Source organism: Glycine max, chromosome 11 (assembly GCF_000004515.6).
Source record: "Glycine max cultivar Williams 82 chromosome 11, Glycine_max_v4.0, whole genome shotgun sequence".
In the NCBI taxonomy this organism is placed as follows: Eukaryota; Viridiplantae; Streptophyta; class Magnoliopsida; order Fabales; family Fabaceae; genus Glycine; species Glycine max.
The window spans coordinates 4,226,241-4,298,329 of record NC_038247.2 but is presented as its reverse complement, the minus strand read 5'-3'; the positions used below and the strand labels follow the sequence as shown (position 1 = coordinate 4,298,329).

General features: G+C 31.3%; 8 protein-coding genes and 1 long non-coding RNA gene across 10 annotated transcripts in view; 3 read left to right on the top strand and 6 right to left on the bottom strand.

Annotated features, from left to right (window-relative positions):
- LOC100797055 (uncharacterized) overlaps window positions 1-290 on the bottom strand; it is a 4,620-nt gene extending 4,330 nt beyond the window's left edge. The window contains exon 1 of the mRNA XM_003537281.5: window positions 1-290. This exon is cut by the window's left edge and continues 112 nt beyond it. The gene's annotated coding sequence lies outside the window, so the exon portion shown is untranslated.
- A 3,851-nt stretch (window positions 291-4,141) lies between these two features.
- Window positions 4,142-6,245, top strand: LOC100812523 (patatin-like protein 3). Its single transcript, XM_003538767.5, has 7 exons — window positions 4,142-4,359; window positions 4,476-4,663; window positions 4,824-5,013; window positions 5,116-5,280; window positions 5,383-5,685; window positions 5,765-5,940; window positions 6,038-6,245. Exons 1-7 carry the CDS (start codon window positions 4,225-4,227, stop codon window positions 6,090-6,092), a joined length of 1,212 nt encoding a protein of 403 aa, XP_003538815.1. The 5' UTR covers window positions 4,142-4,224; the 3' UTR covers window positions 6,093-6,245.
- Window positions 6,246-20,754: 14,509 nt separating this feature from the next.
- Window positions 20,755-22,478, top strand: LOC547743 (cyclin-dependent kinase inhibitor 1-1). The gene is made up of 4 exons (NM_001249154.2): window positions 20,755-21,350; window positions 21,526-21,581; window positions 21,835-22,005; window positions 22,143-22,478. Exons 1-4 carry the CDS (start codon window positions 21,030-21,032, stop codon window positions 22,210-22,212), a joined length of 618 nt encoding a protein of 205 aa, NP_001236083.2. The 5' UTR covers window positions 20,755-21,029; the 3' UTR covers window positions 22,213-22,478.
- Window positions 22,479-31,443: 8,965 nt separating this feature from the next.
- On the bottom strand, window positions 31,444-32,732 carry LOC100500347 (uncharacterized). 2 transcript variants are annotated; one of them, NM_001249735.2, is made up of 2 exons: window positions 32,088-32,732; window positions 31,444-31,746 (listed from the first exon to the last, which is right to left on the bottom strand). In NM_001249735.2, the coding sequence occupies exons 1-2, from the start codon at window positions 32,623-32,625 to the stop codon at window positions 31,733-31,735; spliced, it is 552 nt and encodes a 183-aa protein (NP_001236664.2). In that variant the 5' UTR covers window positions 32,626-32,732; the 3' UTR covers window positions 31,444-31,732. The 2 variants fall into 2 exon arrangements, with proteins under 2 accessions (NP_001236664.2, XP_025980058.1); XM_026124273.2 differs by having other exon boundaries at window positions 31,693-31,750; window positions 32,090-32,625.
- A 5,962-nt stretch (window positions 32,733-38,694) lies between these two features.
- On the bottom strand, window positions 38,695-39,976 carry LOC100787013 (calmodulin-like protein 30). Its single transcript, XM_003537275.5, has one exon. The coding sequence runs from the start codon at window positions 39,762-39,764 to the stop codon at window positions 39,201-39,203; it is 564 nt and encodes a 187-aa protein (XP_003537323.1). The 5' UTR covers window positions 39,765-39,976; the 3' UTR covers window positions 38,695-39,200.
- Window positions 39,977-43,973: 3,997 nt separating this feature from the next.
- LOC100811970 (uncharacterized) lies at window positions 43,974-46,041 on the bottom strand. Its single transcript, XR_416663.4, has 4 exons — window positions 45,816-46,041; window positions 45,308-45,716; window positions 44,572-44,669; window positions 43,974-44,292 (listed from the first exon to the last, which is right to left on the bottom strand). It is a non-coding gene; the product is annotated as an uncharacterized lncRNA (long non-coding RNA).
- A 1,803-nt stretch (window positions 46,042-47,844) lies between these two features.
- Window positions 47,845-50,091, bottom strand: HSF-25 (heat stress transcription factor 25). Its single transcript, NM_001353452.2, has 2 exons — window positions 49,397-50,091; window positions 47,845-48,654 (listed from the first exon to the last, which is right to left on the bottom strand). Exons 1-2 carry the CDS (start codon window positions 49,601-49,603, stop codon window positions 48,004-48,006), a joined length of 858 nt encoding a protein of 285 aa, NP_001340381.1. The 5' UTR covers window positions 49,604-50,091; the 3' UTR covers window positions 47,845-48,003.
- Window positions 50,092-57,859: 7,768 nt separating this feature from the next.
- LOC100527048 (uncharacterized) lies at window positions 57,860-58,949 on the bottom strand. The gene is made up of 2 exons (NM_001250933.2): window positions 58,412-58,949; window positions 57,860-58,090 (listed from the first exon to the last, which is right to left on the bottom strand). The coding sequence occupies exons 1-2, from the start codon at window positions 58,827-58,829 to the stop codon at window positions 58,005-58,007; spliced, it is 504 nt and encodes a 167-aa protein (NP_001237862.1). The 5' UTR covers window positions 58,830-58,949; the 3' UTR covers window positions 57,860-58,004.
- Window positions 58,950-65,924: 6,975 nt separating this feature from the next.
- Window positions 65,925-70,966, top strand: LOC100779007 (CLK4-associating serine/arginine rich protein). Its single transcript, XM_003537266.5, has 13 exons — window positions 65,925-66,296; window positions 66,432-66,470; window positions 66,579-66,721; window positions 66,931-67,006; window positions 67,498-67,795; window positions 67,903-68,012; window positions 68,136-68,183; window positions 68,304-68,516; window positions 68,790-68,891; window positions 69,189-69,316; window positions 69,455-69,599; window positions 70,430-70,552; window positions 70,645-70,966. Exons 1-13 carry the CDS (start codon window positions 66,100-66,102, stop codon window positions 70,667-70,669), a joined length of 1,647 nt encoding a protein of 548 aa, XP_003537314.1. The 5' UTR covers window positions 65,925-66,099; the 3' UTR covers window positions 70,670-70,966.
- Window positions 70,967-72,089: the final 1,123 nt, after the last annotated feature.

The window sequence follows — 72,089 nt, the reverse complement described above, 5'->3', positions numbered from 1 at the left end:
ATAGCCTGAGAAAGAAACCCCAGATGGCATTCAAAGCCCTGAAGCCAACCCAACCCAATCCAGACGAACAACACGAGAACAACAAAAACAAGGTTGGTTCCCTTCAGCTCTTCACAGTTCCCTATGCTTATTGTCTGTTTCTTCTTTCTCTCAAAATACTACACTTTTTTTATTAATCTTCTTCCACTTTCTTTTCTTTTACTATTCGTATTATGATGACGAAGACGATGATTATCACTATTAACAAGTTTAAAATTAATAAAACAAATTTGGCGTGTGTATCGGTGGTTTGGTAAGTGAGGCCCACATGCAAGAGCCCATGCGTGTGATAATGTGATGGAGTATGCAGAGGAGGGAGAACAGAAAAGAAAAAAGCACACTAAAATTAGTTATTTATTTTGGCTTTAGTATTGGTTTAGTATTGGATTCTAATTTTGATCCAATCAGTATAGTGTATTTAAAAAGTTAATGATTTTTATTGAGTAAATTTTGATAAGCTCTTAAATGTGATGATTTTCATGTTATTCTTTATAGGGTGTTACGTGAATAAATGCTATTCTTAATTTAAATGTAAAAATATTATAAATATTGGCATGTGCTAGTTTCATGTGAATGGTTTTTCACATAGAATAAAATCTTTAAAAAGCCTTGTATGGAATAAAATCATTCATAAAATTCTGACACACAGAATAAATGTATTTTTTTTTTACGCAGCACACACAGCACGAGTGATCATAAATCAAGTTAGATGAAAAATCAAGTTATTATAATTTTTATTCAGTTGTATATTTTGTTAACAAAATTATATTTTTATTGTGTAATTTTTTTCACCTTTTTACATAATGAAATGGTATTTTCTTATTTATTTTTTATGATTTTTAAATTAATTATAAATGTAAATTACTTTTTTTAAAAGCAATCAAATTAATTGTTGTATAATTATCTTCTAAATATTGAAATTAAAAACTGTCAAAAAAATTGAAATTAAATTAATTAAGAGATATTTTTAATATTAGTTGGAATCTGTTCACACAAAAAATAGTAGTAAGTATTTTTTTAATTAAAATTAAGTTAATTAGATAGAAGTTATCATTTTTAATAGTTTTTTAAACCAGGCTTGGGCCTTATTTAGTAACCTTTGTTGAATTTGGACCTTTTAGCTTGATTGTTGTAGCCTATAAATCTTGTTAATTCTCGACTGACCCAAGTCAAATTTGCTTGATGAAATGCAATTGGGCATGAACTTTAATTTTTTAGCATAATTTGTATTGTATTTATTATATTCTTCCACATTTTAACATCTTTCAATTACTAAAGCTTAACCTCTCATCGTCCCAAATATAGCTCTAAAAAAAAGTTCATTTCCCTCTTCTAACAAATACGCCTATAAAACAATAATATGAATCAAGAAAATTCATACTATGTTTAAATCATCTAGCAAAAATAGGCTTGAGACTATAATAGACGTACTTCAGATTTGGACGTATCTCAATCTTATGACCTAAGACGATAAAGCCCAATTTAGTAGGCCCAAAAAGAACCAGTGTTAAGCCTAAGGTGATTATTATGTTTTGGTTTTGTTTATTACAAATAGAGAATTATAGTGATGACTCATAGCTTCTAGAAGCTGGTTGTTGGTTTGATATAAGATTGTGGTATTCGGTTGAGCAATGGGCCCATGGCTCATGAGACTGCTATTTAGCTTTGTATTTGCTACATGAATGAGAATGAGGGTGCTGAATTAAGTCCAATTCATTCTTCTCTGTTACTTCTTTGATGGTTTTGCTGTCCTCCAACTCAAAAAATTTATCTCGAAGATCCAAAACCAGGACACCATACATCCTACACCAGTTGTAGCATAAAAATTAAGAAAACCAGCATATTGAAATTTCATCAAGTTACAAACCAAATGTGACTCATAGCCAAAAAGCTAGACACTAGAGCGTAAAGCAAATGTTCCATTCCCTATAGCAGCCCTTTCTTGTTCCCACAAGCAGCAAATTTAAAGAGAATGAAGGGAATATCAGTTTCCAACATATATAAATGTGATTGACACAGCAGTAATTAAGTTAAAAAATTTACAAACGTGAAATTAGAATTATGGAACTTTTTTTCTTCTTCCTAAAAGTAAGTTAAAACTGATTTAAAAATAATTTCATCCTCATTTTATTTAAGCAAGCTTTATTTTCAAATTTAACTTCAAACAAATCTTAGTTATTACTTACTACTACTTGCCACCGAAGTTATGGTTAATTTTCTCTTGCCGTGCAACATTAACTTGTACAATTCATCAATTTTTTTAATTTTTTTTTTACTGTTCTATAAGCGGATTTGAAACAGTTACTACGTTTTTGGTGAGGTTCAATTGTCGTCTATTTAATAATACTCGTAATTAGTTAAATTGCTTAAAAACTTGGAATGGTTGCTTCAATAGTCAATCAGGACAATACATTAGAGGGGGATTTAACCTCTGAGGATATAGCTACTGAAGAGAATTTGCATAATCTGCAAAAGTGAACCAGAAGTTATTAAAGAGTAGAGTTACGCGAGAAAAACTAGCTAAGGTATAATGCATGACAACCCAACTCACAAGATGGGAAGTAAACGCCATAATGCATGACAACCCATGGTTGAAGCTCTTCATAGATTTGCTTAATAGTTCCTGTACGATTATAATGCAAATGTAAATTTATTTATTTTTTTTAGCAAAAGAGGTGACAAGCAGAAGCCTCAAAGTGGCGAACGGAATCCCAACGAGATTGAAACCCCCACCTGCTACTAAAACTCTGTAGCACACCAAAGGAAATACCATTAACTCAAAAAGAAGGAAGAGATTACAGAACATGCGGGGATAGAACTATAAGTCAACTGATTTATTCACCAAACCGTTGAGTCTAATAAAGTTTGAAATGCTACTCAATAATTAATTAAGTTGTGTGTCATTAACTAACATACACTCCAGTCTGAGAGGAAGCATTAAAGAAAATAATCATACCAAATAATTCCTTGGTTGTTAATTGATTAATTCTTATTTTGTTTGTCAATCTGAATTCTAAGCATTAGGTTAGGATCGCGTGTTCTATAATGAAATGGAATTTCTATAAAAAAATGTGATTTGTGATAATGATAAAATATACAACGATTCCACCATATCCGATTTCTTGTGAAGTAGGGGCCAACCGCCAATTAAGCAACAGCTAGCTGTGAATGACCGTAGTGGATAGCGTGTAATATATATATATATATATATACACACAGACCCGGTCTATCTAGAGACTCGGGATGCTTATCGGTTTTTTCTGCATGGATAAACTTTTAAACCCCACATCAATGACTTTCATTTATCATTAGTCTGACGACGTTTAATTTATTGTAATTTGTAGAGTCTTGTTCTTTCAATGAGTATATGCCAGTACAAATTTTACTACAACTTTTCTTAGTACTTTGTAGAAGGATTTTAAATTGAAAATTTTGATAAATACATCTGATATCTTGATGAAAACATTCAAAACTTATCATATTGTAATAATGTTTAGAGAAATTCTTTGATACGTAAGAAAATTTAAGGGCTTTAGTACTGTTATTGCAGGGATGCTCTCTTTGTACCTTGGTGTCTCCATACTTATTTAATTACTGGCCCAAAAAAATAAATGTTTCTAAAATCTTGTTTTTATGTGGAGCAATGATGATATTTGTACACTCCAAAATTGGATGGGATGAATTGGAGTAGTGAAAACAAAAATGGAAAGAAAAGAGAAAATTAAGAGAAAAGGTAGAAAAATAATAGTAAATCTGATAAGTAATGTAAGAAAAAAAATGAATTAAGAGTGGAACACAAGAAAAAATGAATAGATGATAAGCATTTTCCTATTAATTAACGTGAACACCATAACAACTTTTAAGAATTATTCTATTATCATTTAGCATGTCAGTCTTTTCTTATTCTTGTTTAACACATATAACTTATATTACAAGAACAACCTCTGGCCCAATTATTGAAATTCAAACTGACAGACGGAGATGCAGAAAAGAAATTAAAAAATAAAGTAAAACATATATAATTTTGAAGTTCTTTAATTGCCACAAGCTATCTCATGGTTTGCGTGAAATATATATATATATAGTACCCATAGTTTTGCTTGCAGCAAGGTGCCTCAAAACTTCTTCATCCATACCTACACGCTTGTTACTAATCATTGAGTTGATTTTATTTTTCAAACAACCATGGAAAATCCATCTTCTCCCGAAGCTCCGGCTCCAAAATATGAGAATCTGATTACGGTTCTCAGCATTGATGGTGGTGGTATCCGAGGAATCATTCCCGGCGTTATTCTTGATTACCTTGAGTCTCAACTTCAGGTTAATAATATATATACTACATTGAAGCAAAAAAAATTGCACTGAGCACACACGTCACGTGTTTAATTCTAAAATAGATCTTAATAATGCATGCTTTTGAATTAATGTGTATGTAGGAGTTAGACGGTGAGGATGCAAGGCTTGCAGATTATTTTGATGTAATTGCTGGGACAAGTACAGGGGGACTCGTTGCTTCCATGTTAGCAGCTCCAAATCCAAAGGCCAACAATCGCCCTTTATTTGCTGCCAATGAAATAGTGCCATTTTACCTCGAAAACTCTCCACAAATCTTCCCCCAGAAAAGGTATTACTAATATAGTAATATCACATATATATGATTACAATGCTTCATATATATATATATATATATATATAGAGAGAGAGAGAGAGAGAGAGAGAGAGAGAGAGAGACTTAACAGATATGCGTGTCTATAAGACTTTTGACTGGCTTCACGTAACTGCAGGGGGGGAATATTCGCTCCGTTGGTAAACATAGGGAAAGCTTTGACAGGACCTAAGTACGACGGGAAGCATTTCCATGAGTTGATAAGAAACAAGTTAGGGGGCACAAAGTTGCACCAAACCTTGACGAACGTTGTTATTCCAACTTTTGACGTCAAGATACTTCAACCTACCATCTTTTCCTCGTATCAGGTCATTGTTAGTTAGATCTTTTAATTACTAGTATATATATTGTTAACTTTTTTCTTGAAATTGTTGTGAATCTTGAAAATTTGAAACATGCATCTTGTGCAGATGGCGAAGGAGCCAACGTTAGATGTACTACTGTCAGATATTTGCATAGCCACTTCGGCCGCTCCAACATTTTTGCCGGCTCATTATTTTACAAAACAAGATGAACAAGGAAAAGTGATAAAAGAATTCAACCTTATTGATGGCAGTGTGGCTGCTAATAATCCGGTGAGATTCTTGACACAAAGCAAAAGGTAGCAATATATAATTGTCAAGCATATTTTTTTTAATATTAAGACTTAATTTGGTTCTTCTTATATATATGTGCAGACTTTATGTGCAATTAGAGAAGTGACAAAGCAACTGATAAGGAAGGGAAATGGGGGAATTAGTATCAACCCTTTGGAGTATAGTCGTTTTCTTGTTCTCTCAATAGGGACTGGATCAAACAAGAGTGAGCACAAATACAACGCTAAGATGGTGTCAAAATGGGGAATTTTAACCTGGTTATTCAACTCTGGATCAACTCCCATTTTGGATTGTTTTAGCGAAGCAAGCTTTGATATGGTTGACTACCACAACTGTGTGGTTTTTAGTGCGCTTCAATCTGAAGACAACTACCTCCGCATTCAAGTAAGTTACCTTTTATTATTATTACTATCTGGGTGAAGTTCTCTAATAATTGATTTTTCTTTAAAACTCATTCCATCAGGACAATACATTAAAGGGGGATTTAGCATCTGTGGATGTAGCTACTAAAGAGAATTTGGATAATCTGGTCAAAGTGGGCCAGCAGTTACTGAAGAATACAGTTACGCGGGTGAATCTAGATACGGGTCTCTATGAACCAGTTCCAGATAAAGGCACCAATGTGGAAGCACTCAAAAGGTTCATTTTATTTATTCTCTATTTAAGTTAATATATTTTGTAGCAGTAACCAAGACAAAATAAGCTTCAGCACCTTTAATAAAATTGATGCTTGCAGGTTTGCAAAATTACTTTCGGAGGCAAGAAAGGGGAGAAAGTCCAACTCACAATGACAAGAAGATGGGAAGTAAATGATCGCCAGCTGAATGAAGAAAATAATTGTTGCCGATATTCAAACTTAAATTCTATTGATAGTATAAACATTATTTCCATTGTTGCCTAATTATAAATTGTCATGCTTTAATATAAGTTGTCATATATGGTAATTAGTTTATTATTTTTTATAATAACTATTTAAAAGTTATCCCAATTTTTTTTAATTAGTTAATGGTGTAAAAAAATTACATATTTGAGAATTATACTCTAAAGTAAAAGCAAAATTTATTATTTAATGTTAAACTAGTTGTACGACATGTGTAATTTGCCGTTATAAAATTCTTTGATTGGTGTCTGATGGAATTTTCCAACGGAAGAGATCATATTATAAATTATTGAGTAGAATAATAAACTTAATGTAATACTTAAATTATAATTATTTTAGCAGATGGACTGGTATTTAGTTTTGATTTACGTTATCTTAGTATGCTTAAATCAATAATGAATCTCCAAAGAAAACAATATTATGATTAGATAGTATGGATAGTAAACAATAATATAATATTTATTGAATACATTTTATATTTTTAGCATAAATAGTTCCGACAATTAGGGCAGTGCTCTTGGCTCCGCGTGAAATTCATGAACTGCACCTCAAGCAAACAAATATATAACGAAAGAATATGTATAATTATCAATTGGAGCACGGAAGACAGCATAAACTATGTTACAGATACAAACAGGAAAACAGATTACACAAAAAAAATGAAACAGTTCCCCCCCCCCCCCACCCCCACCCACCTAGGGTAAGTTCCAGCAAAAACTTTTTGAAATCAATTGCATCTAAATAATGAAGTTTTCCATGTGGTTTCCACGAATAATAAATGTTGCATCATTCAGCATTCAGTCATAATCTCAGCCCCGTCAGGAGTTATCAGAATGGTGTGTTCAAACTGTGCAGAAAGGCTTCCATCTTCCGTTACAACTGTCCAGTCGTCATTCCACATCACAGGGTTGATGCTGCCAATAGTCAGCATTGGTTCTGTAAAATTTACCACGTAGTTACTGTTAGTGATATAACAAAACCTAGCCAAAGAGACTTACACTGAATTTAAAAGGCAGTTATTACATGTATCAGAGTCATAACTACGTCGTATGTATACAATGTATTACCGTATTAGGCCATTTGTTTCCACTGTACTGAACACTTTACCATATTAGCAGGTTGAATGGAAATGAAATTTTACAGTTCAATTATATAAAGTACCAAATTTTACGGTTCAATTATTTACAGCTTCATATAAGCATTATTTGAAAATCATCTCTATGACAATTTTCTCTTATAAATCTTGTGATGAAACATAGTTTAATGGTGTGAGTTCCGGTGACGTGCTTTATCTTGAAACAAACAAACATAAAAAAGAAGGGAAAGATAAGCAGCATGCACGTCACTTCCTCAATTAAATATTATAAGCCACTGACTAAGTTTCAAAAGGTTTTTAAGCAGGATACACATTTAAAATATTACGAAGCGTATGCTTGAAGCTTAGTTTAGCTGATGTAGTGGAAGAATGGGAAAATTTGGGATAAAAATCACTTCGTATGTGCTTACAACAGAAAAACATCTGAGCTGATTGAAAGTGGAACGTTGTGAGCTCAATTTCACTTTGGGCCAACAATTTCTGGCCACTCGTCCTGTAATATGAAAATGATCTGAAAAAGGACAGCACTTTAACTATAGTCTGTTCATCAGTGTCTACAATCCCTACTGTTCACCCACACCATCAAGAGTAGAGTAAACTATTCAGTCATTTCCATTTTCCATTATCTCTACCAAGCCCTAGGGAGTCAAAACCAAAAGCTTATTATTTTGAATTTTTTTATATTCCATGTCATGCCCATAATTTTTTTAAAGATGCTGTAATCCATATCATAATTCAAAAAGGATACTAGAACCCATTCCATGCAACATAATCAAGGGGTAAAGACATACACAGTTTCTAATTCCTCAAACAACAAATCATGAGTTCATAGCATTCTATATTGTACAAACTAAAATTACCAATTGTAAAGGTTTGATTTAGCACCATTCGTCCACTTTCATTGTTTCTTGCAGATAATACCAGATTAGATATGCAGACAGAAATATTAAATATTTTAAATATAAAAACAAGGGAGGCAATAAAAAACCTTTGAAACACTAATAATCCCATGGCCAAACAAGTAGCTCAAAACTGAACAATTAAATTAAGTAATATTTGCAGACAGTAATGGAACTTATGTGAAAGTTAACAGGGATCTTCTGTTTTGGCATATTGTTTTACAGATGGGAGCAACATGAACATGAAATGCTTTATTAGTTAAATTGTTTAGACTAATTTGTTTGTAGAAAAAGAATAACTTCTGACTTATTCAATTCAGTAATCAACAAAAAATATTATTTGATAAATCCTAAATTTAAACTTCTAAAGAATAACTTCTGTACACCACCGTCCATAACAAACGCTCATAAAAAGATACTAACGGAAGCAAGTTATACTTAGGAAGTGCAGCTTTATGAAAAAAAAGATGCAGAAACGAAAAAGCTAATATTTATTTTGGAAAACTGCTGGGTGTACCAGCAAAAATGCTGGGTGCCCCAAGCAGTTCCCAAACCTTCGTCGATCACCTCCTGTTAGGCCCAAATGGTTCTCAACTCTGTCAAAACCCAACTCCTTAAAGACTGGCCCATTGTTGCAAATTGTAGCGGAAAGCCAGCCAGACCCCTTTTGATTTTAAAAAGGAAAATTTTCCTCACAGAAAAATGAGAAAATACACTTCTGAAAGTTAAATAAAACAAAGATTTCCACATTTTGTGGCAATAAAGAAGTTGCTCATGCAAAAGGCTTGCACGTGCACGCCGATAAACACAAAAAACAACTCATCCATTTTTGTTTTTCTTGAATTTTTTTTGTATAGAATATTTCACCGAATGCGTGGATGTATCTCAACCTTATTTTGGTTTAGTTGTTTGCTGGCTATATATTATCAATGATAATCACCCTACGAGGGTCTCAGATTCCACCTCATAGTATCTTTGGCTTACACTTCTCATACTTTATAGCTTAAGGGTGCGAATATTTTATTTTCACAAACAAGTTTTACAAGTTAATGATCAAATCTTTGAACAATATACTGTTTTATCTCATTCCAATTTTTCAAACATGTCATTAGTAGTAACTTGTAAATATAGTAAAATCACGGTTTTTCACACTTTGAGAAAAAAAAAAGATCTTAAAAAAACAAATTGATTTTTCATGCTACTTTCATAATAATATATATTATGAAAAAATGGTTGTTATATAGTTAGCCTTGTGAATATGTTTAAATGTAATTTTAGTTTTATATATAAAAGAATTTGATTGATCTAATTCTCATAAATTTGGAAACTATAAAATGTGTTTTATCGTTACATGTTAATATAATGTAGCATGTATTTAAATATATCATACCACATATTATCTCAAATTGATTTTTGGTACATATCAAAGACTAATTAAAAAAAATATCAAAATCATGTAAATTTTCTTCACATGACTGCATTCGTCTTGTATCCATTTCATTGTTGAGGAAAGTGTCATGGGAATAAAAAAGCAGTGAGAATAACAGTATTTATTGAAAAATATCTGGACAGAAAGGGAGAGATAATTGAAAAAAGTACGTAGCAGAAAACGAGAAACGGATTAAACTGCAGTTTTAACGGAGAGTGCGTGAGTTTGGAAGGGTCGCAAAGACGAGGCCAAATCGCAAGCATGGTTGGCTCGAAGACAAATTCACATGGAAAACGAAAGAGTATAATTCTGAGCATCAAGTTCCACTCGTCAAATCAGAATAAGCATTATTATTTGCATGGCAACGCTAAGCGACAAGGTTCCGAAGGTTAAATACTTGCTCCTTGGAACTGTGACTGTGAGTTCGGTGTCTTGGTGACTCTCAAGGTCCCCCGCCCAAAATGCGGCCAAGCCCATACAACGACGACAAGTCCTTTTCCCATTCCCTTCCTTTCCTTTCATGGCGACAAATTTTGGAATCCGATGCCCACTTTGATACTTTGCCTCGCTTGCCCTTGCCCTACCCTGTGGGCCCCATCCATCATTTCTATTTTTCTTGGGTCCCTTTCTCCATATATATTCAACTCATTTCTCTTTTTTATATTTTTATTATCTCACTCTTTATTTTTATTTTTTTGAAATAAATAAATATGTCTAGTTAATTTGTTTAGAACATGATGAATGAATGAATGAATAAATTGTTGATGATGCTATGTATTTTTTAGTTTTCTTTCCTATTGCAGCTATAGCAGTGGAAGGAAGGGTCCCTACCACGTAATGGGGGCATAAGTTGCAGTTGCAGTCCTTATGCTAACAGTTTTTATGCCTGCGGTGACGTTGACACACCATCTGGAGCACTTCCAAATATTTCTAACTTAACTATATCCTCCATCACCTCTCCTCGTTCTTTCTTTTTCTTCTGACCTTCACAAATCACAATCACACATACTATGATGGTAGTATAATACGATTATCTAAAGATAAATATGTCATCGTAACGATCTAAGAAACAATACCTAAAATACATACTTAATTAGATTCATAGATTTTAAGATGTACATCATAAAAGAATGATAGTCTTTTTTTTTTCATGGAGAACATCAATACTTACCTCTTTCATTTCAAAATACTTACCATTTTCATAAATAGTAAGAAAGTATCAATTATTGCTAATTTAACTTTACTTTCATCTTATATGTTTTCATTGTTAAAAAATAAATAAGAATCAGTTGAATCATTTGTTGATTCTGATGTTTTGGGAGTTCCTACTCCCCGTTTAATTTCCTTGTAATTTTTGTCTTCTTGTACTTAGGCCCCCTTGTCAAAAAAAAAAAAAAATAGCATAATCAAGTGTTCTTTTATTTGCATAAAACTAAATATACGTAAAAAATCACTTTTTACAAAATTTTGAACGTAAACTTCTTTTTCTTAATCAAACGTAAACTTTTTTAAAAAAATTGAAAGGAATATATATTTAATTAATAGAACACAGTAATGGTATAAATAAAAACTATTTGTAAAATATCATATAATTCAAGATTTTTTTCTTCTTCAAATAATTACTTCAAATTTCATATATTTTGCATATTTTAATTAATTGATGGTGTAAATTTTATATTAATATCATATTATTATATATGCGTGTTTGAAATATACAGCGAGAGAATTTTTTACTACTTATGAAAAACAAGAATCATAAGTTTGTTATTATTATTATATATGTGAGACTTTTTAAAGTAATCATGTAATTTTAATCAGCTCCTGATTCTAAAAGAACCAAGGATTGTTGGGGTTTTTTTTTTTATCAAAATGGCCTAAAAACAAAAAATTAATTATCATAATAAGTTGATAAAAAAAAGTATTTATCAAAATAAATATTTTTTTATCACGTAGCTATGTAAGAGTCGTCATCCTAAATGACATTCTGAGTTTTTTGTCCTATAGCAGGAGGCTTAACACATTTCATTTCATTAGGTAAGTCGACCTAAAATACCCATTTATTTAATTATTTCTTTTATTGACATATTCTCTTTATCTTTTTTTTTAATTATTTTGTTGATACATTTATGACCCTTCGTTTATCATTTCCTCACTATACTTAGTTTTTTCTTATTATAAATACAAATATTAAGTGATTCTTTAAATTTTTTGAATGTATTAAATAAATATATTTGTGTTATAGGAATTGTTTATCATTTTATTAATTATAGAGACCAATTTACCCAATTATTATAATTTTGAAGATTAAATTTGTCATTCACTTTTTTATTTCTTTCTTTCACTCATTAAGATATTGATATTTTCTTTCTCTTTCTTTAATTATTTTGCTGATACATTTATTACACATCTATTAAAATTTAATAACTAGGACACACTTTTTAAAATCTTTCCTATAATAAATATAAATATTAAATAATTCTTGAATTTTTTTTAATGTATTAAATAAATAAATTTTTGTTATAACACTATTTTATTATTTTATAAATTTTAGAAACTAATTTGACCAAACCCAATTCATAGGAACTAATTTGACCAATTATTGTAATTTCAAAGAATAGTAGTGAATTTTTTTTAGACAATGTAGTGAAGTGTTTGGATAGTATGTTTTAGATCTTAGATTTAATCCTCGTTGTCGCCTTTGTTTATTTTTATTTTTTTTGTGAAAAGTCACATTTGTTTATGTTTCTTTAATTATTTTGTTGTTACGTATATAACTCCTTTATTGATATTTAATAAACATGACTAGTGTTTTTTTAAATCTTTTCTATAATAAATACAAATATTAATTCATTCTTTGAATTATTTAATGTATTAAATACATATATTGCATCGGCCAAGTCGATGTTAAATACCCGTTGGGCTCTACCCATCCTTTAAATAGATCAGTTCAATTCGACTTACTTACAATTTTTTTCAGCAAATAATATCGTGTCCCACCAAAGGTTGTGAGTTAAATGGATTGACCCACCAACCCACCTAATTTTTTTTAAAATATATTAAATAAACAACAAAAAATCATTTCTTCTTGGCTACTAAGAAGAAATCATTCTAACAAAGGCATCCATTGTTCAACATCATAATATCTTCAGCACCGGCTATTTGCAACAACCAAAGAACCATCTATATCAATTTCACCAAACTACAAACAATACAGGGAGTATGCACTAAGCAACACATTGATATTCAAATTATCATAACCACATAATTGCGCAAATTCCACAACATACATACCTTGTTCTCAATAACCATAGTTTTCTTTTCATGCTTTGCGATCATAAAAATGGTTTAGTAGTGTCATCTGGTCAATTAATCAAATTCAATGCAACGAAAAAAAAATCAGCTGCGAATTTTCTTTGAATGAGAGAAAAATCGAAAATAGAAATGGATACCTTGACAGAGTGGAGAAAGCCAATGATGATGGTTGTCAGAATGTGATTGTTGGAATGAGAGAAAATATTAGCGACTAGGAACGGGAATGAGTGGTTGTTTGGCATAGAAAATGGAGAAAAGTGATTTAGAGTGAGAGCGTGAAGGGTTTGTCCAACGAGTTAGTGGATTACAATTAGTAACTTAGATTTTTTACACGGGCGGGCTAGGTGGATCAATCGGGTCCACGACAGGTTTAGCCTAAGTGAGCCAGGTCATAAGTGGAGGGTTCAGATTTTCACCTAATTACATTTTTTTGTGAGTTTTTGGGCTCAGCCCGACTCAAACTTGTGGTGGCCCGGGTTAACCCACGGGTTTGAGTTTGTTTTGACAATTCTACTAACAAGATAAAGTGTACTAGTGTGCCGCTTGTTGTGCTATGGGATGAACAAAAAGCACAAAATATCATCCGCATGACATCTCCTACATTCTTATATACATGATAAGTATAATTTATTTTAGTAAATACTTTGTTAATCAATACATTATGAAAATTAATTTTCATTTTTAATCTATTTTAATAAAAATGCCTACTGATGGAGGGCACCCAATATAAAAGAGGAAGGGTGTGTAACCTTTTCTCAAGTTCACCGCCGTTAGGCATAGTTGGTGGGAGACTGGGTAAAGTTTTTGAGCTTAAAGATCCATTTTTAGTTTTGTACTCTCCCACGCATCGTTATTCTTTGATGTGAACAAATATATGAGTCTTTTAAGTAATCATGGAATCGTTAACTTTTGAGTTTATTAATTTATATGCATGGGCAATTTACATAGTCGATCAGTGAAAAATGAAGGTAGTTATAACTTTTAAAATAGTTATAATAATAAATTTATTATATATGACAAATTGTGATCAAACAATATTAACACATATAGATTTAAATTTTAACTTTTAATCTTAATTATATATATATATATATATATATATATATATATATATATATATATATGATTATATAATTCATATTTCTTACATTTTTAAATAAAAATTATTCTCTTTATGTTTATCTGTTTCTCTCTCCTGTAAGATACTTTTCTTATATATAATAATATTTTTTTTAGATGTCAAAAGTAAGAATTATAAATATGGATAATTACATTCTATTAAATGAAAATTAAGATTAAGAGAAACTATTTTGTTAAGAAATAACTTTTATGTGTATATGTGTGTGAAACATATCGGATAAAAATTCTTTTTTGGAAAGAAACGAGAATTATAAATTAATTTATGCACACACATACAAATATAAGTTTCTTCCATGGTCTAAAATTAAAATTAATTTATGCATTTTTGTTTTTAGAGAAATTAAATGAAAGGTTTTGATATAAAAATGTATAACTTCATTTTAATTTATACAATAAAAAAACTCCATTGAAAAAAGTTTATCCATTAAAATGTGATGCTGGGACCAAATCCATGACCGAGTCAGCAACAATGTCAATGGTTGGTGCAGCCGTGCAGGTATTGGATTGCGGGTGGGTGTTGTGTTGTGTTGTTAGTATCTGGCTGCCTTCATTAGTACGCACTTGCAACCTGTAATCAATGAGCTTTTTGGCTGCGTGTGCACAAAAATCCACGCACCCATTCTTCCAGTGTTTCTGGGTCATTTCATGCAAGATACTAGTATTGGTGTAGTGCAATTTGAGCCGTCATTAACGTGACTTGTATTATTTCATTCAATAATATTTTATATTTATATAAAATACAATTTTATCTTCTACTATCAACGACTTTGTGCAAATTAGGAAAAAAAAACATGTACTTGTTTTGTTAGAAATTTAAGTACGATTTTGCTGTTTTAATTTTTTGGTTACAAGAGAGAACTCAAGAAACATGCATTTTTTTTGTACGAACATTAATTGAAATCAATTTATACAAAGATAATATAAGAAAATATATTTATCTTAATGATTGAAGTTATGAAGATATTTACTATATTCACTTATCACAATTTATTGCTCAACATATTGACGTAATTATTTTTTATAGAGTTTAATAAAAAAATTCACTGAAAGTTCTCAAATAGATACCACAACTTATCTATTTTTTTTATATTTTATTATTCATATTAATTTAAATTTAATATAATTGAATGTCAATTGTTAAATAACAAATAAACACATACTACATTTTAATTAAATAAAAAAAATTAAAATTTATAATATGTAAAAAATACATAAAAAAACACAAAATAATATATTATTAAAATGGAGTTTTTACACAGGAGATGCACGTTCATTCTGTTGCATTCATTTAACTCATGTTGCAGCGTGGTGCAATCGTTTAATGCATGCCTTGGTAGTATTTGTTTTGCAAATTGTCAATGTGAGAGGCAACGGTCATCCAAAAAGAATTTCAACGATGAATTAAAGGTAATATAATATTATATATATTACAATCGAACGCCCCAGAATTTTAGAGGATAATCGCGATCGGTTACTTTTTTAAAGCATTCCAATATATATGTGGGATCCACTAGGTTGCTCTCTAATGGGAAGAGTAACTCTTATGGGTTGCTCAATAGGGAGAGAAACTCCTATTGAAATTACTCGAGTCTCCGTGAAACCAACCCCCCCCATGCAAACACACTTACACACACTATGCACATTTTGATTTAAATACTATAATTATATTCAACTACTTAAAAATTGATCGATTTTACTAAATAAGGGAGCACTTAATTAAGCTCTTTGAAGGTGTTAATTAGCCCTTTAGCTTGGGCAGAATGCTAGCTAATAATGGTCCTGAAGGGTTCAGCTATCCACCTTTTTAGATGTTCCATCGTCGTGCCAGTTTGTTTCACTTATCAAGTCATATAAGACTAAGACTGTTCTGACTTTTCTCCATCATATCTTTCCAATGTTTCAGATCTTGGACCACTAGCTATCTCCTTGTAAAAATTATTGTAAAGTTCTTCGTGGCTATGGAGCACTGCACTGGCATGTGCTAGCTGGCTATTGAAAGTGTATGTGCATCAACTACCAACGTTAGAGAGCATGGAAAGTTATAGTATTGTATGCTATATATGACTGTAGGTCCTTTTCTTTTCTTTGTTAATCATCTCATAAAATAATAACAAGAGAAAGAAAAGGTCTAGTACTATAAAGCTCCCGTTATTTATATATAGGAAGGTACGTAATTCCACAACTCAAACCATTAGCTTTCTGTTCTTATGAAGATAATTTTAACTGCCACATGCACAAAGATGGTCGGACATACTTCAAATAAAATCTATTGATCTAGATGAACATATATATTAATGATAATTATTTGCCCGTTAATCTTATAAAAGTGAATCATCTTCCTTTTGTGTACGATAACTCCTATTTAGATAATCTTAAATTTCCTTCTACCTTAAATGTTTTGTGGAATTAAGAAAGACAATTAATTTGTGAATGATAATTAATTTTTTTTTATTGAATGATATTAAAATCTAAATTCATGTGGAGCTGTAAAAGTGAATTACAAGACCAGAGTCTTTATTTATTAAATGATTTTCGTTTAAATTCTATTCATAAAGCCGATGAGTATGAATTTAGGTTTGGATATATCTATATATAGAGAAATTTTACCGAGTGCAGGAGTTTACTTAATGGTGAAATTTTTGTTCGAAATGAAAGTGCTGAAAAGAAATTTTGATTAAGAAGTGAAGTTGCTGATAAGTTAATTCATTAAAGGATCAAGTTGTTGCATTTATTGATGATTTAGCATTTGATAAATGAATAGAATTTTTTATTACAATGATTGAGGCCGTAGTCGTTAGTTGATTTTATATTTTAAAAATTGCCAAATTTCAATTATATTATAAATAAAAATAAAACAAAAAAACATATTTAGTTAAATAAAATTATAAAGAACAATAAAAATAAGAAATCAAAATATATAAATAAATATTTTAGTAAAATATCCCAAAAATTATAATATATATAAATTTAAATAACTAGTGAGTTAGATTCTTGTCATGATCCTGATCATCAAAGTAATCACAGTGATGAGCGTGATCGTAAGATGATAGTTGAGGTGGCTTCTACTGCTATAACTGCTGCAATTACATATTATTTGTAACATCTTTGGTTGGCATTGCTACCTTTGCTTAATGGATTTTTCACTTGTGCGATGAGTTTTACAAATTTTAAGGATAACCTAAACAAAACTTAGTTTTTAAACTAGACCAGTATATTTCTTAATAAATAATTTAGTTAACTAATTTCAAAAATTGTATATATATATATATATATATATATATATATATATATATATAAATTTTAAAACCATTTTTAATTGAAATTAATTTTGGTGAAAAAAATAATTTTAAAGCAAGTTTATAATTAATTAGTGTCTTAAGGGAATTATTAAGTGATAATTATTGTTACTATAAGAAATCAGAACTAAAAATATGTGTTGTTACAGATTGTGTGATCACTAACCAACTTATAATATTAACCATCAATGAATAATTATATTACTTAGATTTTAAATTCTCATTTCTCACAATAATCAAGAGTTTTCACTTGATAAGCTCTCATTGGTCTCAATTTTTTTTTTATCAGCATTAGTCTCGAAAATGATTATTGTTTTTGTGAATTTTTAATTTCAAAGCTGATTTTAAACTATTTTTAACTAAAATTGTTTTTTTTCCTTCAAAATATTGATTTTAAAACCAGTTAATTAAAAATAGCTTGAAATCAATTTTACCAAATCAAATTATTTTTTAAATTCATTTGTAAAATCCCACTTAATTATATAGTTTAAAAATAGTTCTAACTTATTTTTTCTCAAATCCAAACCATGTACATTTCCAGCAGGGATCTGCCTGTAGAGATTTGCTCATATTACCTCTCTACCCACTGAGGTAACTGCGTGACGGATTTCTAGGTTTCCTTTTTGTCAATTTCTTACAACTTATTATTAATTTATTCATTTATCTGGAATTTGTCATCTAATGCTTTGTAACTGATCCTTTCCTTGCATGCAAATCATGGTACTTTGTGCCTGTCTACACATGAGAGAGTGCATGGAATGGGCCCCTGGAACTGGAGCCATCCAAAAAATACATCCCACCACAAGATCATTCAAGTTCAAGTTCAAAACAAATTAAAGGGAGCCGAAGAAATTAATTAACAAGAAATATAAATCAATAGAAAAGTTTTCAAGAAAATAAAGAACAGGAAAAAGAAAAAAGCTTGCTTTCATTTTTGTGGAAAATGTGATGACCGGATGGTAAAGGACACGTTCCTTTTCATTCCCTTGGGTTTCCGGGCCTGGTTTTAACTTTAACTTCCGTTCCCCACTCACCAACATTCACAGGTTTCACCAGGCTTTAATTTGAAACACTACTAAAAAAAATATTTCATATACAAAAAATAAATTATATATATATATATATATATATATATATATATATATATATATATATATATATATACATATATTAATTAAAATATCGGTTGAAAAAAATGAGTGAAGAGTAAGGTGTTGTTACTTAATTTATCTATGAAAATATGCTTAAATAATCAAAGTCAATTGAAGTTAAATGTAGTGATTGAATATCTTTGACAATCAAAAGCTTGAAATCACTAAAAAGTATTTATAGAAAGGAAGAGTCTTGGCACCATAAGCATAGCAACTTTGTAAAAGAAAACTTAACTTTAATAATCGAGATCATCAACTTCGCTTAACCGTTTGATGATCATATCAAAATCATGTCAAGTCAAGTAATTTTAAATATATATTAAATATTTATTGGTTCATATATTTTTATTTTATATTTTAATATCTATACTTTTATCTGGCTAACGTCCTTAAACCGGTCTCTTTTAGTTAAAAGAAAGAGAAAAAAAGTTGTATAAACTTTGGGATGAGCATTAAAAGTAATAGGTATGGATGGTATACGAAGAAAGACATATCTTCATGGAAGTTGATCTTCGTGACCCACGTGTATGTAGTAGATGCACATTGCAACATGCATATATTTGATCCTATTCTATACATTTAATATCTATACTTACCTCACATACATAATCGTAATGGTCCTAAATTAATTAATGACCATGTGTGTCATGTCCCCTTGCTCTTTTCTCCTACACTTAATTTGTTCTATACACATTTCAAAAATTTATTGTCATCAATTGAATGTGTAGCACTAGAAAGGAAATACAAGCTGTAAGAAAATAAATCTTCCTCCCTCCCAACACATGGAAAGCTAAAACATTATCGCAGCTGGAAAATAATTAGAAATATATATATATATATATATATATATATATATATATATATATATATATATATTAACGATCTCGATTTTATTAGCAAACTCTAGGTTAATTTTATGATTTTACTCAATATAGTTTGTCACATTTACTTTATCAGCAAACTATTTTATCCTAGAAAAGTTTATGATGACAAAAGGATAAATACACTAAGTGTTGACTGGTAGAATAATAATAAAAATAACAGGAAGCAGTGTATTAATCACGAAGTCTACGTACATACCATACGTATAAGCAAATAAAATGTTAAACTACAATATGTGGTTGATTTCTTAAATTAAATTTCATGTTTAATTTACTTTTTTAAGCAAATGTTTAATTTACTTAACAGTGTAAGAATTTGAATCCTGATTAAAGTCAAGTTTAATTTCGTCTGAATTAAAATGTATTAATTTGAACTAAAACTGGACTAGAATTAGTACCATGCCGAATAAATGTTCCTACTACTTAATTACTCTAAAAAAAAACATCTTAGGTCTTTTTATATTAGAAAGATTTTTGATTTTCTCTAGCGACGGAGTATACCCCATTTATTGTTGTATCATTTTGGGTTTAATATAATTTACATTTTTTCAAAAAAAATATTAAATTAAATAGTTAGATGCATTGTTTAAGAATTTTTTATTAATTTATTTCTTAATTTGTATCCAGGGACACTTATTAACGAGAGGTATCCTATTATATTAGTAAATATTGATTTAATCTTCTTTTTTCAATAAAGCATTCTTAGCTTAGCTTTGAGATTATCAATTTTAGAGTTTTGTTATTTTTGTTTTTGTTTCGGTACAAAGAATTGTTATAGTAGAGTAGTATCTATTAAGTAGTAACTACAGGTCCTTCATGACTAAGCCAAGCGGAAAAAAATGAAGTGTGCAAGTAGTATATCTGTATAACTGAATTGTTTTGGAGGAGAAACGCCAAAACCGGGTGTACTTGAAACGCAAACAGGATAATGGTGGGGAGTAGTATTGAATGGCATTTTGGCGTTTCAGTGTTCATGTGAAGGATATATCCGTAAATGGGTTTTGAACACAATTATTTTGCTTGAGACCGGTTCTCCACCAAACGGAATTCTGCAACAAAAAACGCAAATATATGATGATTGTTTTCATCAGAACCGCATGATTCTTGTTTTGGGCAGCAATGACTAATCCCAGCTCAGCCATGGTTTGTCCTAAGCTTAATCCCCTTTGGAATTCATGAGTTAGAATGAGGTGTCAGTTGTTCATTCGGTCACGCTTCGGCGCAGGCCATATAACGGCGCCGTCAGATTTCCCGTTTCTAGATTCCCCGTCACTATTAACAGTGACTGGGCCACCACCACGATGCAAAACACACTACACATACCCTTGCCAGCACCACTAACAAAAAGCAATCACCCAATCCCAACCGTTGAACCCCTTTCGTCATTATCACAATTTTCGTCTTCTCCGTACTACACGCGCGCACCAACTTACGCTCACGCCACTCCTCCCTTCTTTCCTTTCTTCACCCCTAGTTTCTCTCTCTTACATTAGCAAAAACCAAAACCCGAAAAAACGCACAGCACAGCATCGAGCACAGCAACACCTGAAAAAGGAAGGGTTAGTGAGTGTGTGTGTGGAAATTGTCATCGCTCGCAAGAGCAACAACAACTAGTACTTAAAGAGACAGAGAGTGTGCACATCAATGTCTGCTCAGGTCGGTGTCAGGACACGAGCCCAAGCCGCATTAGCCATGGAAGCTGTTAGTTCTGCTGAACCATCATCCAAGAGAAAGAAGATCAGCAACAGTACTAACCAAGAGCCAAAACTCTCCAAGACTCCGAGAACGAGTTCTTCCTCCGCTGTCAAACCAGCGACGGTGACGGAGATGGTTCAGCCGGTGTCGCCGGAGATGGTTCAGCAACGCTGCCTGAGCCCTACCTCCAGTGAAATTCCGGCGTCTTGCTGCTCCAGCAACGGATCCATTGGCCTCGATCAGGACAGGATCAAGCTCTTAGATCTGGAGGTAATGGATATTGAGCACTCGCTTTGTTACTAGGCTTTACTGCTCTTGTAGATTTTCTAATTGAACACTCGTTTTAATTAATTTACCGCTTTAGTGAAGAGCCTTTCGCTCATTCATTTTTTCCTTCACCTAAATTAATGCACCGCATTCATTCAACGTTCCTTTTATTTAACAGGTGGAGAGCGCGCAAGTTGAAACGTCGACGTGCAATGGTGGTCATGAAATTGAGAGGTGTTTGAATGAAACTGATTTATTTATTTATTTATTTAATTTTGAAATTACTCCAGGTCAGTTTTAATTTCATGGTGGAATTCTCATTTCAAAATTTTCGAAACGCACGAAATAAATTAAATTATAGTATGTCTCAACAGTCATAATTTCTTCCGTTCAAAACTCCAACTCGTATGTGTATATATATTCGTGCACTGCACACATTCTACCTACAGTTCTGAATCATAATAATTTTTTGTATCTGCCATTGCAGGAGAGAGATGAAACGTTCCAGCGAGCTTCGCGAGAATTCTCAGGAGCCGGAGCCAATGGAGATCAATTCTCACCGTGTCTTATCAAAGGCAAAAGCCATGCCTACCGAATTGGAGCTCGAGGAATTCTTCGCTGCCTCGGAGAAAGACATTCAGAAACGATTTCAAGACAGGTAAGTTAAAATCAGTGGAATTAATTTTCTTCTTTCTCTCTCTTTACTGTTTCTTCTTAATTTTTCTTTTTTTTTTTATAATTTTTTGGCATCATAATTAGTGTATCATTCCTTTCAATTAAAAAATTCTTTTGCAGATACAATTATGATATTGTTAAGGACGTACCGCTGGAAGGACGCTACGAGTGGGTTCAGTTGAAGCCTTGAACGTGTGCGTCCCAGTTCGTATCGCCATCGAAGAAGAAAAGCTCCGATCAAATTGAACATGTCATTTTGGCCTATTTATATATTGTTAATTAAGTCTAGTCTAGGTCTTTGATTTCAATCTAAATTATCTTTTTAATTTACACCAGCCAAGACTCTTTTATGATCTGGTGTACAGCTTTTTTATATTTATTTCGGTGTGGTTAGTTATTGGTTAAGGGTAAACAGGAATGAATTCAGCTTCGTTTGTTCTCTGTACGGAGAGCAGCTTAAAGCTAGCTTGTGCAGAAAAATACTGTAAATTCCCTTTGGTGAAGAAGAACAAACGCTTCCATTTTACAGACTTCAACCTCTCTCTCGTTTTTCGCTCTAAACGCTCCCCTAAAATCCGGTGTCCGTTTCTTTGTTTATAACTTCGCTTTTAAAGAGAGAGTACACCAAAGTCAGTGAATGTATGATTATGTCTTCTCTTTCTTTTCGTTTTTTTATTCCTTATTTATTTTATATGTTTATCAGAAAAAATTATAAAACAAACAAAATAAGACAAGGAAGAAGAGTAATCATCTTATAGAGAAAATGGAGAAGTGAAATTGGTGGGGCGTGTAGCTAGTAGGAAGAGGGGGGAGGCCAAGGTTTTGTTTAGTTGTTAGGCGTGGGAGGAGGCAAGAACACGCACCATGCCGTGTAAGTTACGGGCACGTGTTTGAGAGGGTGAGAAGGCTGATCTTATAATCCCCCCACCCCCCATGTGAGAGAGAGTCTTCCAATCTTGGAAAAAAATCCACTCCACTTTCACAAGTACAACAAATAAAGGTACCGGAGTTTAAAAAAAAAAATCGAATATTATTATTAATTGTTATTCTTGTTTCCGCATGTACCACCACTTTCTCGCTTCTTCTTATCTGATAGTAAAACGGGAAGTTTTTGGTCTTGATCATCAACATTTGAAGTCCATAAATTTTTCATTAAAGAGAGACGCGCATTATTAATAGTTGGGTTTAATTTTAATAATTGACATTAATGGAAAATATCCATTTAAAAGAGATAAAAATTAAATAAAGAGAGAGGAATAAACGAGGTAGGAATGGGTGGGGGTGATGAAGAGTGGTATATACTTGTGTTATGGAGTTGTGGTCCTGCTCCTGCATAGCCAGATTGGGACGTAGAGATCGAAGCTAGTAGCTAGTGTGAGTGTGACCTTGTTCGGCCGTCGTTTGGGTTTGCAATTTTATAATAATTTTTTGCCATGTAGCGCGGGAGGAACGTGTTTGTCACGACGTAGAAGCAAGCTAGGCTGCTTATTAAGGTAGACTGAGATAGTGCAGCAGTAGCAGTACATGGTTGTGATTGACTGATTGTTGTGAGGATTGAGATTCCCTGCACCTTGTGGTGTTTGTGGTGTGGTGTGCCTCTTGCTACTGCCGCATGCTTTCCGTTATGCTATAATAATCATTGCACTGTGAATCAAAGAGTATATATATGATTCGGATAGAGTATCAGAATAATAGTATTTGATATCCTTGGCCAGGAGGATCTTGATTCTTAGAAACTAACTTTTTAATTTTCAAGGACCTTTACTTTTACCCTCCCTTTTTAATTACCCCTAGTAACATAACATGTGCACTTGTAGATATTAATGTAAGGTTTTCTTCTCCTCCCAAATAAAGAAAGGAAACACACACACATTCAACTCATATTTAATTAGAAGCCAATGTAAATAAAACATGTTGAATTTCAGTGGGATTATATATGGTACGTGCGTGGCACTTTTTATTTAACATTTGTTGGGTCATAAGTTGTGCCCTGCGTGTCTTTCAGAGCTTAATTATATCCTATCCCATAATATTTATTTTTGAATAGCGAAATCATTGTTACTATAACCAGGCATGGGTAAGGCAAGAAAACAAGAAACCCAATTCAAATTAATGCAAGATATAATAAGTTCTTAATTATCAAGTAGGTCCCCCCCGGATATTCTTTTATGAGTATTGATACACGTACCACCCAAGCAACTCATCCAACATCCACCCACGTGACTTTTTATAATGACTAAATATTACTTTATTATTTTAATAATTAATTAAAAAGAATTTAAGCGAATGGCTAATGGATTTATTAGACTATTTGGATGTTTGTCAATATTTGTTCTTCTGTCATATGACACGTGTCACGACAAGTTGATGATTCAAAATGTAATTCACAGATGAAATAGTATAATATTGTTTATCCACAACTCATACTTGTCCTTCACCCTGCAGTCCGTGTTAAACCAATAATTAACAACACAATTCGCAACCTTAGGTACAATGTACGTAAAACTGGTCAACATTATTCACATCCAGATTAGTACATGATTTTCTTTTTGAACAATTTCATGGCTACTAATTATTTTCTTTTGTCCCGGTGTCTTTATTGTTGCCGAGAGAAGGCACCTGTATGATAATAATCTTGACAACATCCCTCGTTGGTTAAAATAACATTTGGTGCCATTTACAGATGTGGGCATAATAACATAGGTGTCAGCAGTAGGCGAGACTGAGATATTATTGATATTGATATTATTAATGAAAAGGGTGAGTTTAATTACATTACATAGGATCCTATTATATATAGGAGACATGCCATATGGGTTAACAATATGTTTCAGTTGAATTGATCAATAAAAACCTAACATATGTTGTGGAAAGGCTGAGCCATAAGAAATGAGAGAAGGGAATAGCAGAGGGAAGTACGATCTAAAGATGCAAAGTGTGATTAAAATGGTAAACCGTAGCTAAAACGAAGATTGAAGGTACAACTGGATGTGGGCACTTGAAATATAAACATAAACACACACATATTTATCTATATATATATATAACATTATTTTTTAATATGAATATAATAATAAATTATATTATTGACATATTTTAAGATATTTTTTAATTATAACTTATTAACACGCTCATGTTAAAAAAAATAAAAGTGTCTACATTAATAAATTTCACAAATATTTATTAACATACAAGGTCTTAATTATCAGTATAAGTATATTAACAAAATTCATATATATATATATATATATATATATATATATATATATATATATAATAATAATAATAATAATAAAAGACCTATCAAATAAAAAATGAGATGTAAAATAAAAATCGAAAGAAATATTTTATATTTTAAAGAAAAAAGTAATATGTAAGATTTTTTAATTCGTATATGTCACCTTTTTTATTTTAAACAATTAGTAACAAATATTAGTAAGTTTAAAACCCAAGTTTTAATTGATTCTATGTACATATATTTTTGGAAACAATGCTGGATCATAAAGAGGAGAGAAATGAGTTAGGCTTGCGAGGCCTATCATTCAAATGTACGCTGATTTGAAACATCAACGGTTGATAGAGAAAGGTTCTAAAATGGTGCAATGACTGTCAGAGACTAAGTTAAGATAGCTAGAGAGAATAGGAGCAGTGTCTGTTTCGGGTTGCGGGAGGTTATAGGCTCAAACTAATAAGGCGAATAGGAGGAGAAGAAGAAGGTGATGATGATTGATGAAGAAGATCAAAGAAATGGAAGCATATATTAATATTATTATTGTTGTGGAAGTTGAACAAGTGATGATAGTGGGAGCTACAACACTAGGACAAGGGTGTATTAAAGAAGGAACTGGCAGTGGACACAAACATCTACAACATTGGGTACGGCACTATTCTTCTTGGATCTCGTGCCCTATTCCTTTCTCTTCACTTCTCGCTTCTTTTCATGCTTCTTTGGGTCACTCTTTACCCACGTGGAATATTGACTTAGCAAGTGTTCCTCCAAAATATTATTCCTCACCTTCTACCTTGTACATCTGTAGTCTTTAATTATTTTTAGCTGTTCTCTACTTTACACTCACTTTCCACGCAGTTTTTGTTGGTTGGGTGTCTCTATCGGACGACTGATTGTAATGTCTGCAGAAATATTTGGATTAACTATCACTAATTAATTACCTTCCAACTAGTACTTAATCACAACTTTAAAAAAAATGAGGAAAATTGTGATTAGTTATTAGCTGCATAGATTTGATAGTTGTTTAACCCCTGTGATATGTGGCAATGTAAATAGTATCCTTCCATTTACAAGTATTAAATTAACTTTGGTGAGCATTTATATATATGATAACAACAAATATAAGAAATTTATAAAGTGCACATTTTCTTGGTTTGTTTGAACTTAACTGAACTGGAAAATTGTTTTTTTTTTTGGTTCAGTATACTAATTTCTCAAATTTGAACCAATTTGTGCTTTAAACCAAACTGAATTATTTTTGTGCACTGTTCGGAAAAGAAAGATTTAAAGTAGGAGGGTTTTTAGGGTCCAGTTCATTTAGATTCTCAAACAGTTTGGTTCAATTTTTTTATAAAAGCAATTTTGTTCAACTTTTTTTATATATAAAAATGGTTCAATTTTATGGTTTGATTCAATTTGGTTATTAAATAGTTCAATTCATTTCAATTTTCTTTAACACCCCTACCTTTTAGTTTAGTTTCTCTGGATATTTCCTATAAAAAAAATATTACCAAAACTATTAACATTCAATTGCAAGGATTCTTGTTTAACACTCCCCAAGATTGCACAACAAGCGTAACATCTTTAAGGTTTTCTCCCAAAAATTCATTACAACACTTGAGCAATCCTTGTGGATCGACTATCCAAGCAGTTTCAAACTTAATTATGCTTTGATAATGGGAGATTATCATTAAGGTCTTTTATCAGTAAAAAAAAAAAAAAAGAGTTTGCATACGTCATCCGGCCATTCATTCAATGCCAACATAAAAATGAATCTAATTAATTCTTGTCTTCTTTAAACCCCTAATTAAAGTCCATTGGAATGCCATTTTAGTTCTATAATAGTAACAAGAATCAGCTTAACAAGTGCCAAAAGTATATTAACTTTGTAAAACAATGTTTTTTTAAATATAAAAAGTACTTAATTATGGGAAATTTGCAGACAAGTTCTTTGACATGTTGCTTACTCCAATACCCCTTAACTATCATCTTCACTTTACCAGTCAAGTACATTATATGTAGAGAGAGAAAAAAATTATACAAGTGTAAAAAATTTTACACTTATTTAATCACAATCCATCATATGACAGTTATACCACCCGTGCATAAATATTAATCTTATATATATATATATATAACTTTAAATTTTGTGCCAATTTTCTTATTGGACTTCTAGAGTGTTCAAAATCTATTTAACCTAACTGTAAAATGAGAGTCTAGGCAGCAAGATTTGTCAATAAATCTAAATTGATTTGAGAAATAAATAATTGCATGTTTATCTTCGTACCTATTTGGACAAAGGTAAATAATTGCATGAATTGTTCTACATTTTATTGTGGATACCTGCCAGTACAATTTTTTTTTTTGTGGAGTTACTCTTCATATTTTGCCATAGCATTCTAGTTTACTTGGTTACACGGTTTTTCTGCTTCTCTGAGTCCTATTATCATTCTTTGGTACTTAATTGTTTGCTTCTCATTAAATTATGCTTTGAAGAATAGTTAGATAATGTAGTTCTGGATGGGGTAAATTTTTAGACATTTCTTATGCATCATTTGGTCGTTTTATTCTTGATTAAGAATATTAAATTTGTTTCGTTTGCTTAATTTGTTTGTTTCCATTTTTCACCAAGATATCAATGATACCTTTGGGCTTATTCTTAAGTTATACTACAAGCCAATCACATTATATTTTCAATCTTTGGAATCATTAAAATATGATTCTAATGTTGACTTTATAATTAACAGCTACATTCTTCCTTAATTGTCTCCTATGGTTGCTATAATTTATGCACCATTCTCCACATTTTTGTGTTCCTCATCAAGTTTTACTTTATTGAGCATTCACAAAACAATAACAACCACATTTAAAGAAAATAACATGGAGACATACGTAATTCACCTTGTATTGGTGACCTTTCAACTAACTTTTCTCTTACAGCATGATGATCCAACTCTAGCTCATCAAAAACCAAGCAAATTTCTCCTTCAACACTTTAGAGAATTAGTATCAACAGTGAAAGGTTTTTAAATTGTGGAGCCCATAGCCATAAGAAAACCCTAATCTAGTGGATAATTTTAATTCAAATCCGTGTTAATTTCGATCTGCTTTGTAGAACGACAAACATAATTTTAAGACCAAATTGTTATTGCAATGTAATCATGAATTAACCACCGACAACCACATTTTTATCTAGGTTAAAATACAATTTTTGTTTTCCTATTTTTTTAAATATGTGATTTTGGTTTTCCTATTTTGTTAACTAAGACATTTTATCTCTTATTTTTTAAAAGTTTACGATTTTAATCTCTTATTTTTTTATTAAGAGATTTCTTCTTTCATTTTCAAAAAATCCACAATTTTAATTTTTGTGATCAATTTCAAATGTTGATTTATATATTCTGCAAAAGTTGACTGATATGTATCTATTTGTTATTCATATGACAATTTTTTAATCATTTACTTACTAATAAGCTTAACTTATTAAAATAAAGAATTAAAAAATTACATAGTCAAATTTGAAATTAAAAAAAAAACTAAAGTTGAAAAGTAGTGGAGGACAAAATATCTAAATTAAAAAATAAGAGGTTTAAAATTGTGAATTTTGTAAATATGAAGAACAAAAAGTCTCATTTAAAAAATAGGAAAACTAAAATCATGGTGAATTTAGAAAAATAAGGAAATAAAAATTATATTTTAGTATTTTATCTAAAACCAAGTTAAACTTTATAACATAGAAACCAAGAGCAAAGATGCCCATAATTTGAGAACCTATAATAAGTTAGTTTAAACTCCACTAAATAACCTCCATGTATCATTATACTCCTATTTAAAAAGTTAGTTTAAGTAAACATCATATGAACTAAATTAATAAAATCCAATGGAATCTTTTAACTATAAATCTAAAAAATGTGATGATACTTTAAAAAAAATTAATAAAAACAGGAAATAAAATTAAGAACTTTTTTTAAGCTAATGGGCCATTTTTTCTTGGTCCATTACCAATAAGCCTAAAAGCCATATTCTCCACTGAACCAAAAACATAGAGCCCTATTCTCCCGTTAGAGTAGAAGCCCGGACAGTTTCTTTTACAAACTTTGCTAATAAATCGTAATCGGCTTATGCTCATGTGGCCACCCAAACTTTGCCGGTTAGCCCATATTTTTTATCAATGTCTAACTTCATGTTCCACAAAGCTAGCAGCCCCATGTAACCTTTTTGCAGTGATACCATTTGTTCTGCGCTATTGTTTTCTGCACCTCCAATTGCTTCCTGCATTCTTTTTCGACTTCTGTAATGACCAATCTGAAATGTAAAATTACATTTCAGATTAATTACAGATTTTGGCTTCTGGAATGGTTAATTCTGAAGGTAAAAAAATATATATATTTCAGAAAAAGTGCAGGAAGCCACTGCCCCATTTGTTCCTGCAGGAATAGCCCAATTGGAGCTACGCCAGATATGAAATCTCGAGAGCTTTTCCTTTTTTCTTTATATAAATTTGTCCAAAAAACGAGGTTAAAAAACGCTGACATTTGGTGGAGGCAATTATGAATGTAAGGAGAAGAAAAAAGTGCCGGAGATGGTAAACTTTTGGTGGAGACAATTAGCTGCATTAACATCACGAGAGCACAAACAAAAATTGCATTTTACGCTTATGCCTTGGACATATATTTTATGTAAATTGCCTCTCTCTTCTTTTTTTTTAATGAAAAGGCAAAGCCCAAAACCAAACAACGCTAAATACAGAAAGCATATATGTGATATATGGGTGCACACTGAGACCATATTTTTGCAGAGCAACTACAACTTGATTAGCTTCCTTCGGGACATACACGTCAATGTTATTGTCATTCAAGCATATGTTTGGATTATTGTTAAATAGTACTTACATTTTTTACCTCAAATTCACGTCAAATTCCAAAAGAAAAAAAAAAAAAAAAAGACACAGAAGTTAGCGTTGACTGTTCTTATGTATGCATGTCTCTTGCCCTCAAACGAACATCTAAATACCCAATAAAATCTTGTACCAATAATGTTTTTATATCTTTATGTGCAAAGTTCTCGTGAATGAAAAACTAATCTGCGAACAAAAAGCATTATTCCAAAGTGATTAAAAAGGGGAGGGGGGAAAAAATACTCTTATGAGCGAGAAATGTGCAAGAGTAAATTAAACAAACAGTTTATTTTTCTTTATTCTTTCTTCCATGTATTACTTAATTAAACTTTCTCTAAAAAATAAGTTAAATAACTAAAAAACTAATTTAACTTGTTATCAATACGGAATCACCCTGAAGAGCAAGAAATGATGGAACCATAAAATATATAAAATTTGGTGATAAATTAATGTCTTCGTAACAATTTGCTGTCATAGTTGTTGGCATTTTTTTATATTTCTTCACAGTTGCTTAGTGTTAATTTATAGATGAACTGCTTTTCTTCTCAGAAGTACGTTTTAAAAAACGTGTAGTTTTTACCCTATGCCAACAGGTAAAAATAAAGTGGAAAGTGTGCCATGTCAAACGAAACAAGAAAAGAAACGAGTAAAATCAGTACAGCCAAAGGTTATATTATTCTTAATATTTCTCTACACCATTTTTTATAATACTTATTTCTTTTACTCCCTATCCCTTTTTTTTTTACTGGATCTCTCTTTCCCGTTATTCATCTTATCATACACTTTTTTTTTCTCCTTTCCCCTTCGATCCATCTTCTCTTTTGTATAAAATGTAGTATACATAATAATTATAGAGCTAGCATTTCTCATTATATTATGGCTACTACTGGCTGCTCACATTTGATTCAAGCATTCAAGATAAGAGATATTGTTATTTATCAGAGACGATAATGGCACATATTAAACGAGATAAAAATTCGAACAAATACATAGGTCGTAAAAACATAAAATGACTAAAACGTTAAAAATTACAGAGCATGCCACCACCTTCTAGCTATTACAAACACATCGTGCAATGATAAATTTTTACCAAAGTTTTTTCGTAATGACAAGCATTTATGTTCCTTCAAGAAAAAGACAAGTGGTTAGGGGAATCCATTAATGCTGATAGATGGAGCCTAGCCAAATCGATAAATATTTTTCTTCTGGCGTCAAGAGTCAAATACGTACGGAAATGCAAGAAAGCAAATAATTTGTACAACAAATAACCAAATCCTACATTATATTATACGGTATCAAGAGAAATTAGAAGAGAGAAGAAAAGAAGAATCGACATTGACAAGCAAATTCCTAGCACAAATTAAGTTACTTAACTCATCCCATTCCAATGAAGAAGAGAGAATTAAACAAAAAAGAGCATGACCTTTTTCCCCCTCCACCTTGTCATCAGCAAGGCAAGAAAAACAAAAAGAAAGAAAGGAGAGGAGAAAAAAAAGGGTCCATTAATTCCTCTACAAATATTCAACACTACCACCAACCATAACTTATAAGCCAATCTCCAAATCTCTGCAACTTGAGCTTCCTTCATTCAACACCCCCTGGAATATTACACCAAAAACCAAAACACCCAATTATCAGACAAGCACCTAGCTAGCTAGTGATCAGATCAAAGAAAAACCAAAACAAAACAACAACAACAAGTGAAGGTCCACCATATGGATCATACTTCAAAAATTAAGTGTGTTGTTTGGATTGCCGGTAACATACGTTTACGCCAACCTCCGCTTCATAGAAGCATCACATTCCTTGTTTTTGCGGTGAATACGTGTTGGGCTTTGCGCCACCGTATCTCAACCGGCAAAGCAAACACTCTAAATCTCTAGAGATATATAGAAAAGCCAAAATAAATAAAGTTGAAAAAAAAAGATTAATTTATGACCTGAGAAAGTGATACTAGTTGGAGGTCCCTCGTTGACGAATGCAGACCTTGATGCTTCTGAAGAACTAGCTTCAGTACTTTTGTGAGGCTTCTTGGAGCCAATGTGAGACTTTCTAAGACCCAAAAGTCCCTTCCACCTAGTTGAGGAAGGCTTGGGAGGCCTGAGAGAAAAATTATGATCATATTCATCATCATTTATAAGAAGCTCTTCCTTGAGAGTGGTGGTGGCCCTCTGCTGGTTGTTGTTGTCCGTGTTAACATAAGTGGACGACATCAACCTTCCCTTGAAGAAAAGCTCATCAGCACTCATCATGGTGTAGTTTGCCACTGAAAACTCGAAGTCTGAAGACACTGGCGTGTCTGATCTGGATGAGCCACCTCTTTGTTCTTGCAGCTTCATGGCTTGTTGCACATCCACAAAATCATTTGAGAAAGAGATTCTTGGGCTCATTGGAGCGCATTGATGATGATGGTGATGATTATCACCCTTGTTGTTCTTGTTGTGCTCTGAGTTGTTGTACATTTCTAAGCATGCCATTAGATTTCACAACACCACATCTAAAATAAAAAGAAAACAAAACGGATGCATGCGATAGGTAGAAACAATAAATTCCACTTGGGACCCCCTCTCTTTCACACTGTTACAACCCTACTTACAGAATATGTTTGTATTTATATATATGTCACAGAAGGGATCTTCCTTTGGACTTTTCTTCCCATCTTTGCTAATAAATAAATAAATATTATTTACATGCATGGCATGCCGTGACATGATGTATTGTCATGACATGTTTAATTTAGCATTCAATGACGGTCAATCTTCAAGATTTGTACTGTCTCCACTTTACACTGCTCTTCTTTCCTTCGTTGGACACATGTGAATTATGAGCAACTGCTACCAAGAAATTATAAGAAAAAAAATATGTATTTTTTAATTCATTTATCTTATTTAATATTATTTTAAAAAATATTTTTAATTTCAGTTATTCTTTTTTATTGCTTATACGGAATATTAGTTTTTATAAAAATTAGTATAATTATTTGTGATTAACTATTTTTTTAAGCAGTATAATTTTTTTTATATTTAAGATTGAAAGTAGTACTCGTATTTATTTATTCTTTCTTACCTTTTACCCCATGGTTATTGGCCAGTATAGTAACTGATGAAAAGCTCTTCTTTTGAGGCCAATCCCTTGTGTTTCATGTTGTAATGTAAACAAAGTTTTGGGAAGATTCGAAGAACTTGCACTTTTAACTATGTAATCTCAACATCCAATGCATAGTAGTAATTAATAACAAAACATATACACTATCAGTCTATCCTAAAAACACTCAGTTGAACATATTTTTTTTATTAAAATTTATTAGAAATCATAAAATTAAGTAAATCTCATACTATTTTATATAATAATTCTAACATCTAATTTTGTAATTTTAAATATATTTTAATAAATAATGTGTAGTGTTGTTAACACTCGTTTCTAATTCAATCATAAATGCATAAACAAAAAAGTTTTGCATGTTTCTTGAGGTGATGACAGAAGCAAGCAAAGTGTTAGAATTACTACTAGAGAGGTTATGGTCCTTATGGAGAAGGAAGTTGATAACAGATACCATTTGTGGTACAGAAAACAACAGCAATGAGTAGTGAGTGAGATATAAATTAATTTTTGAATTGATCAAAGTTTGAAGGGTCCGCTCCCACCAAAGTGGCACAGTGGCAGAGTTACAGTTTACAGAGAGGACCGGCATGCATGCAATGTACAGCACAGCTAGCTCTGATAAATTGACCGAACTTTGACTCCAAAATGAACAAGTAGCCATGGAATGGAATTAGCTGGCGACACCGACGGATCAAAGTCATCGCGTGACCCTGGATTGTCTTTCAATTAGATAATAATGAATTTCAATTTGTCAATTCAAATTACAACTTTATATCCTCAACTGGAAGGTTAATTAGGGGGATGATGGCTCTCTCTTAAACATACTTTGTGACTTAATTTCTTTCTTTGCTACACCATCAACTAAAAATATCGAAATCAATCTGGAAATATATGTAGGGCACTTGATTTTAATATTATTTAGCACTGAATTTATGAGAAAGAAAAATGAGGAAGATGGATCAATATTCGGTAGAGGTGTTAAAATAAGTTTCAGCTCCTGAGGCATTGGACATAGATTGAGTGTGTTAGTAAGTGCATCTAATATTAGATTCACAAAAAATGCAAGTTATTAGATTCAATTAATTGACTCTTTTTTCCAATACTAATCAATAATAATTGAAGTTGACTCACTTTAACACCTTTGATCATTATGACTCACTTGGCATAAAAAAAAGTTCAAGTTATATATATATAATGCCAAGTTTTAATTAACTTAGTAATGTCATATTCAAATCTTGTTTCTATCACACTATCTTTATCTTGTACATGTTCATAATGGGTTGCTTGCATTAATTGGCTTATGGCAACTATGATGAGGCATTTGAATTTGCTTCCCCGCTTCGAAGTTGGACGTACACCTATCGATGGTCTTGAGGTCACCAATCACCAATTCATATAATTATTTGAATCTTTTTATGATGATTCCAGGTAGGCACCAAATGACTTTGCACCCAATTGCAACTTCCCTTTTACCAATCATAGGGGAGGAAACAAACACAGCTAGCGTCCATAAATCAACAAATACATTATTATTATTATTATTATTATTTGTTTTGCAAATGGCAGAGAGAGAGAGAAAAGGAGAGGGGTCATAGTCTTGAACTCTTGGACCAGTGTTTAGAAGTAGAATTACTCAGTCTTCAGGACCAGGAAAGCCTGCTGGTAACATGCAGGAAAGGACACAGGGTATAAAAATAAAAATAAAAAATTAACTTGTAGTAAAGAACATGGTTGTCACTCACGTGGTTCAAGCCTTTTCAAGTGATTGTCCTAATGGGGTTATGACATGTGGCTGATTCCCACAGATGAAGGTCTTCGAACATGAACCAGTCAACACACAATCGGCAATTTCTTGGAGAGAAAATAAAAGGCTGTTGAATTTGGCCTGATCCCGGTTTTGGTCTCCCATCCTGTTAGCAACTACTTGCTTCTTATTGGCTGTCATACTATATATAAACTTAAGTTAATTAATTTCACATTACTTCTTTGTATTTAATGTGTATATATGCTCCTTTCCCAATGTCAGATCAGAACAAATATGAGTATACGAATTGAACTGGCCAGTTGTTAATTGGTTCTCTAATGTTTACTATCGTTTGGCCACCAGTGTCAATTGAACCTAATTTTAGAAAGGGGGCTGAGAACGAAACTTTTTGAACATGTAGCATTAACTATTCTTCCAACTCATTAACTATAAACTAAGGTTTTCAATATAGTAATATTTTTTATTGAGTATTGGGAAGACTATTTCATGTAAAAACTCATTCGAACGTACGATGTCTCTTTTTTAATGCGTTTTAGTTTAGAGATGGGTTATTAAATCCCACCCTTACGGTGCAATAGTTAACCAATTACTTGGATACGGAAATGCACGGCCATAGTGAAACTAATTCCGTTTATTGTAATAGTATAATGCAAATGGAAATTAAATCCATTTAAATTTAATGCAAATTGGAGTCGAGGTTGTAATATATATACTGTTTCATTTCATATATATATGCATCATTGAAATTCGTTACTGTTGAGAATGGTAGGAGGTAAGTATATATATAAAACAAAACAAATGTCTGAAGAAGAGTAATGATCCTTCTGAGAAGTTCTCATGCTGTGAAGAGCCTTTCTTTCAGCCAGTACTTGCACTCTGATATAAGTTAAAATAGGCCAAGTCACGCTTGCTGAATCTAGTCATTAGTTATCGTGACTTTTTTAGGCTTGCCAGGCCTTTTATTCACTCTCATCTCAAAATTTCACAAGATGAAAGAAAGTAACTATTTGCGGACTATAAGTTAATAATGCTATTGTCGAATTTATAGAGAAAAACAATAACCACATCATCGATCTTCTAATTTATTTTTTTGCTAAGTTGGCAATAATATGTCCGACTTATATATATATATATATATATAATTTAGAAAACTTGACAATAATATTATCGATCTACTTCTATTTTCCTTAATTTAGAAATTGACAATGACATTATTGATTTTAATAAAAGAAAAATTAAAAAGTGGACATGACATTAACTTTGGTATATTTTTTTAAGGAATTTGGAAGTCCACAAATTCACGACGGAGCAGGGTCACTCTCAAGTCTCAACAATATTGCGCGAACGGTTGGATTTTGTAGATGACGGCATTGTCTTCACGAGTGTTTGGAAATATGTTGCCAATGCAATTTATCACGTCAAAAGGGACAAGCTACAAGTAAAAACTTCTGTTGAGACATGAAAAATCACGTTAATTAATGTGTCTCCAATCGCATAACAAAACATGATTGATTAATCATTTTATTTAAAAAATTTAACTTTTAGTCCTTGTATGTATAATTCTATCTATTATGGTATCTATATTCTATTGTTAGTTTTTTTACGGTGTAAAACAACTTACAAAATGAAGACGTAAAGACTAAAATATAAATAAAAAAAAATTGTTAGATGGGAATTAAAAGATAAAATTTTAAATATAAGAACTAAAATGAAAAATTGACTCAATTATAAGGTCTAAGATGAATTAAACCAGATAAAAAATCTCAAATGACAAAAAATATTTAATGACATACATATTTTTAATGAAAAAATATACAAAGGAAAGTGTTTCAATCTTTTTTCCTGTGCTAAAATATTATTTCCTCTCTTTTCTCTTCCAAAAATGGGTGGATTACTTAGACAATGGACCTCGCATTCTTCTTCTTCATTTTTTAATTCTTCCCTCTTACATTGGTACCAAACAACACGACAGAAGGATTGATCGAAACTCATGCATTTGGGTCATCCTTCGCACATCCGTCAATCTGTTTTTTCTTGCATAACAAACAAAGCTTAGGTTTCCTAAGTTAATTTATAGTTCTAATTCTGCACCATGCATGCTTGGGAGATTGAGAAGGGAAGACTTGTGAAGAAACCCAATGGGCATGGAGAAAAGCAATCAAAGATAATTAAGAAGCAAATAAAAAACCTCAAATCTAGTTTTAACAACTAGAGAGATTTAACTGAGTTGATTAAATAGGATGTCTGAGCATTATAAATTATTTTTGGTACCCTCATTGTTCCTACGGATACAAAAAAAAAAGTTCGTTTTAGCAAAATCAAAGTGACCATATATAGCTAATTACAATATTATCCAGTATAACTCAATCCAAGAAACTCAGGAAAAAAGATTACAAAGAAAATATATCAATATTTAAATTGGATATGGAAGATCTAATTTGCGTGGAGCAGCAAAGCTAAAATAATACATCAAATATACTATCACGAAAATGCAGAATCTGTGTGCCGTTCTTTCCTTTTCAATTTCCGTATACACAATTTGTACATTGATAGAATAAAGCGCCACAACAAGCGATATGCTCTCAAATTTCAAAATTCACACGGGCAGCTGTAAACAGATAACTTTGTTTAATTCAGTTCAGAACACCAATGTCAGCATTTATATTCTGTTATTATCATATTTCATTTTTTGCTCTGCCACGTTATAAATTTACATAAAATAGTTATAGTCTGCATATGTTCTTTCAAGCTGAGTATTGTTTATAATTTTTTTGCTTTTTGAGAAATTTCTTTGAAGCATCAAGAGTGACCGTGAGTTGTAACTTGTACGTACGCAATTCCAACACCATTGTTTTGGTTGATTCTATGCCTCAAAAACTGTAACGAAAACACGATGCATCCTTTAGAGAGGGCAAAGGCAAATGTGCATCTCAGAATATCAAGGTCACTCGAACTCAATAAAAGAGTGAACTAAGTGTTCAATTCAATGCTGCTTAATAAATTGTTATGTAGACATATAATAAAATACTATTGTACGAAATTTCCAATAGATTACTGTTATTAAGAATTCAAGATCACTTTTCTTAACTCTGTTACATGCAGTAAAAATAAAGAGTTGTTACTTATTCAACACTTTTAATAACATTATATTTTCTCTCCTCTCTTCTTATCTTTCTCGAGATTGTAAAAGCAAAATTGTACAAATATGATTTCTCAAATAAAAATATGAAGAAATGAATACTTCATTCAGGTCAAACTTAATGATAAACTCAATGTTGGTTCTAGTATACAATTGCAATAGATGGTTGGATTGGATGGATTGATTGGCAATCGCGCTGGCTCCTTAGTCCTCTGTGAAATATGTCAAGCAAAGTCGATGGAACAAAGCTTAGATCCTTTACACTACAATATGGTATTAACTATTTACAGTCCGGTCACCCACAAGGAAAGGAGAATGAAGAGTAGGCAAAAGAAAACATAAACGTATCAATTTCTGTGTTGAGATTGATCTCATCACGTTCACAACATTTGCTATAATTATGTCACAAGAATAAGGCTTGACGTAAACTACAGGGTAGATAAATTATTGGATGGTTCGTGACCACAGGTCCATAGTTCTAGTCAATCTCTATGTGTCACGTAAAAATTAGCCAAAATATCATGAACACAAATTGGTCAAGAACCATAAAATAATTTATCGTAGTAGATTAGTCCTTCAGTAGAAAGAACTGGAAACTATTAGACAAAGCTTAAGAATGATTTGTTGATTACTTGATTCTGTGCTTTAGGAGTTTCATTCTAATCGTAATGATAGTTAAACAGCTACCCCAATTTTTCTGTCATGGCCCCATGATTTTGCTGTGTGATAACTTATATCTCAAGGTCTGTTCTCTGATTTCATTTTCTTCACATCATAATTACAGTTTTTCCAAGCATGATAGGTGATCATCTAGATTCTAGAGTGAGAAAACAACAGGGCAGAGAAACAAAGACAAAACAACATTTACCCTATATATTGATATCAGAAAATTGCACCCGATTACTAACAAAGCATGATAGTCAGTTAATCACCATACATTTAACCAAACTATCTATAACCTATCTACCTCACAAAAAAAGAAAGTGAAACTAAATATTTTAAGACACCAACTTAAGAAACACAGAACAAGATCAAAGTCCTAATACTTAGCCTAGTTTCTTCCCACTCATCATCATCCTTGTAAACTCATTCAAGTCAATAAAACCATCTCCATTCCCATCCACTCCTTTGACCATTTTTTTACAGGCACTAAGGCTGCAACTCTCTCCTAGCCTTTTGAGAACATGAGACAACTCCTCAGCACTAATCTTCCCATCACCGTTCAAATCAAACACTTGAAAAGCATTCTTGATCTCAGTTTCTTTTATCCTACCTTCTCCATTGAACATCTCCATGAACTCATTCAAGTCAATGAAGCCATCTCCATCAATGTCCATGACCCTAAATGCTTTCACTGCTTCAGCTTCCCCAATGGCCCTATCCAAGGCCCTTGCAGCAGCCTTGTACTCTTCAAGAGAAACCTTGCCGTCTCTGTTGGTGTCAAATTTCTGGAACACCCATTTCATTTCCTCTTTTGTTGGTTGGAAACTTTGTCCTTCATTCGATGTCTGTCTTGATACGAAGCTGTTCTTCTTGGCTACATTTTTGCGTGAAGAGGAAGGCTTCCATGAGAAGCTATAATTGAACTTTAGGAAACTCAAATTCGACATGTATATGGTTTATTTTTGGGTACAAAAGATACACAAATATTTGGCTTTAGTATGATTATGAATACTACTGGATCATGGCTTCTTTATATAGATAACCCTTACTCCTATGGATTCCCTGGAGGCTCAAGATATGGTTCCTAAAGAAAAAGTAGTAGAATCTGAATAAAGGCTCATTCTAATGCCTGGAGTTTAAACTCTAGTTCATATATGCTTTATGCTTCTCGCTCAAGCTGTTTATTAATAAACGCTAGTTTAGTCAAATTAGAATAATATTTGTGGACGAGGATTGATCAGAGTTCACTTAATTAGCATGGCGGGTTAGGTTGAAATGCATATCTATGTTAGACGATTCCTTTAGATCTTTTTGTAAAACCGTGTATTCACCACCACGTCCCACTCAGATAGAGTTGAATGAATCCTATTCTTTTGTCACTTGTTAATTTGTTATGTTATGATGTATATATGCCGCGTATGGACTGTTCTTTCTTCTTTATTTTGGTCTTGATGATAGGAGAGATTCATTCCTAACTCTATGAAATATTACTGACAAAGTGAATGGAACGTTGAATCAATTTGTTCAGATACTCAATTTTCATTTCTATAGGTTTAAGATATAGATTAAAGATGGCTGCTATTTAGTACGAAGGCTTTATGCACCAAATTAAGTACACGTGTAAAGCTTTTTAAGGTGAACAACTAATTATTTGAATTTGATGAAATCAAAATAAGATTAAATATTAAATAAGTAGCCAACTAAAAACATTCGTAAGTATTCGTGCTGCCATTCTTCGTAAAGTTATGCATTTTCCTAGATTGAAATTATTCATATCTCTATAGTTGTCTTCATTTTAAATTTTAGTCTTTATACATGAAAACTGTAAATTTGAATCTCTATGCAATTTTCTGTAGTGATATAATCTTTTAAAAAAAAATTGTAGTGATTTCCATAAAGTTTTTTTCTTGGTGCTAATTTTTATCACTAACCGAAATGAAGTTAATTATAAGGACCAGTAAATAATTTAACCTAAAATGTATTTTATTATCATCTTTACCCTAGAAGAGAAGAAAATGTAGAAATGGAAATTGGAAAAAAAATAATGAAAACCCTAGCTTGTAAGTGCTAAGTACTATTATTTTTTAGTAAAGTAGTGTAGAACATTATGGGCCGGTTAGTGATTCTTAACTTCATTCCTTTGATTGGAAATGAAAAATCATACTGCTCTTTTTTAGGTAACATTTAAATAAATAAATAAAAAATCGGATTACCTAGTTGAGAGTATGAAATAACAGATTCTCGATTCGAACAGCCACTTGATTTGTCTATAGATCAAAAACATGTTCTGTCCTTGAGAATGTATCTCGCTTTCGTTGCACCACTTATCGCAGGTAGAGTAAATTTTACTCAAACTGGATGACACTAACGTGATATTCTCCTTACCACTAAACCATATGCAATTGAAAACTTTCTTGAATATATGAACGACCTATTTATTGAGCCAGCAAGCTGTGTATCTACAAATATGATCAAAGGTAAAGCATGAGAGTGACAAATAACAGCAAAGCGGCAGAGCAAGATCAGGTGCATTCAAGAACCTCTTCTTAACCCTAATCCAAAATTACAGCAATATGATAATTCTTGATAATTCTTAATCTAATAACAAGGTCTTTTTCCTAATTACTATATGAGTATGGGGGCGTTTATTTATAATTTCTTTAGACTTATTTTATGACATACACACTCTTATAAATATTTGAGAAACTTTATGAAAACAAATTATGTTTTTTATGAGTAAATTATAATATATTTATAAGCTATTTTCAATATATTTCAGTAAACTCTCCAAAATAATTTATAAAAGCGGCTTACAACTTGTATGAAAACAATTTAACTTTTAATTTACATGATAAATACTTATTTAATGAACACTTAAATGACTTGATTAAGTTGTTTACCTTTAACCAACAAACTCATATTTTATTTGTCACACAACAGCACATGCTACTTGGGTAGCCCATCCAAAGGCCCAACAATAAAGCTAATCGAAAGAGCTAGGAGTTACTATTGACCTCATGCGTATTGCTCTTGCCCCTACTAAGAGGCTGAATTTTTTTATTTTAGAATTATCCTTTTCATGGAATTACAATTTTGTTATATATTTTTTCGGTCTAGATATACCAATGGAAACACATTTCCATTGTATAAAAAGGGTTGGAAAAAAATTACACAACGGAAACATAGTTCTATTTTGAATTTTTTTTTGCACTCTTTTTTATACAACAAAGACATGTTTCCGTTAGGTATTTTTTTCATAAAAAACTAATTACAGAATTGAGTTACCTTTTTTACTTATAAATTTTGATACAAATTATATTAATAACGACACACATGACCTTTTTTTAATAGTAATTAAATTAATTGTTGCATAAATTATCTTTTTATTTAAATATATATTAATGATTACAAACTACTCTTTTTAATTTTAATCAAAATAATATCATGAATTGATTTGATTACGATTAATAAAGATAACTCTTATAATAATTAATTTGATTATCTTTATAAATAATAACTTGTATCCAAATAATTTAATTTTAATTAAAAAAACATAGAGTACTATTAAAAGTGATAAATCATATCACAATTAAATTGATTACTTTAAAAAAAAGATAACTTGCATTTGTAATTAATAAAAAAATCATAAAAATAAAAATAAACATAATGAAAATGTGATTTCATTGTGTCTCAACAAAGATTACAACAGAATCGTATTTCTGTTGTTTATTTATTTATTTTTAAATAAAAAAAATACAATTCCATTATATATTTTAACAAAGATCACAATAGAATTATATTTTCATTGTGTATTTATGGAGGTGAGGAGAATGAGGGAGCAGATAAGAGGAAGGGGGAAGAAGGAAGGGTAGAGTGTTTGAACGGAGGACTAAAATGATCTTTTCCAATGATTTTAAAATTTTGTAGTAACCAAGAGTAATTATTATAATAAGGACCCATAGTAACACCGAAAACAGCAATGGCAATCCCACACCATAGCAGGAGACAAAGTTTAAGTTGGCACGCAAAGTTAGCCTGGTACTACTTAGACACCATAGAACGATTAGTTTTATTAAAATCTTACATGATAGGAACAAATTGGCAGCATCTTAGTAACACTAACACAGTTAAATTAGTAATTTGCAGCCGGGGGTGGGAAGGCTTACGATCACAAACAAGTACATGTGCATTTTAGCTGAAGGGAAAAGAAACGAAAAAGTTGTTGGATATTGATTGGGACTCAACTCGTAATATTTGTGTACTCCAATTATGAAAACATCAGTTGATTAGAGTGTGGTAAAATTTGATTTTATTATTTGCAAATTTTGTTCAAGTAAAAATATCCTCATATCTGCTTCTCCATGTTTTGACGTTCAATTCAGCAATAAAAAATCGAAAAAAAAAAGAAAAAAAACGTTTTGACATTCACTTTCCTTTGATCCTTTCTATTTTAGTTTACATAGGATCCAAAGGATCCAAGACTCCAACTCTCCAAGAGCCCAGATTAAAAAACACGCATGCCCACAAGCAAGTAGCCCACAGCAAGAATTTTCATGCAACCAGCAAGAGATTGTCCAAATTCATGGAAGCTAATTGAAAATCACACACAATTTGCCATCTAGAAGTTGTATCTTCCCACACACGATTTAATATCAACTCACAGGGAACCTAAGGAAAATAAGTAACATTTTTTCCGACTGCCAAACAACTCCTCTCCTGCAAGAGCTAGGGTAGTAGCTCATAGCAAAGGGTGATCTCAACGAAAACTGTATTCAGTGTTCACTACACTTGTTAAATCTGCTTCAGTACTTCCATTGCTTGAGTGTTCTCCCAGACAATGGTCAGGCAAAACATAAGGCCCCAGATTTCAGGGACCTTTATGCTATAAAATCCTTATTTTTTGGCAAAAAATACCAAATAAGAGATGTCACAGTCAAATTTCAGCCTTTCGGGGCATTTTAACCACTAAATTTCGGCTTGACAAAGTTTATATGTCAATGTTAGTGCTCCACTGTCTACATTGAAACACCTATACCACAAATACTGCATGTCGAGCATTATAAATGCTTAGTTGATACATGAGAAGTTTCCTTTTAAATTTCACCATATTTGGTATCCCAATTCACTTTTAAATTTATACTTAAAAACATAATTACAAATTTGGCCCTCGATTTTCCTACTCTCAAATATCCTTTTACAATGTTGAACAATATATGACTCTTACATTTCCAAACAAAGAGAAGACCAAGAAGTTTGTCTTTTCTACCAAATTTCTGTATTCTAGTTTGAAACAACCAGTAAAAGATGTAATCTAGCATAAAAATCTATATGTCCAAAATAGAAATAAGAAAAACTTAACAGTATATTTTCTTTGTAGCAGTGACTACTCACAGAATATTCAAAGGAATGAGAGAGTTCAAGTCTTCAGCCATTCACAAATGCAAGCAGTAATATTGTCTTCATAAAGTCAAGAATCTGCAATGTGTTTAACATATCTATTTATAGGACCAATTAAAGAATAAAAAAAGACGTTTATACAATTGTAACTAAAAAGTAGGAGGACCAATGTTAACAAAAAGAAACAAAAAAATAAAATAGTGCTTCATCTAATAATATATAAGACAAACTTTCATGCTCTGAAAAGAAACTTAAATATATGAATAAACTTCAACCATCAGAGTGAGATGAATGCCATGTGATCCAGACATAGTCAAATTCGACTAACAAGAGTTAGCACTTAGCAAGTAAACTTACTTGCATAGGCATTTCTTGCATGACAATAGTACTGCTTTCTTCTATGCTTTTTAGAGTTACCACTTCCCCACCAACAACCATATTAATGACAATTCCATCTGCACAATAGCGAGAAATCTTAGCAACAATGCAAAAATAAAAACTAACACTTACTTGGACAAAACTTCGATACAGTTCCTAGGGTATTGTTCATGAGAAATCTTAGCAACAATGCAAAATTACAAACTAACACTTACGTACCCCCATTGCCCAGAGGCTCTTCGCTATGCGAAGGTATGGGGGAGGGATGTTGTACGCAGCCTTACCCTTGCATATGCAAAATTAAAAACTAACACTTACTTGGACAAAACTTCGATACAGTTCCTAAGGTATTGTTCACGGTGTTCTCTAATAAGAATTGGAATTTCATCTTGGTAGTCTTCGTTACGAATGTTTGCATTAAAGGATTGTCAAATTACTAAGGCAAAACTCTAATTATGATTGGAAAACAGCACCTAAGGAAACGTATTTAAGTTTTGTCTCACTTAAAAAAACTAGAAGTTGCCAAACACCTTCCATATGTCTCCTGCAGGAAACACAAAAAATGATAGAAAGAGACAGAAAGGAGACTAATTTCACAACACATGAACCACTAAACCAACATTCTTCAGGTAGTAAACATTACACTCTCATGGTTTACATCAACTACAGAAAATTAAAATTAAAATTTAAAAAGGAAAAGAGAAAAGAGGAAGACCTTCTTTGCCGGTAACTCATAGTTAATGAGAAGATGGGCGTTCAAAGGAAATTCTCCAGAAGCAAGAAGAGGAAGGCAAGCGTCTGTTACAATTATCATATGAGATCGCTCATCCTCATTCGGTGCTCCACCGTGACGTCACCTGTCGGAATTTCTTTAAGATAAAAGCGCGCTCGTCTTCGCCAAGGTCACTGTACTGACACGTGGGAAATGGAAACGGAGGAAACAAGAGCGAATTAGGAAAACACTGTAGCGCGTGTAAATTACGAGGAAGAAAATGAGTTTGAGAGAGAGCAGAGCAGAAGACGAAAGGAAGGGGAGAGCAGAGAGAGTCGAGGTCGTTGCGCGTGCTGCAGCAGACCACGATGAGGAAGCATGGACGTCGAGCCACCAGTTCAATCACTGTTTGCTGCGATCAATCAATCAATCGCTCGATCGTTTTGGATAATCAAAGTTCTAAGCGGAATAATTTCAGATTCATAAATGAAAACGTGTGAAAGAGGAATACCATTTTGAACTGGAGCCTATCGACTGCGAGGTAGAAATGGCGCGGGTGGCTGAAAATGAAGAAGAAGAGGGGAGGAACATATCTATAAATATAAATTGCTAGTTAAAGACGAAGCATAAACACTGTCCATGGCCATCGTAGAAGAGAGGAGAGGAGATGATTCACCCTTCACTTGGCTAACTCATCAAGGGCTGAAACTCGTGCCTATTACTTGGATTTCCATTTTTTCTGTTTGTTTTTTAAAATCTTAAATTAGTCATTTGTTTCTTATAATTTTATTATTTGTACATTTTAATTTTAATAATTTTAAAGTAATTTTTTTAGTTTTATAATTTTTTTAATTCATTTAATTTGAAATTGATTTTTTTTAATTTTTATAGTTTACATTTTAATTATCTTTTAATTCTTATATTTAAAAGTGATATTTGTAGTCTCTCTAATTTATATTTTAATTATATTTTAGTTCTTATTATAAAAAAATATACAAAAACAATTAATTATAAATTATCAACTATTTTTTTATTATAAATTATCTTATAATAAATTAGTTACTAATTACTTATTAATATTTTTGTAGTTAATTGTAATTAATAATATTATTCATGTTTTGATGATAAAGACTAAAAGAGAATTAAAATATAAAGTATAGAGAGTAAAAATATCACATTCAAACTATAAAGACTAAAAAAGAATTAAAATACAAATCATAAGGACTAAAAAATCACTTTCAAACTATATAGACTAAAAAAAATTAAAATATAAACGATAGAACTAAAAAAATTACTTCAAAACTATAAGAACTAAAGGGTACAAATGATGAAATTATAAGAATAAATAATTAAACATTTTTTAAATTACAAAACTCCTATATTATTTTAATATATATATACATATATATATATATATATATATATATATATATATATATATTTTAAACATCTATACAGTAATATTACAAATATTTTTTTCATAATTAAAAAATAAAAACATGAAATAAAAGGCCACAAATTCAAGGTCAAATTTATAGAAGGCAAGGGCAAAAATATCTTTTATGCTTATTTAAAGTGTGTGCACGCGCGTGCACACACACACACACACACACACACACACACACATATATATATATATATATATATATATATATATATATATATATATATATATCATTTTTGTTTTAAGTTAAGTATACCGAAGTGAGAAAGATTATGTTGAGGAAAGAGATCTAGATCAGAAGATAGATAAATCATGTATTCTTAAGAGTCAAGTGTAAAATAAGATTGATAGAACATTAAAATCTCAAAACTTATACATATTTTCTTAAATCGTTTCATATTTAAAAAAAAATCGATCATATGACCATTCGTGTTTTCTTGTGTTTATATTAACCAAAAGAAGTTATTATTATCTTTGTTGTGATTGTTGTTATTCCTTAATCATGGTATCATTTGTATTAAGTAGTAGATTCGTAAATTTTACAAGTCACTACATATTAATCTTCATTAGTTTGTGACAAATTGATGAGTCTTGAAAGTTAAAAAAAATAAAAAAATACTTTGACTCATCCTTGGTTTTAGTTATCATGGTTTATTTTTAAAAGATTATATCAATATTCATCATAGATTGATTGGGTTCTTTGAAGGAGTATCATTTACTGTAACAATCGATAATGACTTTTAAGCTAAAATTGTTCATAATATTTTCATATCCATGTGACTGGTTATCACAACGAGAAAAAGGATAATCCATGTTGTGGATAAGTGTTCATAATATTTTCTTATATGCTACTGTTCGTTGTAACACTACCTAGGGAGCCAAGTCCTCATATAGTATGAAAATACTATGCCCACTATTATTTGAAAATGTTTAGCTAACGTGGTGTGCATATAATCATAGTCACTATTATAAATTCCTTAGTTCTCCATATGTAATGAAGGCAGAGAACCTCGTTGGCAGGGATCGTGCAGCTCCACTATATCATCAAACCAAACTACAGTCTACAGAATGCTGCCATTTAAGCATTACATGCATTGACATAAAAGGCCATAAATTGATTATTAAAACCTGTTTAATTTCCCAATCAATATTCATAGAGGCATTTACCTACGTACATTAAAAATTACACAGCCTCAACATGTTTAGGAAGCATAGGCTAGCGCATTTGGTCTTTTTACCCAAACATGATTACCGCTTAGCCTTTTCCTTTTTCATTAATCATCATCATCCTATTCCTACTAAAGTCAACAACGGGCTTTGACTCCTTGAGGCGAGGCCCACCGAAGCCCATTTGGTCTTCGCGGCCTCTCTTGTGGTTGTTTCTTTTGTCTGTTAGTGTATCCCCTTTTAACCAAACACCAAACAGTTTCAAACAGTGTCCTCCACCACCGCCTTCACCTACCGCGTTTTCAGATCCGCAACTTCCTTGCCGCATGATGCGATCGATCTGATCGGGACCCACCATCAGACGGTCCCTGAGAAAAGCCACGAGCTCATCGCACTGCTTCCTCGCACGTGCCAGCTCGCAACTCAGCGTTTCGTTATCCTTCTTCAGTTTCTCGTTCTCGCTCGATAACTGGTGAGAAGGCGTTGTGTTTGTTTCCACCGATCCCTGGTTCTTGGAACCGGAGGACGAGGACGAGGTTGAGGTGGAGCCCGCGTCGTCGCAGCCGCCGGGGTTCGACGGAGAGTTGCCTTCGGCGCCGGGTTTTCCGGCATCCGGGGAATGTGTCGACGACTGAGGCACGGTCTTGCGGCGTTTGATCTCCGAGAGAAGCTCCTTCTGCCCTCGCTTGAAGTGTTCGTTCGCGAATTCCCATTTGTCTGGCACAATTTTTCGAAATCCCTGCATGTTCACAAAAACACCGATTTTACTATTATTGATAATAATCGTAATTTGATGATTGAATTTTCTTTTTCTTTCACTTTTCGCCCGAAAAAATTGAACTGTCGGAAAATTAGTGTGAAAAAATAAAATATGATTAAAAGGAGATAATCAATTTTTAGAATTTAGTTAGAAAGAAAAAAAAAAATGGAGAGCCAGGCATATTCTAAGACTTTGGAAGAAGTGTTGTCTTAGAAAAATAGCGTGAATAAATTAAAAAGTTTGATTGAGAACGCAATTTCTTATGTTTCTTTTCTTCCTTTCTTATGAAGATAGCATAGTTTAATATGATTTTTTTATGAGTATAGTTTAATATAAAATAGATAAACGGTAATTATGTTTTAAAAAGAATATAAAGTTTCTATAATAAATAATAATCATGTTTGCTTGAAAAATATAATTATTATATTAAACAAATCTATCTTTTTATCAGTTTATTATCCCTAACAGACAAAGTTTTCCTCCTTGGCACTTCTATTTAGTATTTGCCTAATTATACAGAAAAAGACAAAAACAACACCTGCTGGAAAAAAAATATAATATTTAGGGAAAGAATAACTCCATGTTAAAATCATTTGTATATAATATTTTTAAAATGTATGTGTTATCTTAACAAAATAAATAACATGAAACGATGGAAATCAACCAAATCATGCAAGTAAGAGAGAAGAAGAATAAGGAAAGGGCAACAAATAAAGCATACATAGGTGTTGAGCTGTCGAACAAAGCTGGAGAAGTTGTTGTGCTTGAAATATTTTGGAAGCAAATCCTTTGCAAAATCCGCATGCTTCCACACCACAAAAGTGTTCCCACTTTCACCCCACGATATTACCTCGTCCGTCCCCGGATCCTCCACCAACTGATACGTCTTCGTCAAGAACGGTGCCGGCACCGATCGTTGTTGCAACATTTCAACCTCACTAATCTTTTCTTATTTCTATTTCTATTATTCCCCCAAGATTAAAAAATAAAGAGCAACCCTTTTGTTCAATCTGATCTAATAAGAAAAAAAAAAAATATGAAGGAACAAGATTAAGGGGAACAACTAAAAAGGAGGAGAGCGGTTAAGAACTCCCAATCCCAGCAATAGAAGCCGAAAAGGAAGAAGCGAGAGTGAACTAAATTTTTGGAAGGTTTTCTGGGGCGATCAGAATCCATGAGTCAAAACCTCGATATCAATTACCATAATTCCCTCACAGAAAGGGATAAAGTACAGTGAATAATATTCTGCTCGAGGATTCTAGGGCGAGACTCTTATATAATACGGAACCCAGACATTTTCCAACCCCATCCCTCCCAAGTGTGACGTGGGTTCTAGAAATTTTGAGAAGCACTGTTATTGAAATCCTAATGTTAATTTTGGACCAAACGAAAATCGAATCCACACGTACACTAGCCACTTTATTTTGCTTTAGACAACAACAACAACAGTGGATTGGATAAGGAGGCGAGAGTTTTAGACACGCCTTTCACAAGGGCCGTATATGGCTTTCTCTTCCTTGTGAAAATTGCATTTTCTGATCATTTTTTTTAAACGGAAGCTTCTAATACGTTTCCCCGTTGAAGAACTTTTCTTCTCTATTTATTTTTATGGCATATATAATAAGAGAATGCATTTTATATTTATTCTTTTTAATGGACGAACGCGTGTGTTTAGCATTATTTGTTTACACTTTCTGACAAAACGAAAAATTAAGAAGGCGCGAAGAATAGAGAATAATAAGATTGGAGAGAAGTGTCAGCAACATAATATTTATTATTGATTAAAATATAAAATTTTAATCAATCAAAAAAGAATATACTAAAAAAAATGTGTTTTTAACATTTTTAAGAGGTTATGAGAAAAAGGAGCTGCGAGAGGAACCGAACGTGAATGAGTAAAGTGGGTAACGGGGACTTTTCTTTTGTTCTCACCTAACTCTCCATTTCATTCACCATTGCTTCCATTCATCGTTATCGATCGCAGTTATATTTAAATTATTAAAGCTACGTGTCTTTGTCATCTTTCATCAATTGGTCTCCCCTTGCAGTTTGTCCATTTTCTTTGTGTTAGACCTTTTCTGCCTGTTATGACCGCCCAACAATTTATATTAAAAAAAGCATGGACAATGGAAGAAAAAGAAGACTAATGCGATGCACATATGTGATGACTTTTATTTGTCCCTTGCTTAATTTGGACTTTTATGTTGTCTACTCACAAATTCCTCTTTGTAATTGTCGTAGTAAATTAATGGGACGATTGGAACTGGTCAGTTAAGAGATATGAAAGTATGAATGTACTTCATGGTACAGTTCCTTTGTGTTCAGTGAAATTAGACTTATTTGGATTGTTGTCTGAGCAACTCCTCTTTAGAACAATCAAGAAGAACAATTATTACTTGAATGGCTATAACTGCATGTGATTTATCTGTCTTTTTCATATCACTTATGGATCAAATTAATATATAAATAGTATAGGAGTTAATCAGTCTAGTTTAATTAATGGTGATGATTATGTGCAGGCCTCCCACAGCTGAGTGTGACAAAAGACCTTTCTTAGATAATAAGCTTATTTGTAAACTATATTGATAATGATTATATATTTATGGCTAAATTACATTTTTAGTACTTTATCTTTCCATTTAAATTCAATTTGATTTTTCGTTTGCTACAAATTTTAATTTAGTCTTTTATATTTTAATTTGGTCTTTTCATCAATTTAGAATTTACATTTTTAAGAATTTAAATATAATGAGAATTAAAAACTATGACAAAACAATACTTACCAGCTTAGTCGTGTTTTTGCATGTCTAGTTAACAAAGTCATGGTTTTTAATTGTCATAATAATATTTAAAAATTATAAATTCCTTTGCAAATTTTTTTAAAACTTTTGTGCTTGATTTCTCTCATATATGTCAATGCTTTCCAATCAAAACGCCCCAAATTTTACAATAAGTTGTTGCCTAAATCGAAAGAATTGAGTGACTCATGTTTAATACAATCAGAATACAATGAGTTTCTGTAATCCGGAAACTAGACCCAGTTCATCCTCTTTTATTCTTGGTCCGAAAAACATTTTTTTAATGTTACTTGCATGGTATATGTGACCTAAATCCCTCAATTGATTGCAGAAAATGTGGGATCAAGGTATAGATTGAAACAAATTAAAATTCATAAAATCGCAACATGAAAAAAGGTCTATTCTCACACATGCTTCAACAAAATTATTTGATGTTTTACTAATTCATCAAAACACACGGTTATAACAAAAACTATGTCAATTTTAAAAATAATGGAACAATATGAGAGAAATTGAGCATGCAATTTTAATGTTCATCGTAAAGGATTTTTAATTTTATAATTTTAAAATATTGTTATGACGGCTAAAGATATTGTTACTTTGTTAATTATGCGTGTATATATAAACATATCCAAACCTATAAGTATTGTTCTATAGTAATTTTTAGTTGTCATTATGTTAAAATTGTTGACAGTGATAATTCTAAATTAATAGAAAGACTAAATTGAATTAAATATGAAAGGTTAAAGGAGTAGATATTTTTTAAATGTAAATTAACAAATTGAATTTAAACAAAAAATAAAAGGCAATTTAACCTATATTCATCTTTAAACACAATAATTAAAAGTGTATCGCAATTTTCAAATATTAAAATTTAATGATAGATACATTTATTTGCCCTTCTCACAAATTATAGTTCACTTTTTTATTCTTGGAAATAATATAAATATTTATTATAAATCTTTAAATTTAGGACATTTTGTTTATGTCACGATATTTTTTTTTATTTTCATTAATGTTGGTTATAGGATAAATTTTTTACCAATTGAGTTTGTTTGGTAAGTCACTCTAGTAGCTTATAAACTACTTTAATTAATTTATAAGTTAGTTTGATAAAGTTTGTTGAGTATACCTTATTTTAATAGTTTCTAAATTATTTTCATAAGTTACTTCAACAAATTTATGAAACTAAGATGATATGCATATACGTTATTATTATTATTTTTATTCTGACTAATTTATTTGATTTTTTTAATAAAAATATCACTAAATATTACAAGAAATGCATGGGTAATATACTTTCAGGTTCGATAAATATTCATTAAAATTTAAAAATTATAAAAACTAAAATAATTTAAAATCTCATAAATCACTCTTTTATAGAAAGAATAAACTTTAAACATTTGAGAAGACAAGTAAATATTTAAGGGATAAAGAACAAATTTTAATGTCGAAATTTTGTTAAAGGCAGTTCATTTAAAAGTGTAAGCATTTTAAATTTGAAGAAGAAATCAACATAAAAATGTAAAACATAAGTAATTATTTGAGAGTGCAGCTAGAATCTGAGAAGAGAAAAAAAAATGAAGATTTTTATTTAAAATATATAAAATAGGTGTTAAACGGCAGTTAAATTATTTACTTGCGTTAAAGAATAAAATGATATAATAATTTTTTATCTTATTTCAAAGATTGAGTGAAAATTATTTAAAGAGTTAAAAAAATTAAAATATACAGAATTTCTTAGTTTTCTAAAATAAAAAATTTAAAAAAATTGACAGAAGAAATAAATTTGTAAGCAACAACGGATAATTGAGGGAATACTTTACATACAGCAGGTTTTCATAAAAAAAAAACTTTACATACAGCAGGTTGTGAGATAATTTATCTTTTATTTAGAATTTATCTTATATATGCAGTCTAAATTAAGGTGACAAATATTTTATGAGATTCTGATATTCAAAGGTTGCAAAGAAATTAATTAAACATCAATGTTTTTTTTGGGGGTACAAAAGCATCAATATACACAAACTTTTGTAATTAATTTACAAATAACTAAAACAGTAATTCTTTCGGCAGTAATATACAGTTTGTAATGTCATGGTTGGACATAGACATCCAAAGATTTTGCAACGTTCAAATTTCAAAGCATGCATGAATTCCATAGTGTTGACAAATAACTCATCTGCGCAGGTTTCGGGATATTTACAGATACACAAAACAAAAATATCATAATGAGACCGTTAACCCATTTGAAAACAACGCGAAAGACGAACGTATTTGAAACGCAATGAAGAAAAAATCATCCCAGTCTTACGGCTATTGTTTGAATGGAAAACGACATGAAGAAATTTGTTTTATGCATGTTTAATTTATAGCCTTGTAACTGCTGCCCGGCTAATAACTCCAGTCATTCATTCTTTCACCTGTTTTTTTTCTTCTTGTTAATTACTCGTTAGTATTGTTACCAAGTTCTTACTTCACTATGAACAATAATACGGTGCAACTCTTGAGAGTTGCATGCTTTAGTGTTTTATGAAGAATATATATATATATAAGGCGAAAAAAAACTAAACGACAACAATTATTTTTTCCCAATAAAAACCTAAAATCAATATTATTATTTTAGTAACAAAATACACACATATAAAAATAACATAAATTTAATCAATAATTAATCAATATATGTCATTAGTCAATAATGTTCAGAGAAGTCAGAAAAAAATAGGTTGGGATCAATGTCCAATCTATTATCACTTCTTTCAATTGGATGTCCCTAATCATTACCATTTGCTTGTATTGGATGATAAAAAAACATCATGATTTGCCTCAATCATATTTTCTCAATTACTTTACACCCTAACTTCATAAAAAATAAAAGTATTTCAAATTTTATCCATTATATATACTCTATAAACAATCATAAGCAATTTAAACACAAAATAGAAAAAGTTTTATTGGAAAATTATAAAAAATAAAAACATAATTTTATTATATAATTACGTAATAAAAATGTTATGCAATCACCTAACAAAATTATATTTTCTTTATGTTTACATTATTATTTGGGTTTAGTTATCGAATAGAATCATGATTTTAATTTTTAATTTTGTAAATAAGAAATATAATTTTGTTGTGTTGGAGCATTAGAAGTGTTGGGAGTGTCAGACCAAAGTGTCAGGGAGAAAGGGAGAGAGAAAGGAGTAAAAGACAGGGAGGAGGGTATGTACATAATTTCACATTAGGTGGGGGTGAGAATAACAATTGCCTTCATGGGCATGTTATCCCTCTTGAGATAGGCCATCAATGTATTGAATGCAATGCAATAGGCAAAAATACCAAATGGGGTTTTTTTTACAAATTATTTACCTAAATGGGTCTATTTTGAAATTATTTACTCCATGGTCTGTTTTTGTACTACAAAGCGTCTCCCCGAAAGGCGCGTTCGTCGTAAAGGCGACACGTGGCAGCACTGGGACGCGCCCTGCGTACAGGCGCGACGGGTAGCGCTGCTGCAGCAGGCGCGTCGGGTCGTGTTGGGTACCCAGGCGCGACGGGTCGCGCTGGGGACCCAGGCGCACCCAGTTGGGTCGTACTTTATTTAATATTTTTATATTTTATATATTGTTTTTATTTAATATATTTTATATTATTTTATTTTATTTTTTATATTTTATTTAATAGTTTCTATATTAAATAAATTATTAACATTATATATGATTTTAAAGTCATAAATAATTTTTTATATTGTTTTTATTTATTATATTTTTATATTTTATTTAATATTTATATATTAAATAAATTCTTAATATTAGAAAAAAAATTAAAAAAATATATAAAATATAAAAAGTAAAAAACATTAAATAAAATAATATTATAAAAACAATATACAAAAATATAAAATATTTAATAAAATAATAAAAAAATATTATTTTAAATAAAATTATTTATGACTTTAAACTCTAAAGTTGAATTTTAAAATTATATTAATAGTTTATATTTTAAATAAAATTTGGGTTGGGATTATAGTGGAGTAGGAACATCTATGTGAGTGGAATTTTTTTATATTTTATTTAATAGTTTTTATTTTAAATAAAATTTGGGTTGGTAAAAAAATTATATTTTTTTAAAATTCAACTTAGAGTTTAAAGTCATAAATAATTTTATTTAAAATAATATTTTTTTATTATTTTATTAAATATTTTATATTTTTGTATATTGTTTTTATAATATTATTTTATTTAATGTTTTTTACTTTTTTATATTTTTTTAATATTTTTTTTATTTTTTTTCTAATATTAAGAATTTATTTAATATATAAATATTAAATAAAATATAATAAATATAATAAATAAAAATAATATAAAAAATTATTTATGATTTTAAAATCATATATAATGTTAATAATTTATTTAATATAGAAACTATTAAATAAAATATAAAAAAATAAAATAAAATAATATAAAAATATATTAAATAAAAAAAATATAAAATATAAAAAATATTAAATAAAGTACGACCCAACTGGGTCGCGCCTGGTCCCCAGCACGACCCGTCGCGCCTGGGTACCAACACGACCCGACGCGCCTGCTGCAGCAGCGCTACGTACGCAGGGCGCGTCCCAAGTGCTGCCACGTGTCGCCTTTACGGCGAACGCGCCTTTCGGAGAGGTGCTTTGTAGTACAAAAACAGACCCATGAAGTAAATAATTTCAAAACAGACCCATTTAGGTAAATAATTTGTAAAAGAAACCCCATTTGGTATTTTTGCCCAATGCAATAACTAAAGTTTTATTTAGTATGTAATAATAATAATAATAATAACAATAATAATAATAATAAAAGGTTTGTTTATAATTATATTTTCGGAAATGTTATTTTCTTTCGGGTAAACTTACAAATGTATTTCGTTAAAAGTCATCTTTAGGATAATATTAAAAAATTGAATGAGAAAGGAAGTTAATAGACATGATCATGGTGCAAGACAACTTACAATATTCTTTTCTTATAAATAAAACAATGTAAATTAATGAGAAATGTCAACAGATAATTCAAGTTTGTCCACATTTTTATATATGTCCAAGTGTTAGCAGTGAAGACATGAAAAGAAAGAGAAAAACGGAAAAACAGAAAAATGTGGTTTTTGGCTATTTTGGACTATTATTATTGTAGATTGTTGTAATCAATTGTTTCAGTGTTTTTTTTTTAATTCCAATTGGACTATTATTATAGGTCATAATCATGGCAATGCTTTAGTTTTATCTTCCTAATTTGCTCTGATAGTACTCGTCCATAAATCCGTGGATTCGTAGTTTCTTTCTCAATTTGTTTTCCCTGCTACAAGTGACTTCATCTAACGTTTTCCAGACACGCTCACTTGTAGCTAATGACGACTGCCTAAGTTATAATCAATGCTATAGTTATATATTTCGTTCATCTCAAGGTTATAAACTTTCACTCGATTTTCCTTTCATCTCATTTTTATTTTACATTACTTTTCTCTTTCTTTTATATCACACCACTTCTGTAATTTATCATTTTTCTCTCTTTATTTTTGATATCTCATGTCTCTATTCTTATCACTCAAATCCACCACAAAGGGTGCACGTTGAGTGTTATGCTTCATTTTAGCCTTCTATTTTGCATCTCACAGTTCCCCCTAACATTGGTGTACAACACTTAACAGCCACTGTCCGTTTAATTTAGTTAGCAGTGGGGTTGACTTGATGCATGCCAGCCTCCGCGTGAAAAGTCAACACTACAGATGTTCCATTCCATTCCCACTCCCTGCCGCCGGAAAATCGGTGCAAAAGGAAAAACAAGTGATGACAGAGTGGCTAGCTAGAAAGTACAATGAGTCAGAAACACAAAGTTAGCATTGCCAACACCGCAATATTCCCAATCGATGATACGAACAGGAGAATGTTGAAACTTGAAGCTTCACTGTCTTGCCTTTCACGAAAGACACAAGTTGAATCGTACTCGTACCCAGCCAGCCAACCCATGTTATTGTCAGAGTTACAAGAATGTTATATTCTTCACTTCACATCCTCTCTCTCTCTCTCCTTCCTTTTCAATAAAGTAGTAGAAACCAAGCAAGGCCAATAGGAAAGAGAAAAGAAAAGCAGCACACACAGACACAGCACTGGATTCAAGTGCAGCAGAACACCTTTTGACTTGTTTTTTTTTCCTTTCACACACCCGGCACACAAATAAAACTAAATTGTACGTAAGTCTAGCATATATCATATATGTGACAGATAATACTATAATAGAACAGATCTACCTTGGCTTAGTCATCACATTGGACAAGTACAGTACAAAACAAGGCGCTGCCGACAGCCCCGCATGTAATGTAATATAGCTAATTAACTAACTAGTTTGGTTCCGTCACAATTGGGTGGTTAACTAGGGTCCGCTCTCGGTTTGGTCCGGTTCGATGGGGAATCGTTGTCATTTATAATAATACCAATCACACATTGCTTCTATTTTATGGTTTACGTTTGACAACCCTGCTTCTTCATTTGCTTCCCAATCACACATCTGAACTTTGACGCACCGCACAAGCAACTACCTGAGCCCACTGCCTCAGCCTCGTCTTCACCGTCTGAGGGTTATCACCTTCATAATGATTCACACCAAACAAATCAATCCAATGAGATCTAAATCCAATTTACTCATAATTAATACAAATTAAACAATTCTGAAATAAATTGAAGAACGAAATTTAAGTGTTATCTCGTTAGAATTTGTGTTTTATCTCGATAATATGTATAATAATTTTACTGCAAACCTGATAAAGGTTATCGAACTCAAACTCTAATTCCGATAACTAACTATTTAGATTGTCGAGGTGAAATTCCAATGATGATTAGATTACTGTTTAAGTTATTGATCTGAAACTCTAATTATGTTAAGAGGTTATCTAAGTAAATATTATACCGGTGGTGAAGATGGCGGAGTGGGGACTGCCGTGGGGGGAAGGACTGCTGTCGCAATCGGAGGCGGCGGAGGAGGAGGACGGCGTGGTTTTGGTGACGAGGGAGTTGTTGTAGCGCTTGTTGACGGCGTAGTAGAGGCCGAGAGCGGGCAAAGTATCGGAGAGGCGTTGATCGAGCTCGTTCTCGGGGGAGGAATCGAATCCGAAGCCCAACTCGATGCAGGCTTTGAGCTCGTCCACGTCCTCATCGGTGACGCTCTTGCTGCGGCGGTTCTTGCAGTTCCCCTTGCGCCGGAGCCACGCCTCATCGCGGAAGGCGTCCGGCGACCACGATCGCTGCTTGAAGAGTGGCGAGGCCGACTGCAGGAGCGGCGGGCGCTGGAGCAGGAACGGCGGCGCGTGGATGTCGGGTTCCGACATGAGCGTGGAAGACGACGGCGACAGGCACAGCCCCTTGGAGTTGGGGTTGTGCGGAGGTCGAGGGACCTCGCACGATGGGTTAGGAAACGCTATGGCGTTGTTAGGTTTCTTTCTTTCGGCGCTTTTGAATGGGAAGGGACACCACTGGCTTTATGGATCAAACCCACACCCAAACCCCTCTCTCATTGGTCCACCTCTTCATTATCACTCCTCATCATTTTCTTAACCTTCCATTTATCAGAAAAATAAACTTTTATTAATTTAATATTCTGTAATTTGGAGTTTCAATAATACCCCCAACAATTCAATCTTAAATTTAATATGTTGACTATTTATGTCTAATCATTTAATTTCCTTTTATTCATCTATTAAATAACAGTTTGTTTTACGAATCTATTTAGTTATTTTTTTAAAATAAAAAAACTATACAAAATAACTCAATCAAACATGTATTTTAATTATTTTTGAAAATATGAAAAATAATTTTAATAATTAACCAAACACATTTTTTAATAACATCTTAAAATAATTATTATATTATGTTTTTAGAAAAAAAATATTCTCAAAATTTAAAAAATTGTCCGTAAAATAAGGGTTTTCGTATTATTTGATATAGTCCACACTCCACATCTTGTTTCGCTGTTTTCTTCGCTTGCTTGGCGTAGAAATATTGCACTCATGCATTTATAATTTATTTGCTTAGCTTAATTGGCCAACTAACCAATCTATCACTGAGTGACAAATAATCAAATATTTTTTGCGTTTAGTCTTATTGCCTTTCCCACGGGGTGTATAATATAATGCCTTGCTGCCGAAGGAAATTATACGCTCCAGATATATCACGATTAATTATACGTTAAGTTAGGTATAATACTTGATCATCTTTTAAAATTACATTTAAATCACTGACCCGAGCTTCAAATTTACGATATATATGTGTCTTGTTATTTGTATCTGTATTATTGACGGTATCCATTTCCTTAAAAGCAATGTCTGGTTATCATGTGTCGGGATTGTATAATTTTTCTAGTTAACCATGCATATTTTAATTATTATAATAACCAACAGAAATTATTATAGTTTATACTTGGTATTTTGTATTTAAGTATTGCTAATTGAATGTGTCGTCCACTAGTAAATTACATTAAACTATATATATAATATGGGTCATTTTACTTTGTCAAATTCAACCATGGCGACAACTTACTGCCGTAAACAATCAATTTGTTTTTTTTATTTATAAATTTTATCTTTCTCCGATACAAGTTTCAGAAGTTTTTCTATACGTGTGTAGTCAGAAATCGAATATTAATCAACATGTAAAAAAATCTAAATGTTTAAGAATTTTAACTATTTACGTTGTATCAAACTTTATTGAGGAATAAAATCATGAAATCTGTCCTAGGATAGTTATTATTCTAGAAGTAGTGATTGGGATGGTTATTAATGGAACTGTAATTATTATAGTGAAATTATGATTATTATACATATTTAATAGTTCTTTAAATATAAAAAACATTAAATAAAATATAAAATATTTATATTTGAGTTTGTTATTTTCTTTCTTTAAACACTATCCTTACTATCCAACTTAAGGAAACACAGATAACAATGATATGGAAATGTCTAAAACCAATTTCACTCCTTTTACGAGCGAATCTGATTTCAGTTAATATATATATATACGAATCAAAGTCAGGAACACGTAAACGTCATTTAATTTGTTCGTGCAAAGAAAGTATATACGAAAGATTCCCCAACTTATTGTTATTCAGCAAAAATGACCAAAATATGAAAGATTGAGTGACAATAATTGAATACGATATGATACAAAAACAGAAAAATACTAATGTTAATTAGCAGACTTTAGTTTTGTGGTGCGAACTGCGGTGGTCTAAGAGACACATCACAAAATCATGAAAGCCATTTGAAATATAATATCTATTAGGACCTACGCACGCCATCCTTCATCTCTAGTGCTGATTAATTGAGCATATGCGTACGGATATACCCAATAGCTGCCATATAACAAGAAAAAGATAAAATTTGTGCATAATATTATATGCAGTTTGATATTATTTTAAAAATTAATTTTATTTTGGAAAATTTAACTATATCTAGTTGTAACATTCAATTATTGAGATAAAAATTTAATTATAAATAAAAAACAAAACTAAAAATACTTAATGTATGTATAGTTTAATTTATGTAGAAAAATAATAGCTTCTTATTACCCTGGTGAGAGAAACGTGTATGCATAGTAGCCTAGATTTTGTCTTACTATTTTTTTTTTTATAAAAAAAAGTGTATGTCAAAGATTTAATTACTATTTTTTCTTCTGATTTATTTTTTAATTTAATCTAGTTCTCTTATTATTAAAAACTTAAATTAAGTCTTATAAATTTAAAAATGATTCAATTAGCTTCATTTATTTATAAATTAAAAGTTCAATTAAGTGCTTTATTTTTAAAATTAAATCAATTTAATCCTATTTTTTTCATGTGTTTCATAAATTCTGAAAGAAATATGAGAAAATTTAGTTTTTAAATAGGATCAAAATAAAATTTTATAAAAAAAAATATAATTGAACTATTTTTAAAAATTACCAGACCAATTAAAAAAATTTAATAATAAGAGGATCAAATTAAGTCTAATAGCGTAACCAAAAAAAAATAAATCCAACAAATAAATTAAAAGATGAAAATTGTAATTAAATCAAAATCAAAACTCATTCACTTCGAAAGGAGCGTTTATATGAGTAATCTAAAATTAAACCGTTCATAGCATTACCGCCATTACGCGTGGGTAAACCTTATCTCTTTCCTAACCGGGCGAGATGGTTTTGGTTTAATAAATCAAACAAATAAAATAAACAATGGTATCATCTCTCAATTAATTACTACTACTAGTACTGAGAAATGTGTTTTAGCATATACGGTCTTTTTTCAATCTAATTGAAACTAGATAGTAGAAATATTTAATCATATAAAATTATATGCAATTAATTTATGTAACATTTTAAATATATTTTTAGTTTCTTAAATTTGTAAAAAAAAATCTTTCTTTACTGATTTTTGTGGTTTAAATGAATAATTTGTGGTAATTTTTTTTTACCGTAGAAGGAAAAAAAGTATTTGACAAATTTAAGAAATTAAAATATGATTTTTAATTTAGGAAACTAAAAAAATAAACTCTCTCATTTGAGATATATATGTATATATATATATATATATATATATATATATATATATATATATATATATATATATATATATATAGTAGATAAAAAAAATAGTTGTACTATGTACTATCCAGTTTTTTAATTGGAAAATGATGCTTTTCTAATTTAATGTTTTATTTACATTTGGTTCTTTTCTTGGGATCCGTGTCAATCTATTTTTTAATATAAAGAAATGTACAGCGTTCGACAAAAGCAACAAAAAAAAAAAAAAATTGCTTCTGTGAGCTAAGCAAATTAAAAAGTGTTATATGTATGGAAGCAAACAACTATCAAGTCGAATAGGTTATAACCAATTCCTTTTCAAAATCAATATTGTTATACCTCTAAAACCATGATGCCTTTTTTTATTCAGCTTTTTGATTAGGGAATAAAGATGCATACCAGAAGGCATCCAAATAAATTTACTCGCATGGTGATTAATTTCCTTATTACTGTTATTATAAAAATAGTTTACCTATAAATATTGTCAATTCGATAAATATGTCATACATTTGGAGTACAGTTTTAGGTCATTTAATTTAAATATTTTGTTCTTTAATTTATATACTGTATTTATGTATTGTTATGCCATATCTAATTATCACGTGAGTTAATTTCATTAGTTATTTGATAAAATTAAAATGTAAATAGAAAAAAGTTTGAGAAATCTAATTAAGGCTATGAAGTTGGGCCAAATGTTTTTAAGAGAGTTCACGAGTTAGTAATTCGCAATTGCTACATTCACTCGCCTTAATTGCTTAGTACACTTCCCTTTTCATATTTTCCCCATAATACCCTTTTCTTGTAAAAAAAAGAAGCTGCTAAATAGGTATTGATGTGCCGGTATATGTTTGCATTTCTATTACGTTAAATTTAATATTATGTGTAATTTTTATTGTGCTAAAATTAATATATCTTATATTCTAATGGATATGAATATTGGTTTGAGGTAAATTTTTTTCTCTAATTTAATACATTTTTATTATGCTATTATATTTTTTGTGTTAAATTTAATATATTGTAACAATTTTTCTTATTATACATTGTAATTACATAATAGTAGAACTACTTAATAAAATTAAATATTAAAAATTAATTATTAAATTGCAATGTGAACTTGGATGACATAAATAAGAACAAAAAATGTATATTTTTATGCTTCTACTATTTATCACCATTTATAATAAAAATTGTAAATAAATAATATAACTGTATGTATATATTTTTTCTAACTTGATAAATTTTATCATAAATATCCCATATTACTTTCCAAAAATTGTTTTTCTATTGTTAATTTTTTCTTTATTTCATTATTTGATTTTTGGTACTTCTTTTTCCTTTTTATATTTAAAAATCTCATTTTTTTCACATACTTTTAAAAAAATAGAATAAATTACTAAATTAGTTTAAAACACATGAAATCCTTACATGAATTTGAACATGATTAATATTTTAAAAAAAATATTGGATCGTGAGGTGCTTTATAATTCACCATGTTCAATTCACATCTTAATTATCATCTTTTTATAAGTTTGTTGGATATGCCATAAAATATTTATGGACAATCAGTTTGTATTTTTAATTTAGAGACGTGATTGTTCTTATATACTTAGATGTATTGTCCCAAACTGACAAAAGACAATATAACAATTCAAATTCAAATGCTACAAGATAACATATATTAACATAACAATTTAAATAAGATAAACAATTCAAATCAATAATCAATTATTTTATCTTATTTATCCTCTATCTTCTTTTTTTTTCTTTTCCTGGTTGCAAAACTTTTGCATCAAATGTTTTCACATTTATAAGACAATGAGTTTTTATTTTAGTGTTATCATAATCTATATGACATGACATATGATGCATGCATAATCTTTTTCATTTATCTACAAAAGAAAATCAAAGTATTAAAAAAACTAAAAACTACCTTTAAAAATGCTGCAAACTATGTAAACCAATAAAAAAATCAAATTAAAATAATCCCTAATAAATGTTAGTAATCATACAGTAATGTGAGAAATTTTTAGATAGACAAACTTAAAAACAAAACCAGTTTTTAAACTAACAAATATCTAAAATTAAATTAAATTAAACCAATTTTTAGATTGTAAAGTTTAACAAAAAGAATTTCTATAAAAAAAATAAAAAAAATAAAAATGGTAGTTTTAAAATTCATAAATATATCTATAAAATGAGTTTTAAACTTAAAAATGACAAGTTTTAAAAATCCCTGTATTATTAGTTGGTAGATTTAAAAAATTAAAATGAAATTAGAGATTAAAAAGAATTAGTTATTTGCAAATTTTATTTAGGAGAAGTTTTAAAATGAACAATTATATTACCATGAATTTGTTCAAAAGATGATTGTGTATATTGAAATTAGAGAAACATGGTTGTACACTGTCAAGAAAAAATAATAAAAATAATGAGAAAAATAATTATATAAAAAGGATATTAACACAAAATAGAGATAATTTACCCTATCATCTAAGCAGAGTGAAAAAAAAAACAAAAAATGAGTAGAATGAGGAAGAAAAGGAGAACTAGTAAATCACCAATTTTCAATCTCTTTTATTTTTTCTTGTTAATTATTTTTGCTTAATAACATTAGCACAAAACCTTTTTATTTGAAAATCACCAAAAATTGTAAACACAATATTTATACACATTTCTTTACAATCCTTTTTAATGATCCTACAATAGGACACTTTGCGTCGTCCATCTTTGCGCCGCTTGAGTCTCCTCTACGGCCGCCATTCAGCCATGCTGTGTCAAAACTTTGTCCAAATTGGTATGTAGAGCATTTGCTATGACTTCCTTCATAAAATAAAAATAAAAATATAAGTAGTGTTTCTCTTGTGAAGAAAGTGAACAGATTACTATTTCTTGAACTATTTATATAATATGAATGATTGCATGGAAAAAAAAAATGAATTTTAAAAGATAAGATAGTTGTTATAAAAATGAAGATGAAAAGATAATTATCAAAAGAGATTAGTATAGATTGTCCAAGAACGGTCACCAACCACCACTCCCCAACGATCCTTCGTTTCCTCTGTATTTGTTTTTCTTTTTCAGATCAGACGCACCACCCACCACCACTCCCCGACGTCGTCGACATTGTCGTTGCAGCGAAACCTACCACCACCGTCGACATTGTCTAATATATTTTACAGCACATTTTTCATTTTGAAACGTTGATAATTTTTATTTTAGGACACGTTTTATAACCTTATTTTAATTGACCCACACGTGAATGTGGCATTAGAATGCCTGTAGGAACATTACGGGACTCAACTAATGTAAATATAAATAAGGTAAAATCACATGAAAAAATGACACTCACTATTAATTTTTTTGTTGATATTGAAAGATTTTGCACTCTTTTAGTTACTTTAGGACACATTTTTATTATTCTCTTCATAAGAAATGTTACTAAAATACTATAATACATTGTTTTGAACACATTTTTTATTGTTGATTTTTTTAATTATAATTTTCTGTGAGTCTCATTTCTTATTAATAATTTCCGTGTGTTAAAAATAATGTATTAGAGAAGATAACGTTAGAGAAAATATTATTTTCAAATTTAAATCTATTTTATCTTAAATTTTATTTAATCCTATCATATTCAAGATATAATTGTTTAAATTTTTTTAATCTTTAAATTTAATAAATTAAATTCTATTTTTATATCAATTCAATCCATTAGAAAATGTAATAAAATAATTTTAATTTGTATAATTAAATTATTATAAGTAAAAATTCAACTCACATATTCCATGTAAATGTAACAGGGCACTCATCATCATCATCAATTGCCTTGGTTAATTAGTTAAGGAAAAAATGAGGCAAGAAAGGTAATAGTAATTTCATAGATGGTGGGATTGGGATTTGGGAGGGGCAAATAAGTAACAAGCCGGGTGCAGGAGGAAAAGCACGAGGCAGACAGTGTGGAACAAGAGGTTGGAAGTAGCACTGTGTGGAAAATCGAGGAATCAAAATTAGGGTTCAAAATCTCATTGAGGAGAAAGAAGAAGAAGGATGTGGCACGAGGCGAGAAGGTCGGAGAAGAAGGTCCACGACATGATGGACGCGGCTCGGAAGAGAGCGCAACGACGCGCCGTTTACCTCGCCAAGAGACGCGGCGATCCTCAGCAATCCATTCAGCTCGTCGGCTTTCCTAGCCGAACCTATCGCGACGACGCTCTCTACCAAGCCTCACAGGATCAGCAGGGCCTGTTCGTTTCTCTCACTCTTCTCTCTCAATTCCTTAATTTCCAATTAATCACCTTTTCGAAAGGTTCTAATTAATTCAGTCATATTCTGTGTATTAATTTGCATAAGGTTTACCTGCTGATTTGTTTGTGTCTCAGGATACCTTGGAATGGGAAACAGGATGTATTGATAGACCGGTGCGTGCTTTTTTTACTATCCTTCATTTCTTCTGAGTGCTTTTTTATGTGTATTTGATTTATAACGAACGCTTTATTGACGCTGAATCCTATGCGTTCCGTTTGCAGATTTGATGGGCGTGCTCTCCTTGATTTCGTTCGCGATTCTAGTCACAGGCGCGCTCCGGAGAAGTCTGAAGAAGAAGAAGAGTTAGAAGAGTTTGTTAATTTTGAGCGTTATCGGGATTTAATAAAGCATCGCCGTAGAGGATGTCGGTACTTTTTTGTTTCTCGACAATGTGTTTGATTCTCGTATAATAACCATTAATTGTTGCTTTGTTTATTTTATTTATCTTTTCATTGTTGTTCATCATGTTAAAGGAATAAGACACAGAAGGTTCTATGGTTCCGCGGCCACTCTGATTTCTTTGTTTTGGTTTTAAAGTTGAATTTACAAACTAGGTTTTTATAATCTTAACAGTCACTGATGAGGAGGCTTTGGAGCATGTAAATCAAGAGATGGAGGCCAAGGCTGCTGCTCCATTTACATCAGACAGGTTCAGTGACATTTTTCTTTCATTCCTCTTTAACTAATTGATTAATAATTTGATTGGATGTCATCATATCTGAGAGTAGCATTAATGTATTGGTATAAATTTCATATACATGGTTTACAAAACAAACAAAATTTGGGTTTGAATTCATTTTTAGGTTTGCAATCCTTAGAATCAGATGGGTTAGTAACTTTTGCTAACAATAATTTGATTCCTTAGAAATGCTGAATATATTAGGATGCATGTTTCCTGAGCATTGTTTGTAGTTGTTTTTTTTTTTTTTACCAGGGATCTGCTGTTTTTTTTGTCTTTCTCCTTGTAATTGGTGTTTGGAAGTTTTTTTTTTAATTGTTTATGACATAATTTTTGTTCCACTTTTTGAAACTGAATGTTAGCAATTGACAACAATTGTTTCTTGCAACTTCATATGATATGTAGTTGATATACTTCATAATAGATTATCTTATTTTGTTTATTTTATTGTCCATTTGTAGATCTAATTTGTTGCAGCCTGCTGCAAGCAAAGGATCTTACTCGCAGGTCAGGTTTTCTTATGATGGGAATGGAAAAGAAGAAACTCATATTTCAGATGATGAAGATAATGATAACGAGGAAGATGAAGATGATGAGGATGATGAGGATTTTAATAGTGATGATAGCAATGATGAAGGAATGGAAATAATTGCAAAAGAATATGGGGTTAAAAGGTATGGTTGGCTTGTTTACATGGATAAGAAGGCTAAGGAGGAAGAAAAAAGGCAAAAAGAGTTGATCAAAGGTGATCCTGCAATTGTAAGTGAAAAAGTTCATAGTAAGAATTGAATATGTTTTTAGTTTTTCATATTTCAAGATGGCCGTACTGATACTTACAATGATATATTATAATTATAAATTTGTAGAGGAAGCTGAGTCGTAAGGAAAGAAGGAAGGCTTCTCAGATTGAAAGGGAGAGAGAGAGAGAAGCCACACGGATATCTGGAACTCGTGTGCTGCATCATGACCCCTACCGGTAGAAAATATTGATATATGAAATTGAGCGAAAGAATATATGAAATTGTGCTCCTACTAACAAATGGGATTGCTGATTATTCTTCTTTGCTCTCATAATATTGCACTCAATATATACATGCAGGGAAACAAGGCAAAGTCCTACATATGAAGCCTATTCTCGATCTAGAAGGTATATTCAGCTTTTTCATTTTCCCTCTGGATGATGCTTTACATCTATCCATTTTCCATATTACTCATACTTCTCGTGAAGGAAAATTTATTAAGTGTTTTTGTCATTTTCTGTATCCAGGTCAAGGTCTAGATCGCGGTCATACTCTCCGTCGCACTCAAGGCGTTATTCATGCAGTGGTCATTCTGATGATATTCACCGAAGCAAACCAAGGACTCCTAAAATAGAGTACATTACTGAATTTGGGGGCTCTGGAGCAGCAGCAGATGAACCCAGGCCTGAAGGATTTTCTCCACCACGATCTCCTACATCTCAAGTTGATTTGTTAAACCGGTCGGAGCACTGGACCTTTAATTCTTGCCAAGATAGATTGGACAGTCATTTCTCTGGGCAGCATATCTCCCATATTGTTGCCTGAGGCAATTTTTTGTGCTTTAGAATAGATCAGGACTAGGTTTGTCGGGGTAACTGCCAAGAAAGGAGGGAGAAGGCTTCCTATTTGAAGCTCATTGTTCCCTGAAAAGAATTTTGCATGACTAACTAACTACCTGCGAGTTGCATGGAAATTTTACAATTATTTTATCTGATGCCTCTACTGTTTTGCAGGCCAACATCTAGTTGCATACTTGAGGCATTGCATGTTGATCCTGCTTCTGGTGTGTCAATTGATAAGGATAAGGGCACTAAAGTCTTGAAACCATCAGTAAGGTATGACATCATCCAACAGTGTATATGTGAATGGACATTTTTGTAATTATATGTGGTTTTTGTAGTACCATCTGCTTTATTAAGCATCAAATTTGTATCAAGGTTTGTTTCATCTTTGTCTAACAGTTAGAAATACTGTCAGCTGGTCATGGACACCATAAAAACATTCCTTTATATTCTTAATTTCATTCAGCTTTTTTTTTTTTGTTTTTTAGAATATTTCACTTTTTTTAAAAAAAATAATCTGAATTATCTAATATTTATTTGTTTTTTAATCTTTGTTGCTCTTTTTTCCAGTGGTTCTTCAGCATTAGCAAAATTAAAGACTGGTGGTTCTGGAGGGCCCTTAAAACAACAAGGGGAGAAGAAAGAAACTCCTCAAGAAAGACTTAAAAGAATCATGAACAAGCAACTAAACAAACAAAGTATGGCTGTTTGAGTAATTTATTTTAATAACAGATCAACGAAATCTTCTATCTGCATTCTACTAATTCTTTTCAGGAGTGAGTCTAGCAGTACTTCTGAATTTTGTATTTCTGATGTGTAACTGTTTGCTTGTGCAGTTAAGAAAGATACTGCTGCTGAACTTGCCAAGAAAAGGGAACAGGAGCGGCAGAGGCAGGAAAAGCTTGCGGAAACTAGTAGATTGAGTCGGTATAGACACCACAGCCGCAGCCGCAGCAGGAGTTTCAGCCGTTCCCCTCCAAGGTATATTAGCACATTTGCATGTCAAATGCTTTTGTGCTGTTAATGGATTCACAAGATAAAAAAGTGTAACATTCAATTTAATGGAATGATTCAGCATACAAGAATTCTGTCATATAACCAAAGTTGCCCCAAGTTGGGTCATATTGGATTTGTCAAAATTCCTTGAGGAACATCAATTTTCACCTATTTTAATTTATATTATAAAGTTCGGATATCTCTCTTATTCGAAGTGTTGCCGTGTTGGACACGTTTTTGACACTGACACTTGTCTAACACTTCTTATTAGTTGTCTAGTTTAAAAATTAATTTTTGTTGGCTTGAACCTTAAGCTGTCACCTTTACACAACTCATACACATGAAAAAACATAGAAGGTTGGTTTAAAAAGATGAATATACCATCAATTTTGATATTTTGTTATGTTGCTCATATTTCATTTCATTAAAGTCTCTGTTTGTGTGTATGCTATTTTGCTGCATGTTGACATTTAAGAGCAATTTTACATGACCAATAATACTGCTGTAACTTCTCATCAGAAAGACTTTTTTTTTTTTTTTTTTTATTTAATCAGTTCTGCCTTTTTTGCTTTACTCGTGCATGATGGAGGGTAATTGCATCTACTGTTCTATTATTCATCTCCAGACCTTGTGTGCTCGAGGGATTTGTAATTTGTGTAGTTTACATAATATGCAAAGGTGTTGAGATGGACTTTTGAGATTGGTGATTAGTGGAATGAGTACCGATCAGTAAAATTACTGTTATATCAGCAAATGGAGTCGTGCTGACTTTTTCCATTGGCTAACTAATATTGAGATTATATGAATAATTGCAGAAGATACAGACGCAGTAGAAGTCCAAGTAGTAGAGGTTCCAGAAGATATTATTCTAGTTCTCGTTCCCCTTCTCGCCCCCGTTCCCGCTCACGTTCTCGGTCTCCTTATTCTCGATCTCCCAGGTAATTTGTTTTGGTTTTCATTTGCCTGTTCCTTGAAATTTTCGCCAGATCTTCTTAATCAATGAAGCCTGATTCAGAAGATGACATTTCAGGATAAGAAATCGATCAAGGCACTGATGGAATGCTGTATACGTGTAGAAAGGCTGACGAAGTTTTGTGCCATTTGTTTATAATATGGAATGGATATTAACATCTGGCTTTCATTTCTACCAAATGTTTCGAGGGAAACCGGTCTTGGTTGAGTTGTGTTGAAGTTGCGCTATGCAATCTTTCTGAAACCAAGGTTCAGATTTATTGAATTCAAATCAATAACGTAGGTTCATTGAAGCCAAAAGAATATGATTATTGAACTATAATATAATATAGCATGTAAGTTTGATAAACCCTTTTTAACCTAGAATAGATATTTTCTTACCTACTGTTGTAAATGTGGCGTTTATCATTGAACTTTAGCGGTTTACCTGACACTGGAGAAAGCTTAAGGGTAAGCTTATGAAATTTAAAGCTGTTGAGTTCGGGTACGTCGAAGCATGGGCCTAGAGGATTTTACATGATCTATACTAAAATTAAGAGATTCCTGTTATTTTCAATAAATATTGTGTATTATCAAACTAATATCACATTATCAGCTTAATAATTTTTTTATTAACAAAAGGCTTAAATAAACAGACGAACAGTTTCACTCATAAGATATCAATCTACAGGATGATGCTATTCTGGATTAGTTATTTTGTTCTTTAAAACAAGGTTTAACTCTAAATACTTCATTGCACTTGAATACTTATTCATTATTCATTGAAAAAGCACTTGGATGACACATAAAAAAGTAAACGTAAAGAAATTATATATAATGAAAGACAATTTTACCCTTTAGTTGAAAAGAATGAAGAGCGATCATGTACACTATGGTCATTGGTCTCTTATATATATATATATATATATATATATATATATATATATATATATATATATATATATATTAGGGACTATGGCGATTGGTCTGTACTCTCCAGTCTCTACCCCTTAAAAGTTAAAATGAGAGAAATAGAAAAATAAATAATGTAATTTTGCTTCTCTCTTCCTTTGCTTCTTCTTCTTTTGGTCTACCTGTCTTCCAGTACTTGAATCGTGACAAATGGGAAAGAGAAATTTCTACCATGGACCCCATCCCTTAAAGTCTCTTTTCCTCATATATTTGCTTGCTATTAAAATGAGTGTGGAATTCCCAACTTCTTTCCTGTTTCATTTCTCCACATTTCTCGCGTTCGTTATTCATCCTAATCATACAAACTGTAGAGGACTATTTTGGTGATAATTTTTTTTTCAAAAAATAAATTCATTGAATATTTAAATTCTCGAGAAAATTATTTTGTGATTAATTTTTTTGATGAGCTAAAATAATAATACATTTAACAAAGACGAAATTGAATGATATGAAGCCAACATAAAACATTGCAGCCTTTGGATTTGAACCGGACGTCGCGTAATTGTGAGCTGTAGACATCTTTCTGCTACGGAATAGATAATTTTATATGAA

Bases quoted from the DNA above. Each gene is read 5' to 3' on its own strand.
- LOC100812523 (XM_003538767.5), top strand. From the start codon at position 4,225: ATGGAAAATCCATCTTCTCCCGAAGCTCCGGCTCCAAAATATGAGAAT. The intron at 5,281-5,382 runs GTGAGATTCTTG...ATATATGTGCAG, and splicing joins GTGTGGCTGCTAATAATCCG to ACTTTATGTGCAATTAGAGA. The intron at 5,686-5,764 runs GTAAGTTACCTT...TCATTCCATCAG, and splicing joins ACAACTACCTCCGCATTCAA to GACAATACATTAAAGGGGGA.
- LOC547743 (NM_001249154.2), top strand. From the start codon at position 21,030: ATGTCTGCTCAGGTCGGTGTCAGGACACGAGCCCAAGCCGCATTAGCC. The intron at 21,351-21,525 runs GTAATGGATATT...TTTATTTAACAG, and splicing joins TCAAGCTCTTAGATCTGGAG to GTGGAGAGCGCGCAAGTTGA. The intron at 22,006-22,142 runs GTAAGTTAAAAT...ATTCTTTTGCAG, and splicing joins CAGAAACGATTTCAAGACAG to ATACAATTATGATATTGTTA.
- LOC100500347 (XM_026124273.2), bottom strand. From the start codon at position 32,625: ATGGCATGCTTAGAAATGTACAACAACTCAGAGCACAACAAGAACAAC. The intron at 31,751-32,089 runs AGGTCATAAATT...TGGTGTAATATT, and splicing joins CCAACTAGTATCACTTTCTC to CCAGGGGGTGTTGAATGAAG.
- LOC100787013 (XM_003537275.5), bottom strand. From the start codon at position 39,764: ATGTCGAATTTGAGTTTCCTAAAGTTCAATTATAGCTTCTCATGGAAG.
- HSF-25 (NM_001353452.2), bottom strand. From the start codon at position 49,603: ATGTTGCAACAACGATCGGTGCCGGCACCGTTCTTGACGAAGACGTAT. The intron at 48,655-49,396 runs GTATGCTTTATT...GTGAACATGCAG, and splicing joins TTCGACAGCTCAACACCTAT to GGATTTCGAAAAATTGTGCC.
- LOC100527048 (NM_001250933.2), bottom strand. From the start codon at position 58,829: ATGTCGGAACCCGACATCCACGCGCCGCCGTTCCTGCTCCAGCGCCCG. The intron at 58,091-58,411 runs GTATAATATTTA...ATCATTATGAAG, and splicing joins CTCCGCCATCTTCACCACCG to GTGATAACCCTCAGACGGTG.
- LOC100779007 (XM_003537266.5), top strand. From the start codon at position 66,100: ATGTGGCACGAGGCGAGAAGGTCGGAGAAGAAGGTCCACGACATGATG. The intron at 66,297-66,431 runs GTTCGTTTCTCT...TTTGTGTCTCAG, and splicing joins TCACAGGATCAGCAGGGCCT to GATACCTTGGAATGGGAAAC. The intron at 69,600-70,429 runs GTATATTAGCAC...GAATAATTGCAG, and splicing joins TTCAGCCGTTCCCCTCCAAG to AAGATACAGACGCAGTAGAA.